At 45.9% G+C, this 71,563-nt stretch overlaps 4 protein-coding genes across 4 annotated transcripts; 2 read left to right on the forward strand and 2 right to left on the reverse strand.

The window, feature by feature from the left end:
• The first annotated feature begins 9,890 nt into the window (after positions 1–9,890).
• Positions 9,891–14,780, forward strand: LOC133897251 (mitochondrial outer membrane protein porin 1). Its single transcript, XM_062337902.1, has 6 exons — positions 9,891–10,084; positions 10,238–10,305; positions 12,737–12,847; positions 13,091–13,180; positions 13,266–13,474; positions 14,243–14,780. Exons 1-6 carry the CDS (start codon positions 10,039–10,041, stop codon positions 14,547–14,549), a joined length of 831 nt encoding a protein of 276 aa, XP_062193886.1. The 5' UTR covers positions 9,891–10,038; the 3' UTR covers positions 14,550–14,780.
• A 658-nt stretch (positions 14,781–15,438) lies between these two features.
• Positions 15,439–24,297, forward strand: LOC133897250 (isochorismate synthase 2, chloroplastic-like). Its single transcript, XM_062337901.1, has 15 exons — positions 15,439–15,597; positions 15,679–16,136; positions 16,260–16,377; positions 16,463–16,579; positions 16,644–16,790; positions 21,957–22,031; positions 22,110–22,178; positions 22,344–22,462; positions 22,581–22,638; positions 22,832–22,942; positions 23,077–23,161; positions 23,360–23,457; positions 23,569–23,661; positions 23,744–23,830; positions 24,017–24,297. The coding sequence occupies exons 1-14, from the start codon at positions 15,541–15,543 to the stop codon at positions 23,795–23,797; spliced, it is 1,659 nt and encodes a 552-aa protein (XP_062193885.1). The 5' UTR covers positions 15,439–15,540; the 3' UTR covers positions 23,798–23,830; positions 24,017–24,297.
• Positions 24,298–35,426: 11,129 nt separating this feature from the next.
• LOC133897479 (uncharacterized protein At4g33100-like) lies at positions 35,427–37,432 on the reverse strand. The gene is made up of 2 exons (XM_062338210.1): positions 37,120–37,432; positions 35,427–35,883 (listed from the first exon to the last, which is right to left on the reverse strand). The coding sequence occupies exons 1-2, from the start codon at positions 37,321–37,323 to the stop codon at positions 35,788–35,790; spliced, it is 300 nt and encodes a 99-aa protein (XP_062194194.1). The 5' UTR covers positions 37,324–37,432; the 3' UTR covers positions 35,427–35,787.
• A 1,679-nt stretch (positions 37,433–39,111) lies between these two features.
• On the reverse strand, positions 39,112–47,349 carry LOC133896924 (uncharacterized). The gene is made up of 3 exons (XM_062337557.1): positions 45,622–47,349; positions 45,426–45,528; positions 39,112–39,485 (listed from the first exon to the last, which is right to left on the reverse strand). Exons 1-3 carry the CDS (start codon positions 47,347–47,349, stop codon positions 39,166–39,168), a joined length of 2,151 nt encoding a protein of 716 aa, XP_062193541.1. The 3' UTR covers positions 39,112–39,165.
• Between the last annotated feature and the right edge of the window lie 24,214 nt (positions 47,350–71,563).

Below are 71,563 nucleotides of genomic sequence, written 5' to 3' on the forward strand. Positions count from 1 at the left end.
CAATCATCCGGGACTGACTTCCCTCGTTGACTCAGCCTCAGCTCCAATTCCTTAGACCAGAGATCCTGCCTCAAGCACGCCTAAAGAAGACCCGCAGCTCAAGGGAAACAAAACTTCAATATCAATCCCAACCAATGACCCGTGGGTAGCGATAAAGGCTCTTCTCCATGTTACAAGCACTCAGGTAGCTACCGCCGAGGTCAACCACCACAAGAAGCTCGAGGCCAAGAGGGAAAAAATCGAACATAGTCTGTCCTTGGTCACAAGTGCGTGATTTGATTATTGGATGACTAACAAAAATTACTCTCTGGTTTATCTTCTTCAGGCCTTGAGTCCTCCTGTAACAACAAGGAAAAACTTCTTTCTAACGCAATGAAGAAAATTGACAATGATGTCAAGTATCGGGAGAGACTCAAGAATCAAGTGAACACCGCGCGAGTTGAAAATAGGCCATGAAAACTGAACGGGATGCTGCCATTACTCAGCGGGATGCTGTTGTCCTAGCTCTTCAAGAGCTGAAGGAGCACACTCAACCTTATGTCCCAAGCAGCCTCTGCAAGTGCCGCCACACTGCTAGGTGTCCTCAAGAGTTACAATCCCGCGCTTGATACCTCATTGGTGACAGTCGGGTTCAATTGTACTAGCGAGGAGGCCGCAAAACTTGTTGAAAGCGTCCAGCCAGTGGTTCCAGCCTTTGTCAAGTTGTTGAGGCTTAGTCTGCCTAGTGATGATAGTGAGGGGAGTCTTCAGACTAATGATCCATTCTGCTCTGGCACTTGTAAAATATATTTTATGATCTGAGAATGCCTACAACAATACTACATTTTGCTAGTCATATTTTTTTCTGCTATTCCCTTGTCGATGAAATAGGATTAGCATCAGTAGATGAAATAACTGATAGATACATGTTGTCAGCGTTATGACCATATGATTATGCATCTATCAACACCTGAAATCTTAACTAGATAAGCCATTAGATGTGCGGCCCTCGAATACTCGAGAAGACCATAATAATTAGGAAAAGACTAATACAGAGCTAGAAAAAGAAAGAGCATGCCAAATTTTTTATGAACTTTTATCAATTTGCGCATTCGATCAGCATACAAACATGAACTCTATAGAGAGCACACGTGAGGCAGACTAGGACTTCAGAACCCTTTTGGTCATTAGGTGTGATATGTTTGACAATCTCTGTGCCGTTATACCTCCTTAGGTATAGTTGTTCGTCATCAACCCAACACATGCCTCCGTTGGTTCTATTTAACGTGATCGACGCAGAGCCAAATAAAATTTTGCAAAAAACATATAAAAGAAATATGGTATTACGATGTAGCCCCCAACTCTATAGTCGAGGAAGAAATTACTCGATCGGAGAGTAGAAAAGGACATACATGTACCATTGATTGGAGAGCAGTGTTATAACTCTCGACTATGCACTCGATAATGGAGTCAGTCGAAGAGTAAAACTCATTTTCAACTATATACTCGATGGCGGAGTCGGACGAACAGTAAAGCTTGTTCTCAACTATGTACTTGACGACTGAGTCAGTCGAAGAGCAAAGCTTGTTCTTGACTGAATACTTGCATCTTGACTGAATACTCGAGAATGCAAGCCCCCGAGCGTTATGGTTTTAACTGCAATGTGATTATCGAGTAAACTCGAACTGCCAGGTAGATGGGCATTAAAAGACCCCACTCCCATTTGTGCTTGTTTTCACCGCAACATTGATTTAACACGTCATAATGGTCGCCCATCCCTCTTTACAGAGACAAGACAAGCTATAACGCCATCATGACTTCCGCTAAATGTGCTTCACGCCCGAGGCGATGCCATCATTTTGGATCTTGACAGCTACGTTTACACAGTACGGCCCATTCCCCCGCTATAAATAGAGTGGATTCGAAACTGTTTGTCCATTGTCTTCTTTGTTTCCTTTACCCATTGCCTCCTAGGACTTGTAGAGCTTGAAGCCATGGCCTCCACTCCATCTCCACCTCTTGAGCCAATCCCAGAAGTCCTCTCCCCTAGGCATCTCGCCATGGTACTTCCTGAGGTCATCATCATCACTTCCTCCGATGACGAGGACTCAAGTGGCGGGCCTAAGAAGGAGAGGGAAGAAGCACCCACCGTAGATCGTCATCGTCCCCTCACTCAACACGTTCGCCATTACATCAAGACCTATGCTTCAGGCTAGACGGCGTAGCGCTCTACACCGAACAGGAATGAGGATGGTGGTGATCTTGATCGAATCATCGACCAAGCCACGATCAAGGTCTTCGATGGTGGAGCCCCCGAGTTATCGCCGGCGAAGGAGGCGCGGTCGTCTTCTCCGTCGACAACCGCCAGATCACCTTTGCACCAAGCAGAAGACCACTCGATATCACCGACGCCGGTCAGCAGCTCCAACAGGGCCTTCGCCTCAGCCACTTTTCCTGGCCCCTATGCTAGTCGGTGGCTGATTACTGAAGTGATCAACTACTGCCTGAGGGAGGAGTATAAAAGATTTCTCGACTCATTGGCGCATGAGGGTCCATACGCTTCCAAACTTTTGGAGGTGGTGGATCTTCATTATTTGCAAGAGCTAGGCAGATCCTTTCTGCTAATTTTGCACTAGCCACACGGATTAGAGGAAAAGGAAAAGATTATGTAATTGGGTAGCTAACCGAATCGAATGTAATCGAATTACCTGTAACCTACCTTTTCTATGAATAAAACTTTTGGAGTTGGTCGATGTTCCACGCGTGCTTGAGTATCCCGCTGTTTAGAGTAGATAGTCGTACTGAACTAGGTCAAGTGACTTCGACTACTATGTAAGGTCATTCCCACTTACACGATAACTTGTGGCGCTAGGCCTGTTTTTGCACCTTTCGTAGGACAAGATCCCGAGCAGCGAGTTTCCTGGGCTAAATTCTCTGGCTTTGATATCTACGCAATGCCTGCTGATATTTAGCTGCTCGATTAGATGCTCGATCTCGATACTCCTAGAGTAAATTTATGTCAACCGCTTGTAATTTCTCTTGCCTTTCTTCGGAGTAACCTTCCACTCGAGGTGATCCAAACTGCAACTCAGTCAGGAGCATCGCTTCCGCTCCATAAATCAAGAAGAATGGAGTTTCACCTATGCCTCTATTGGTCAAAGTACGAACGGCCTATAGTACTGAGGGAAGCTCTTTTACCCAATATTTTGAGTAGGCTTTTAGCCTGTCAAAGACCTGAGTCTTAAAGCCCTGTAAGACTATACTATTAGCATGCTCAACTTGACCGTTACTCTGCGGGTGAGCTACCGAGGTGAAACAAGTTTTGATACCGAATTCTTCGCAAAACACAATAAAGGTTCCACTTCTGAACTGGCTACTGTTATCCGTAATTATCCGATGCGGAATGCCAAATAGAGTAATTATGCTCCTCATGAACTTCCTGGCCGCTTCTGCGGTTATTTTTCCTACGGGTTCAGCCTCTATTCACTTGGTGAACGTGTCGATAGCCACGAATAGGAACTTGTAACCACCTTAGGTCCTTGGGAAGGGTCCTAGGATATCCAAGCCCCAGACAGAGAAAGGCCAAGAAAGAGGAATTGATTGCAGAGCTTGGGCTAGTCGAGTGGTCTGTTTTTCAAAAAATTGGCAGCTCTCGCACTTTTTGACCAGCTCGGAAGTATCTTGAAGGGCAGTCGGCCAATAGAATCCCTGACAGAAAACTTTTCCAACCAAGGTGCAAGAAGACGCATGATTACCACACATGCCTCCACAGATATTGATCAATATTTTACTGCTCTCTTCCTAAGTGATGCATTTCATCAAGATTCCGTTACTCCCCTTTCGGTAGAGCTTGCCGTTTGCCAAAATGTAGAGCTTGAATTTATGAGAAATTTACTCTGTAGACGCATCATCATCAGGGATGTCTCGACCCTCGAGATAAGCTTGGTACGGGGTCATCCAAGTTGGGTTGCGTTCGAGTAGTGCAACATCCATGTCTGCGGGTTTTGCCTCGCTAACCTGGTCAGACTGCTGGTCGGGTTGAGCAGTATCCATTCGCTAAACTGTCGGGACAGATGGTTTAAGGAGTTTCTCAACGAAGACTCCTATGGGTACCAGTGCTCAAGAATAAGCGAGTCTAGCAAGTTCATCCGCACCAGAGTTATCACTCCTTCTGATGTGCGTTACTTCTAGCCCTTTGAACTTTTGCTCGAGCTTTCGTACCTCGAGTAGGTAAGCCGTCATGTTGTCGTCTGAGTACTGGTACTCCTTTTGAACTTGGTTCATGACTAGCTGTGAGTCCCCTTTCACAAGAAGTCATTTAATTCCAAGCGATGGAGCTATGCGGAGTCCGTTTACCAGTCCTTCATATTCTGCAACATTGTTAGAAGCTTTAAAGTCTAATTGAACAATGTACTTGAGTTCGTCGCATATTGGAGCTTCGAGTACAATGCCAGCCCTCGAGCCCTGGAGCATGAGCGATCCATCAAAGAAGAGCGTCCAGTGATCTTCGACCATGTTTGGCCTTGTTTCTTTAACGCTTGTCCATTCGGCGGTGAAGTCCGCTAACACTCCGGATTTCACGCTTGTGCGTGGTGTGTAGCTTACGTTGAACTCATTTAGCTCTACCACCCATTGCGCGATTCGTCCATTAGCTTCCCGATTGCGTATTACATCCTTCAGCTGGTACGTCGTCATGACAGTGATCCTATGCGCTTGAAAGTAGTGTCATAATTTCTAGGAAGACATCAAGAGTGCATATATCAGCTTATGTACTTGTGGGTATCGTAGCTTAGCATCGTGTAGAACCTCGCTCACGTAGTAAACAAGTTTCTGAACCTTGGCCTTTTTCTCGGGACATTCCGGTTCGACCACCAGTATCGTGCTTACAACTTGTGGGGTAACTGCAATATACAAAAAGAGCTCCTCTTTTTCGTTAGGCAGTGTAAGGATTAATGGAGATGATAAGTACCTTTTTAGGTCCTGGAAGGCGCGCTTCGCTCCTTCTGTCCACTTGAACCAGTCTTGTTTCTTCAACAGCTTGAAGAAAGACATCCCTCACTCGCCCATCCTGAAAATGAATCAACTAAGAGCAACAATGCAACTTGTCAGTTTCTGGACCTCTTTCAGTGTTCGAGGTGACCACATCTGGTCGAGAGCCTCAATTTTTCGCATTTGGCCTCAATGCCTTGACTTGACATCAGGAAGCCAAGAAGCTTACCGGACGGCACACCAAACGTGCATTTTTTTGGGGTTAAGCATCATGCGACACTTCCTGAGGTTATCGAACGTTTCCTTGAGATCGTCAACCAATGTGTTTCTGGTTTTTATTTGACTACAGCATCATCGACGTATGCTTCTACATTGTGCCCGATTTGGGATTGTAGACAATTTTGAATACACCTTTGATACGTAGCACCAGCATTTTTTAAACCGAAAGGCATCTTTACATAGCAAAATACACCGAAGTGAGTAGTAAACGCCATTTTCTCCTCATCATCTAATCCCATGCTAATTTGGTGATACCCTGAATAGGCATCTAGAAAATATAGCAACTCGTAGCTTGCCGTAGAGTCGACGATCTGGTCGATGCGCGGGAGAGAAAAAAGATCCTTGGGACAAGCCTTGTTGAGGTCAGTGAAGTCGACACACATTCTCCATCTACCATTGGCTTTCTTGACGAGGACGGGATTTGCAAGCCATATATGATGACGCACTTCTCGAATGAAGCTCGCCTTTAGGAGCTTATCGACCTCCTCCTGGATGGCCCGTTTCCTATCTTTTGCAAATCTTCGTTGCTTCTACACCACAGGTTTGGTGTCGGGTTTAACAGCTAGTTGATGCTCGATCACCTCCCTGGGGACCCCAGACATATCGGACGGTTGCTACGTGAACACGTCTTGGTTTGCCTGGAGGAAGGTGATAAGCTCAAATTCCTATTTGGGGTCAAGATCAGCCCCAACCTTAACCGTCTTGGATGGTTCAGACGGGTCGAGGGGCACTGCCTTGATGCAACCATCGATCTTTTTGTTGCTGGCGCCGTCATTGGTCTTGCCTTTGATGTCGTCAGATTTAGAAGCGCCAGCAAGACTTAAGAGCCTGGAATCTTTGGCCTCGACGACACCTTGGTGCCTTTGACGCTTAGAATTTGCGTCCTTAGGAGTGATGGTCACTCGACTGAAGTGTTCGACCATATCCAGGCTTTGCTTGTCGCATTTGACCGCTGCGCGTGGATCTCCTTTAACTATAATGGCCCCATTGGGACTCGGGATCTTAAGTGTTTGGTAGGCATAGTGAATCACCACTATGAACTTGCCCAGCTTTGGGTGGCCTAGGATCACATTGTACACCGTCTCGAAGTCTGCAACATCAAAGGTCAGCTTTTCTATATGGAAGTTCTCGGGCGTGCCAAATGTGACCGGTAGCTCGATCTGGCCAAGAGCATGGTCGATGAGTTGGGAGTTATGCCGTGGAAAGGCTCGACTCCTGTCTTAAGCTTTGATATCTGAATTTCCATCTTGTCCAAGGTTTTAGAGAAGATAAGGTTGAGTGAACTACCACCATCGACTAGAGTTCTGAAAACTTTGATGTTGAGTATGGTCGGTTGAACCACGACTAGGTATCGACCAGGATATGGTACCTTGGCCGGATGGTCGTTTTGATCAAAGGTGATCGACTGTTCCGACCACTTGAGATACCGAGTGGCCCAGTTAGGGTCAGGTTGACTTCTCGCTCGACCGCCTTGTACTGCTTTTGGACTCATACGTGGTGGATCCTCTAAAGATGTGCGCCAAGCTGTGGTCAGCCTCATGGAACTAGGGCTCGTCACCCTCAATGTTTGGCTTAGCCTGCTTATTATCACGCTCAGCATTTGTCTTGATCTTTTCATCAAGTTTCTTTTTGAACACATAGCACTCATTGAAGTCGTGCTGGTTGCTCCGATGGATGGGACACCACTTTCCACCACCTCGACTGAGGCCTTTATCGTCCCTAGTGTTGTGCGATTTGCTCATGTCGACCGCAGCTATAGTCGTATCGGGACCCTTGCGCTTGTCACCGGGTTTGTTCTTCTTTCCTCCGCTCTTCAAGGACTTGGGTTTGTCCTTGCCAGATTGGAGGTTTTTAGAGCGCACCTGCGCTTCCGCTCATTTTGCGCACTTGTCGCCCAACTCGAAAAGCTCTTTGACCATACGGATCTTCCTAGTAGCCATCTTTCCACGCAAATCCGTGTCCTAAACACCTTGTAGCCAGGAGATGTTCGGGATCGTGTTACGCTTGTCGCTGAACCGGCGGATCAAATCTCGAAGGGATTCGTCGTCACCCTGGTGCAGCTGGTGGAGGTTGTTCTCCGTTCCTGGGCACTCGAATATGCCTTGGAAATTGGCTATGAACTGAGCCTTAAGTTCTGCCCACGAACAAATTGAGTTGGGCGGCAAGTTTAGCAACCAGGACCTTGCGGGTCCATCAAGGGCGGTTAATAGGAAATTGGCCATTACTCGGTTGTCACCACCGACTGCTCGAATGATAGTGGTATAGATCTGCAACCACTCATTGGGATTGATCTTCCCGTTGTACTTCTGGATCGGGCCCGCTTTGAACTTCTCGGGCCATCGAATTGACCAAAGTTCGCGTACGAAAGCTCGCAGCACCCGTTGAACTCTTCAGGAGGAGGTGGTGGAGGACTGTCGTGCCTGTCTCTCCAAGCAGGGGAGTCATGTCGACCATCTCATCCTGTAGATCTGTGATCGTAGTAGCGGCAATCATCTTCACGGCGTTCCTCACAGTGGTTTTCGATCGCCATACATAGATCATGCCAATTGTGAGGAATACGGTTTCTCAGGTCTTCCTGATTTCTGCGCCTATGTATAGGGCAACTACAGTTTGGCCCACAGTATCGTGTTCGGGCTCGACCACCTGAGCTTCCTGTCTGAGATTCCTCTACTCGAGAGCGTTCCCGCCTATGGCTCCTCGAGCCAAGACAGTTCCAACTGGGGGGCTTGGAGTTACGGGGATTGTTTGCTCGAGCAACTTGGATCTGAGCTGCATCGAGTAGGATATTGACTTGATTGACCATAGGAGTTAGTGGATTCGCGGGATCCAATTCTGGAAGGGATCTAAGAATCAGATGAGCTCCTTGCACGTTAGCGTCCAGAGTATTGAATATGTCACTACCGAGGCTCGGTTGCGGTCGAGTCGATGAAGCCTCATGATGATTGTTCAGAGTGAGCTTGTCCCTTAAGTCGTGGGTTGTCACGGGTGTAGGTACACCCACCGGAGGTCATCAGGAAAGGCCAGGAGGCATCTTCCTTCCTATGGTCCGCCGGTGGAGGGCCGTGTCGGGTGCACGTAAGGCTCCATATGCGGATGTTTCGGGTGGTAACTCGGCACCAGTACCGTCGGCAGCGACGGCTGTCGCCAAATCTTCAAGAATTTCCGCACTGTTGTCGACCACGACGTTTGAATCCATTGCCATTGGGTCAGCCAATGGGGGTTGTCGCCTCTAGCCATAAACATGAATCGATCTGTTCGGCTGCTCTACCTAGTGTTGGAGTCACCGTGGCCACCCTCGTCGCTGTTGGTGTCCATGCAGTGGAGAACATTAGGCTCCGTAGGATCCCACTCAAGATGTCCCACTTTGTGGTACGCATCAAATGGTCTAGACTCGAGGGTACCGGTGTGGATCAGTCCACCTTGATCGTCCCAACGAAAAATCATAGTTCCGAAGATGATCCCCTACAAAACAAAAAAAGGCCTCTACCCATCACGCCAACTATTGATGATTAGTTCCCGACAATATGTCCGTAAATTGACTAGGTACCTTCGAATGCAGGGATTAATCACGAGATAAGGCACACGATGTATACAGGTTCGGGCCTCTGATTGGAGTAATACCCTACGTCATGTGAGGGTGTTGTTGCTGTATATTGATGATATTGAGTACAAGTAATATGGCTAAGACTATTACAAGGAGTAGATCGGATCCAATCTAACCTAGGGCTAAAGATGCCGCGTAGCTCCTCTACTGGGGTCTTGATGCTTCCCTCTCTTGTTCTCTTTTCTGTCATCTTCCTTCCAATCTTTCCGCATTATATAGGGGTGAGGTATCGACTCCTATCCAACTGTAGTTGATAAAGAGTTGTCTTCTTTGACGTCCAAGTAGATATATCTGTTTTGAATACAGATCGTATCAAGTTGGGTAATCAATATAAACCTTTCTAGCATGTACTTCCTTGATTCTGAGTATATCAGGTACCACTGATTCGATTCCGCGATATCTGAAACTACCTATACATGTTATACATACCCTATCCGTATATAATATACTCCTTATGTATATATACCTCATAATTAAATATTCGACAATTATGTTTTTATTTCCACAACCAAACGAACCCATCAAATTCATGCATCGCAGTAGCTATATACATTGCTTATAGTGTAAGGATGCCGTAATTATAGTTTAAAATTATTTTAAATTATTACATACTAGGTATTTACACAATTTAATTTAATATTAATTAAATTATGTAAAATTTGATTTTAAAAAAAATTAAATATATTTCTGGACGGAGGAAATATAACCTAACAAACGTTGTATCCACGCAACTAATCCTAACCAGAAATCTAGAAACACAAACTGAAATTGCTAATGCTAAAGGACGACTAATGCATGGGTGGACATATATTATACCGAACAACTCTTTTTTTTTTGAAATTACGTTTTGGCCATTTGTACTTGGACATAAAAAGAACTGCAATTTATTTACATTTTAAAGGGTAGTGTCCCATTCAATTTCTTCGCTGGCTGCACCATGAATTAACAGGTGTGAAATCTAGAGACGAAAAGAAAAGGAAAGGTGAAAACAAAATCGAAATAAACTAGGGTTTATCAGGGCCCACACGCAGCCTCTCCCGCAGCCGCTGCGCTGTGTGTGTTTTTCTCGGCCTTTATTCTTCCCTTGCCTCTTCTCCACCTATCAGCCGCCTCCCAACCATCCCTCCACGCCCAGCTCCACACCACCGCAGCTCGTCGCGTCGCGTCATCACCGAGGAGGCGCGGAGATGGTTGGACCAGGCCTCTACACCGAAATCGGCAAGAAGGCCAGGGGTACAGCCATCCTTCTCCTTCCCTCTCGCCCTGTTTCCCCCGTTTTCTGCGGGGAATCTTTTTTGAAGCTATGGGTTGAGCTCGCTCGTTTCGTCCTGGTTCTTGTGTTCTCTTGGTTTCTTGATTTGTTGGTGTGTTTTTTCTTTGCTGCAGATCTGCTGTACAGGGACTACCAGACCGACCACAAGTTCACCCTCACCACCTACACCTCCAATGGTGTTGTAAGTACTCTGCTCCACCTCGTCTCCACCCCCTTCTTGGTTCTTGGTCCTTGTAGTTTGTGCCGTGCCTTGGTTAGATTGAGTAAGAATGGAACGTATCTGACCGAAGCCGGTGGGGGATGGGATTCATCTTTGTGGTTTAGGAGGAAATTGACAATTTGACACTCAAAAGGTTGGGCTTCGACAATTTGCCACTCTAAAATTTGGCTTCGACAATTCGCTATCTTTAGTCACCTTGATTAACTGCTACTGTGGACAATTTTGCCTTTAGTCCCACGTGTCAGCTACTTTGTTTTCTTCTTCACCTATCTCCTCTTCTCAGCCAACGGCAGTGGCAGGGAGACGCCCTCCCGCTCTGGCTCTCCCTGCCCACGCCGTCGCCTCGGTTACTCTAAATTTCCTTCGCCTCCGATCTCGATGTCCTCTGCCAGGCGACGGGGAAACCCCCTTCTGATCCCAATGCCATCCGCCGAGCTCGCCGGTGATGGCACGGACCTCATCCTCTCGCTGCTGGAGGACGTCCTCGCCCTGATCTCCACGCACCTCCGTCCCCGCGACCTCCTTGCGCTCTCCGCCACCTCGCACCTCGCACCGCCCTCTCCGCCATCGGCGCCAACAAGGCGTGGCTCGCGCAGTGCTGCCGCCTCCTCCCCTCGCCGCCCACCTCCTCGCCTGGTGCACCGCCACAAGGGGATCCTCCCTCGCCATCTGCCGCTTCCTCCACTCCGCCGCCCTGTTGCTCGGCCTCTAGGTCCACCAGAACCCCGAGCTCAGCAACCTTGTCGTCGCGCTCCCGGACTTCCTCTCTCTCGTCGCCGTCCGCTCCATCCCGCAGGAGCCCTCCCCGCGCCTCCGTTGGGCCCCCATATTCGAGCTCCTTGCCGACGCCAATGCTTGCCTTGCGGATGGTGGCCTCACCGATCCCTCTGCTAACGGTCAGGATCCAGTCGCCTCATCCTCCCAGCTTGTCCATCCGCCTCACGTTTGGGGACCGCCGCCGCCTCGTGTTAGGCTCTCGCCAGACCTTGTTGGAGCCCTGCTCTTCGCGCGCTCTGATGAGGACCTCCCGGTGCTCGCCGACCACTGGGAAGCGATGCTATGGCTGCAACAGGAGGCAGGCGGGGCATGGTGCACACACATGCACTGCCGTTGGCTGAGAAGAGGAGATAGGTGAAGAGAACAAGGTAGCTGATAGGTGGGACCATGGGCAAAATTGTCCACAGTGGCAGTGAATAAAGGTGGCTCATCTTTACGGTGGCAACTTGTCAAAGCCAAATTTTAGAGTGGCAAATTGTTGAAGGCCAACCTTTTATAGTGCCAAATTGTCAATTTCCTTGTGGTTGAGGTTTAGAGTCTTTTACGGGACCTAAGCGATTAACTGCTTGGCAGTGGGATGTGCGCATGAGCAACAGGCAGCACAGGAGATTGATTAGATTGGTTTCCTGCTTGTAGCTGATGATGTGTTGTGCACTGCGTTTATCTGCTTGTTCTTTTTGTGCTGTAGGATTCAGCAATGTATATGTTCTTTTTGTGCTGTAGGATTCAGCAATGTATATTTTGCTTGTCATGCTCTTTTACTGATTCTCTTCAATGGAAGGAGGGTTGATAGAGAAATTATCTTAGTTGGGGTACAAAGGGTTGGGATGATGGGGAGGAATCATGGGCCCAGCCTTGGTTGTGGCTCTGAAGTTTGGGAGGTGCAGTCAATTAGCGGCATACTTAATAACTAATTGGCATTAGGCTCAGTTTTCAAGGGATGCAACACATGTTAGTAGTATGTGGGTGGGTTGGAGGACATTGGTTTGAATAGTCATTTATTGAGTGATGTGTGCTGTGAATAATGGCTTAGTAGCCTAGTACCGCAGCAGTCAAGGGCTGTGATGGATGGTGCCTTCTAGATCTGTTCGTTGGGTTTGCTTCCATGGTTGTCATACGAATACAGTTGCAGATTCTGATGGATTTTAGGAAAATGCTTCTGTTCTGAATCAAAACAATAGAGGGCCAGAGGCTAATACAAATGCAATCGAACACCTGACTAGAGCCTTTTCCCTATCCAAAACAAAAGATGGTATTGAAGTCAAGTTATGATGTTACCATAGTCAGTCAAGTTATGATGTTACCATAGTCAGTCAAGTTATGATGTTACCAGTCATGTTCTTCAGCTCGTGATGTCTTTTGCAACTTGGCATTTTGGTAGATATTCTTGGAATTGTGTGGAGTTTGTAGAATCTGAAATAACAAGGTCTAAATGCTTCACCTTGCATGATTTAAAAATTATTCTTTTGATTTGTATATTTGATTGTTCTCTTAATGCTGCCTACTTGCTTATCTTGTACTGAACATCGTTATTTTGTTATAGTCATGTTCATGCATTTAGAGCTATGATATTATTTCTTTCAATTTTAATGTTCTTTGTTACATCTTCATGCAGGCAATTACAGCTACTAGCACAAAGAAAGCTGATCTGATTTTTGGTGAGATCCAATCACAGATAAAGAACAAGAACATCACCGTAGATGTGAAAGCAAACTCAGACTCCAATGTAATTCTCTCTCTATGTATACTTACCTCTGTAAATTGCATGTTGTGTTCAAAAGCAGAGCTGTAATATGCTCATTTTTTGTGATATCATTGGGATCAATTATCGCTGTATGACAGGCTAGCATCATGCATGCTAATTGATATTCCCCAATTAACAATGTGCACAACTGATCACCAATTAGGTAGTCTGCCGTATTCCCTACTTTCAGTGTGGCCCTATTGATTGCTTTGATCTTTTGGTCAGGTCACTACTACAGTTACCATTGATGAGATTGCAACGCCAGGACTGAAGACCATCTTGAGCTTTGCTGTTCCTGATCAGAGATCTGGAAAGGTAATCTTCTTATCCTCCAGGTAATGATTTCTTAACTGGAAGCTTGTTGCTTACATTCATTTTGTATTTTGATTTCTGGTTGCAGTTTGAGCTTCAGTACTTGCATGATTATGCTGGCGTTAATGCAAGCATTGGCTTGACAGCCAATCCTGTAGTCAACCTCTCCAGCGTGTTTGGAACCAAGGCTCTTGCAGTTGGTGCAGATGTCTCACTTGATACTGCCACTGGGAACTTCACCAAATACAATGCTGGGCTGAGCTTCACTAATGAAGACCTTATTGCATCCCTGAACCTGTGAGTTTTCAAACTGTAGTAATCCTATAAATTTAATCGCTATATTCAACTGTTACTTGACAACTGATAGTATTTTTGTAAACAACCCTAAGGGACAGATCCTGATGAGTGGGTGATTCAATGTAACCACTACTTTTCTCTTTGCCCAGTTCCTAACTACTAGACATTTTTTTCTTTCGCTAAATTAGCAGCATAGATTTGGTGTTAAGTGCTTATTGGATACCTGTGATATCTTCATGTGTAAGTGGAAATCCCTTTTTGACGTGTCTCACTTCAAGTCATTCCTTAGCTGATTTAGTGCAGAAAAAGTAGTCAAACCGTAAGATATCAGTCACCATGATTTCATCATGTTATTGGTCCATTCTCAGAGCCATTTATCAAATGCTGTTTTTTCTTCATTTGCAACTAACTTGAGTTTCTAACCCACTCTTAGATTATTGCAAGCACAAAAAAAAAACCTGGTTGAACCAACAGAGTTCACTTAGTGCTTTTAATTTAATTACAAAAAATAAGCAGATACTGATATAGCCAATATTGAGAAGCGCCTCTAAAAGAGGCTGATGCAGAGCATTTAGATTCTGTAATTGAATCAAACAAATGTCCTGTGTATAATTTTCAAATAGCTAATATCTTATGTTTGCTGGTCGATGACCAAGCTCTCTTAGCTTCCTGTCATGACAGATATAACTAGTCATATGTGTAACGCTTACAATCTCCAGTGCTGTGTCCGCCAAATTAGATATTAACTGATTCAACATTCTCTTGCAGGAATAACAAGGGAGACAGCCTTACTGCATCTTATTACCACACTGTCAGCCAATTGGCCAGCACAGCTGTTGGGGCAGAGCTGACTCACAGCTTCTCAACCAATGAAAACACCCTCACCTTCGGTGCCCAGCATGCTCTGGACCCACTCACCCTCTTGAAGGGCCGCATCAACAACTCTGGCAAGGCCAGCGCGCTGATCCAGCATGAGTGGAGGCCAAAGTCAGTGGTCACTATCTCTGCCGAGGTTGACACCAAGACCATCGAGAAGAGCTCAAAGGTCGGGATTGCGGTGGCCCTCAAGCCTTGATTGATTACCATGTCTTTTTCTAAGCTCCCAGCATGTACTCTCAGCTGAAATTGGGTTCAGCTGAAGAAAAACAGTCTGGCTTCATCATATTTTGGTTGTTGCCGTCACTTAAAATTGAAGAACTGCCATTACATGTTTCCTTGAGGAAATTTTCATTTATGGGTGTAGCACTCTGTTGAATGAGCAAACTTCACAATAATTCAAGCTCAGTGGAATTCTGAACTTGTTTCACGCATTTTGCCACCATTTCCACCCCAATTCATAGGCTACTCAGACGCTGTTTTCTTGTTTCCGTCAGATAAAATTTGTGATGTGCGATGTTAGTGCTGAAGTGCTATATTTTGTGCCGTGCATGTGAGAATGACTTTCTGTTAACTGAGGATGGCGAAGTTTTGTTTTGTGCAAGTTTTCGTGGTGACTGGGAAAGTACTGCTGGTTATTGATGAGTAGCAAGTGTGCCATATGTTGCTCTGCCCCTAGCGTTGAGATAACGTTGTTGCTGGCTTGCATCCTGGCAGGATAGTTCTGTCAAGCTGCATCCATTGCCAGTGAAGTGGAGACTGCTGAAGTGTGACTAGATTGCCCCACGTCGTGAATTGGTCACACTGCATGAAACTCGACGCCTGCGTTTGTATAAGTTTCACAAATGGTGTATTATTTGAGAAATCGTCTTTCATCTAGAACGCGATACCTGATAATTCAATGTTTTGTCATATGGTTACATTTGAGTACCATATTTGATGTCCATTTTCTACTGTTTCTCTTCACGCTGATCAGAGAGCTCAATCCTTTTTCTCTGTGTGTCCATGCTCTGAAGAAGTAATCACGGTTTTGCCACTTATCCCGATGAGAATCTTCTCTTATCTCTTCTCGCGACTCACGAAACGGACGTGAACGCGCGAGCTGCTGTGCTGTCCGGCCTCCGTCACCTCACACTCACTCGCGCGCGCGGGGACACACGACCGCAGCGACGTCGCGGCTGCACGCGCCAATGCCGCCGTCGTCGCTGTACTCCTCCGGCCGGCTCCTCCCCGCCCGCCCGACGACGGCAAGTCTCGCGTGACCCGTCTCGACCGCCCCCCTGTTCTTGCGCTGATAAATTTTTTTTTCTTGCATGGTGCACGTACAGGTGGGGAGATGGGCACGGCCGTCGTGCTCGCTGTCGATGAACGGCTGCGCGCCGGGAGCCGGCGACCGCGGCGCGGTGTGCGTGCGCGAGGCGAGGGCGCTGCCGGCCGCGTCGGCGCCGCAGGGGGCCGTGGGCCAGCTCAGGGCCGCCGTGGAGGCGCTCAGGGCCGGCGCGCCGCCGGACTCGCCCTCCGGCATCATCCGCATCGAGGTGCCGATCAGGCAGAGGGTGGACGCCATCGAGTGGCTGCACGCGCAGAGCGCGCTGCCCTGCTGCTTCTTCTCGGCCCGGGCGCCGTCGCCCGAGAGACCAGCCCTCGCCGGCAGCAACTACGGCAACGGCAACGGCAGCCTGAACAACCAATGGCAGCAGCCGGTGAGCGTCGCGGGCGTGGGCTCGGCGGTCTTCTTCCGCGGGACTGACCCCTTCTCCCTCGCCGATTGGCGCGCTATCAAGAGGTAGTGTTCACTTGAAATATGATGAGTTGATGATGTTGAATGGTTATGTTATCTCTAAATTGGTTGTTTATGGTTGATACTAATGTTGCCATGTTGTGCTTGTAATTTTGTATTTCCATGAAGATTTCTTTCACGGGACTGTCCGCTGATTCGCGCATATGGCGCCATCCGTTTCGACGCAAGAAGCGATGCTTCGGTCGAGTGGGAGGACTATGGCTCATTTTACTTCATCGTTCCTCAAGTAAGTTGATCTGCAATTGCCGAGATTAATGGACGGAATAGAATGTTGTTACTGATTTCTGTGAAGTGTGTAAACTGTGGTGTAGGTTGAGTTCAACGAACTTGAGGAGAGCTCGGTTCTGGCAACGACTATCGCCTGGGATGATTCACTTTCTTGGACATGGCAGAACGCTGTGAACGAGCTCCAATTGACGTTGCAGAACGTGAGCGTTTCTCTTCATCCATCTTTGTCATGTAGAAGATAGTAACAGTTTGTACTTTGTGCAGATATCACCTTGTTCTGTTAAAGCGAACAAATCCAGCCTACAAACAACTATCATGAATCTCAATCATGTCCCAACCAAAGCATCTTGGGATCTTGCAGTTACCAAAGCTCTTCAGATGATCAAAGGGAGGCAAAAAGAATTGGTAAAGGTAAATCACTTGTTAACTGTGCTCCCGTGCCATAGAGAAAAATAGCGAAGTATAATTGACATAATGCATTTGTAAAGGGTTATTGCTTGTTTCTAGTCAATAGGTTTCAAATCTGACAACCTTGTCAACTTCAGCACTGTTCATGTATGATTTATTTATCTCCACTGTAGAAAGGTGGAGAATGAGGCAAGCACCGCACTCCCAGATCAATTGGGGGGGGGGGGGGATTGTCCTTTCATATATGGCTGGTTGAAACCGGTATTTGGAAGGTTACATAGATCCTCATAGATGATGTATACAAGGTAAGTACAGCTGTACAATTTCTCTAATGCCCGCCCGCAGTCGCATCGGGAGGATTTTGGACGCAAAGACTGGACCTAAAATCCGTAAACAACTGGACAGGTAAGCCTTTAGTCATGATGTCTGCGAACTGGTGGGAGGACAGGACATGAAGAACCCGAACCTGCCCAAGAGCAACCTTCTCGCAGACAAAATGGATGTTGATCTCGATATGCTTCGGCGACGATGCTAAACTGGGTTGGACGACATGTAAATGGCGCTGACGTTGTCGCATTATACGACAGTCGCTGAAGCAATCAGAACGTGCAGCTCCTGAAGTAGCTGGCGAAGCCAGCAGCACTCGGTGACAGCATGTGCAACGGCACGATACTCGTTTTTTGCGCTGGAACGTGAGACCATAGTCTGGCGCTTAGAAGACCAAGAGACTAGGTTCTCACCGAGGAAGACGCAGTAGTCGGACGTGGAGCATCGTGAGTTGAGGCAGCCGGCCCAATGTGCGTCGGAGTACGCAGTCAGAGATTGGACGAAAGATGTGCCGAGATGGAGACCAGTCGAGAGGGTGCCCTTGACGTAACGCAGAATGCGTTTGATCAACACAAGGTGCGGCTCACGAGGATCATGCATGACGAGGCACGCTTGCTGAACAACGTATGCCAAGTCGGGGCGAGTCAGCGTGAGGTACTGGAGAGCACCCATAAGACTCCTGTACTCTGAAGGGTTGGCAACAGGGGCACCCTCTGTGGAAGATAGCTTGGCGTGAGTGTCCATGGGTGTCGCAGTGGAGTGGCACTCGGCCATGCTGGCGTGCTGCAGGAGGTCCAACACGTACTGGCGCTGGGACAAAAAGAGCCCCTCGGAGGAATGCGTGACGGAGATGACGAGGAAGAAGGGCAAGTTGCCGAGGTCCGTCATTGCGAACTCTAAGTGAAGGAGCTTAGTGATGTGCTGAAGAAGGTTGCCCGAAGAAGCAGCAAGGATGATGTCGTCGATGTACAGTAGTAGGTAAGCGATGCGGTCTCCATCTTTGAGGACAAAGAGAGACGTGTCGAACGACGAGGCGACGAAGCTGAGACAACGAATGTACGTAGTGAACTGCTGGTACCATACCCAGAGAGCCTGCTTCAGACTATAGAGTGATTTCTATAGTAAACAAATATGCTCAGGAGCAGAGGGGTCAACAAAACTTGAGGGCTATTGACAGTAATCTGTCTCCTCAAGGTGACCGTGGAGAAACATATTCTTTACATCAAGTTGATGAATCGGCCAAGAGCGCGAAGCGGTGATGCTGAGGACAACCCGGATTGTCAAGGGCTCGACAACTAGGCTGAACGTCTCGTTGTAGTCGATGTCGTGCTGCTGTGAGTAGCCCTGAACGACCCAACGTGCCTTGTGACGGGCCAGAGTGATCTCGGAGTGGAATTTATGTTTGAAAATCCACTTGCCCGTCACGACATTGGCACTAGGGGTCGAGGTAGGAGACGCCATGTGTCGTTGTTGACCAAAGCCTGAAACTCATCCGCCATTGCAGCCCGCCAGTTGGGGTCAGCCAACGCGTTGCCATAGTTTAACGGAATCGGAGAAATCGAAGCATAAGTGGCAGAGAGGTTGAGTTTGTCGATTGGCTTGACGATGCCTGACCGGGCTCGTGTCACCATGTGATGAGGTCCTAGAGCTAGAAGCGCAGGCGGACCAGGCACGGGTGAGAACACCTCTGACGCAGGTGCGACTGCCTGGGGTGCTGGTGCGAACACCTGAGGGGCGACCAACTCGAGCGCGACCGCTGGAGGTCCGAGTCCGTCCAGGTAGGCCGCAAGTGCGACCGAGGCCGGGCGTGGTCGTGGTGGTGTCACCAGCAGTGAGGCAAGGCATGTACACTACTGGCGCGACCAGGTGCGCGGGCACAGTCTGTGGCAAAGACGAGGGCGCGACTAGGGAGCCTGCACTAGGCCTGCCCCAACACTGTGTTGAGGGGGTCGAAGAGTGTTGTGGCTACTCGACGTCGCTGTGCAACAGAGCTACCGAGGGAGACCATGAGCACTCAACGTCAGAAGGAGACAGAGCTGTCGTAGCGGGGGATGTTGTGGCAGCAGTGCGTAGCACCGGCACGACATAGTCATCGGAGAGAAAATCAAGGGAGGAGCTACGGTCACTGGTAGCAGAGGAGGTCACGAAAGGGAAGGAGGATTCGTCAAAAACGACGTGGCGTGAAATAATCACGTGTTTTGTTGTGAGATGAAGGCACCTATACCCTTGGTGGGATGTTGGATATCTGAGGAAAACACAGGCAGTGGAACGTGGTGCAAGTTTGTGTGGGGATGTGGCAGTGAGGTTAGGATAGCAGAGACAACCGAATACACAGAGATGGCTGTAGTCGGGTTGTTTGTGATGTAGGGGTTCGAAGGGAATGGAGTTGTTAATTGAAGAAGATGGACGCCGGTTGAGCAAATAGGTAGCAGTGGCAAGTGCCTCGGCCCAATAGGAGGGAGGCATGGATGCATGGAGCAGGAGGGTGCGGATGGAGTAGTTAATTGTGCGGAGAACTCGTTCGGCCTTGCCATTTTGTGGGGAGGTATATGGGCATGAGAGGAGTAATAGGATGATGCAGGCTGTGAGAAAAGTGGTGGTGGCGCGGTTGACGAACTTAGTGTCATTGTCCGCCTGAAGACATTTTAGAGGCAAGCCGAATTGAGTATGTATGTACTGGGTGAAATGAACGATGTGCTGATGAACCTCATATTTGCGTTTAAGGGGAAAAGCCAAAAATAAGTAAAATCATCAAGGAGTACCAAGTAATATGAATAGCTTGAAATGCTAGTGACCGGGGATGTCCATACATCGCAATGAATTAGTTCAAAAGGTGCGGAGATGCACGAGGTGGAACTACTAAAGGGCAGGTGCACATGCTTGCCAAGCTGACATGAGTGGCAAGGCGTGCGAATTGTTTTATTACATGAAATAATGGACTTATTTTGGAGGGTGTTGAGGATGGTGGAACCAGGATGGCCGAGTCGCTGATGCCAAACGGTGGTCAAGACGGCAAGGTTGGCTTGAGCGGTAGTGGTGGAGCGGACCGAAGGGAGGGTGTAGAGATCGCCACCACTATTGCAGCGAAGGATCAAGCGTCTGGTTAGGAGGTCCTTGACAGAGAAACCCAAGCATCAAATTCAATTGAACAATGGTTGTCACGAGTAAATTGTCGTACCGAAAGAAGATTACGAACAAGAGAAGGGACAACAAGGACATTGTTGAGGGCGAAGTTAGAGGAGGCAGTTGGAAGAATGGAGTGACCACGAGAGGTGACAGGTATGGTGGTGTCATTGCCTACTGTAATGACAGAATGATAGGGAGGGAGGCGGGAGAGGAGTATACCGTTCATGGATGACATGTGGGAGGTAGTTCTGGAGTCCATGACCCAAGGGCCCAGACCTTGTACCGACAGCTAATTTAGGGCCGCAATTAGGCCGACCTGGTCCCAGCTCTGGGCCGACGGCAGGGAGGTCTGCGGGGGTGCAAAAGCCATATGGGCCTGCGGATATGGGCCGAGGAGGCTAGCTCCAGGGGCACACCATGCGCCAGATTGAGCCACCTACGGATTAGCAAATCCATGGACCGCTAGGTTGGGGCGTTGTCTGGGGGGCGGCCTGCTGTTGCGAGCGGTCGGAGCTAGGGCGATTGCGGCTGCCACCATGATGGTTGCTAGAGTGCTTAGGGTCGCCACCGCGGTTGGAGGAGAAGGAGCCGCTAGTCGCTAGGGATGGGGTGGAAGAGCGGCACCCACCTGAGCCGCGTGAAGAGGAGGGGCTGACCGTGAGGAGGGCCGTGTCAGCGGCGATCTTCTCCTCGTTGGCCAGGCGCAACTCCTTGAGGGCCAGCATGGAGCGGGCTTTGGCGAAGGTGGGGAGCACCGACATTTTGGCGATGTCGTCAGCGGTGTTAGAGTAGCAAGGATCGAGGTCGAGTTGTGATTCGGAGACGCTGTGGCCAATGTCGCGGAGGGAGTCAATGACCGTTATGACACGCTGGCAGTACTTCGAAATGGACAAATCGCCCTGGTCATCGAGTGGAACTAGTGACTCAAGAAGATGGCGCGCGATCTTGTTCGCTTGGAACAATTCTTCGATGGCGACCAACAGAGTGCACGCGTCCTGATTCGGCTCCATGGCGAGGTCGAGGACATCGTTCGAGACGGAGCCGAAGAGCCAGCTACGAACACAACAGTTGGCTTGCTCCCACTGAGCATCGGCGGGGCATGGAGGAGAGCCGTCAATGTGAGACATAAGCCCGAATTTGACACACTTCGATCGGAAGAATGAGGCCCACTTGTTGAAGTTGGTGTTCTTGAGTTCGAGCGTGACAGAAACATGGGATTCACGGCGACGGTGGCGTAAGTGTTGATGAAGACCAGTGGCGCAGCATGGACGGTGGTGTCGATGAGAGAGGCACTTGTGGCAAAGGAGGTGGTGGAGTTGGTCGACATGGCGTCAACGGCACGCGCGGAGGGGTACCGCGCGGGGAGGTTGGGCGCGGCAGAGGTTGCGCCGGCGCACTAGAGGGAGGCAGCGGAAATGATCGAAAGAAGCTCTGATACCATGTAGAAAGGTGGAGAATGAGGCAAGCACCACACTCCCAGATCAATGGGGGGGTGTCCTTTCATATATGACCAGCTGAAACCGGTATTTAGAAGGTTACATAGATCCTCAATCAGAGGATGTATACAAAGTAAGTACAGCTGTACAATTTCTCTAATATCCACGACAGAACTATATCTTCATTGAAATAAGTTATGATTTATTTTTCCACTTTGTTCTCTACTTTGTTTTGAGCTTGTCAGCAGAAAAAAATTGGAGTAACCAATGTTTTCTTCAGGTTGTATTGGCAAGGTGTAGCCGATATATCACTGATACTTGCATTGATCCTGTGGAACTGCTAGCTTGTTTGAAGGTATGTTTTCTCCCTTCCTTTTAGTTTTCAAATCATTTTTATTTCAGGAGAAGATCAATCTGTAACTTGACTATACAGGTTGAGGGCCAAAATGCTTATCAATTCTGCATACAGCCACCGGATGCTCCTGCATTTGTTGGAAATAGCGTATGTCGACTCTATTCTGGAAATAAAATTTTTTCATCACTGCACCCAAAAAAATCCTTCTGTTCTACTAAAAATATTTTACAGACATATTTCATAGTTAAGTTGCGGTGATGTCAAATAACTGTTTTCTAACTAATGTTTATTTCATGCAATCATTCTGAATAGCCAGAACAACTATTTCACCGGAAATACTTAAACATTTCCAGTGAGGCTTTAGCTGGTACACGAGCAAGGGGGAAAACAAGGGCAGATGACTTTCAAATTGGTCAGGATTTGCTTCTAAGGTTCCTTTCCCTTGTTAGAATTCATAATTGTACCATTAACCTGTCTCTGAAGAATTCAAGGTGATATCAACACCTTGTATGGCAATTGAGCAAATACTGATAAAATGTTTTCTTTCAGTAGCAAAGAGGATATTGAATTTACCATAGTGAGGGACAGCATAAAGAAGAAGCTGGAGGCAAGTTGAGTTCTACCCCTAGTTTTTTACAATTTACAATTATACAATTAGATACAGTCCTGAAGTACTGAAATAACTAATGTTGCTCTTGGTGCTCAGCATAATGCTTTTCAGACCGGAGAGGGGGGGGGGGGGGGCGGGGGACAATGGTCCCTGCAGTTTACTAAACAAGTATCTGTATTCTGATCTGCAGATGATCTGTGATGAGGTTGTTGTCCATCCCAGCAAGGCTCTACGGAAACTTCCAAGAGTACAGCACTTGTCAGCGCAATTAGCTGCAAGAATAAGGAACGAAGACGATGAGGTAATCTATGATAGGCCCTTCCTTTTCAGTTTCATATGTTGGTGCTATGCGGATTGTGTTTACCTGTAATTATGAGAAATATATGAACCACTTCTCATAGAGTGCGATCTTGATTCTTTGTGTTGGGATTGCAGTTTGACATTCTAAATACTCTTCATCCAAGTCCAGCTGTTTGTGGTTTGCCCACTGAAGAGGCACGCCAATTTATACGAGATTATGGTATGTTGCTGTGCATTCCAGTTACATTCTTAAATTCAATTTAACTTATCAAATTGATAAGAAGTGTCTATTGAATAGTATCTTTTTTGAAATAAGGAATAATGCAGTATGTGTTTACAGTGGTTTGCAAATGCTAACTTGTCATGTCCTTGTTCATTTACCGTGATTTGCACACGCTAAATTATCATCTCCTTGTAGAAATCTTCGACCGTGGAATGTACGCTGGACCTGTTGGTTGGTTTGGAGGAGCTGAAAGTGAGTTTGCTGTTGGGATTAGGTCTGCACTGCTTGGAAAAGTAAGAAAAATTATATAGTGTGTTACTATTGGTCTCTGCAATTGGGATCTGATTTGCTTTTATCAAATTGTCATAGTTGTTTCCTATAGTTACCAAGTTCTCTTTTTCCAGGGTCATAGCACCTTAGTCTATGCCGGTGCTGGGATTGTGGAAGGTACAAATCCATCTTTTGAATGGGATGAACTTGATCTTAAAGCATCTCAGGTACGCTTTTGTCCAACTCATGCGAACAATGTGCCAAGTTTTATTTGAAATGCTAATTCGTTCAATTTATGGTTATTTTCAGTTTGCAAAGCTGTTGCTGTACCAAGAGCAACATACTTGCTACCAAAGAGGCTGAAAATATGGAGACCGTGATTTGAATAGAAAAGTAGTAAGTCATCCCAAATTCATAAATCATTTAAACATTAAAAAGTTACAGCAGAAACATTCCAACAATTCTTTATGTTCGAAGTTAACAATCTTCAACCTATTTGTATTTATGACATTAATTCTGCTGGTGTGCTGATTATCACAAAGCATGAACTTGCCTCTCAAGCTCTCCTGCACTCTTTTACAGGGACATTTTGGTTTAATTTGAAGATCCCAAGATGGAAGATTTGTTTCATCTGAAAAATTGAAGGATTGATTTGTTCAAGTAAATTCCAAACAAACAAGATATTTATATAATCGCACGCCTCTCGGAAATGTAAACAACAAACTATTGTCTCAGGCAGAGAGTGTTGATCAAATATAGATGAAATTTCAAGCTCAAGGAAAGCACTTCAGATCAGTATATGTACAATAATTGTAAGCTGTAACAACTCAGTGCAATTGTTTATACAACTGTACGTTGAAGTATGTAAACATACAAAATCACAACCATATTCATGAACATACACAATTTTGTACACAACCACCTCCTGATCAAGATAAAACTAGGCAGGAAATCCAGAAGAAACAGATCCCATAGCACCTGGACATGCAATTCACGCTCGAGATATGTTTGCTGCCTCGCCTAGTCTCTCTTCTGGAGCACAGGCAAGCCATAGAAGAACAGAGCCAGCATCAGGAGGTATCCGACAGCGACAAGAGCGACTAATCTGGCGTCGTCTCTGGCCAGATATGCAGAGAAGGCCGAGTGAGAGGTGAGCACAGCGAAGGCCGTCAGTCGGAGCCATGGTGCGCGATCATCAGAGGAAGATGAGGAAGAGGCAGCTGCTCTTCTGGCAGAGTGGTTCTTGGCTTTCTTGGCCATGAACGATAGAAGGAGAGTACCCTTGTGGAGGAGAGTGGAGGGGAAAGGTAGCTTAATTGTCAGGAATTTTCCCTGAAGGGGTAGCTTTCACTCTTTCAGGGCCTGGTTGTCACCACATCAGTGGATCAGACCTATGTGACAACTGACAAGCAATAGGTTCTGTTAATATATGACGACATCTTTTTTTGACTTTAAAGACACAAGCGAAAGCACGCGATGATGATACCTTTTGTAGATTCTGCAAGACAGAATCGAATCACAGCTCTCAAACGTCATGATGGTACCTTCTGACTGTATTACCCAACCGGAGCTTGAGAATTTGGCCATCAGTTTTTTTATAGATTATTGTTCACAGCTCAAGAGGGAACCGATAGAAATGAGGTGATGCGGTTTCTTCTTCTTACCTCCAAAGTGACGGATGATGCTATGAATGAGATACCTTGTTCAACCTTCACTGACGACGAAATTGAAAAGGCGTTATTTATGAATTATGATGGGTCCAAACAAAGCGCCAGGTCCAGATGTCTGTTCGGTTTTTCTATCAGAAACATCGAGACATTCTGACGAATGATGCCTGTTCGGTGGTTGAGATGCATGCCTTCAGAAGTGAACAACACTGTCTTGGTACTGATTCGTAAAGTCAAGAACCCCCCTGGAAATGACTCAGTTTTGCCCTACTTCACTGTGTAACGAGTTGTACAAATGATCGTTCTAATAATTAATTAGAATACAATTTAGATGGTTTCTCACAGTACGATATCTTACCTCCAAAGTATCGGATGATGCTATGAATGAGATACCTTGTTCAATCATCATTAACGACGAAATTGAGAAGGCGTTATTTATGATGGGTCCAAACAAAGCGTCAGGTCCAGATGTCTGTTTGGTCTCTATCAAAAACATTGGGACATTCTGACCAATGATGCATGTTCGGCGGTAAGATGCATGAAGTTAACAACATTGTCTTGGTACCGATTTTTGAAGTCAAGAACCCCCAGGAAATGACTCAGTTTCGCCCCATTTCACTGTGTAACGAGTTGTATAAGATCTGTTCAAAGGTCTTATTAGCAAATAGTTTGAGACTGATCATGGAGGATATCGTATCCGAAGAGCAGATTGAGCGCCTTTGTTCTGGGGCGTCTTATCACTGACAACGTGCTAACGGCCATCTGAAACGGAAGAACGGCAAAGTTGGTGCTTGTGCAGTAAAGCAGGATACGGCTAAAGCATACCTTCGCAGCATTATGCTGAAGCTGGGATTTGCCGAACCATATAGAGATAATTGTGTCACTAAATGTTAATGAAATTCTTGATTTGCTACTGAAAAAGTTATAATCTCTTTCATACCATTAATTTAGTTTTTCATCCTCCAAGTGTCATTGCCGTCGTAGCGGAGGTGACGGCGATAGCACATGGGGAAAGGAAAAAAAATAAGTGATGGTATGAAAGGGATCATGATTTTTTTCAGTGGCAAATCAAGAATTTTTTTAACATTATGGCACAAGGAATTATCTCAAAGATATATGGGTAGACTTGATCATGCGTTGCATTCAGTCTGTAACCTTTTGGGTAAGGATCAATGGACACTGTTGACACAAAAATATGAATTCTCGTGTCAACACACGAGTACCTCATGTGCAATCTTGGACTAGAAGTTCCGGCCAGGGAAACCGGAAGTTCTGATGTGGATCGGAGGTTCCAATCGCTTGACCGAAAGTTTCGGTATTTTCATATCACTTCGTTTTCACGGAAGCACGCGGCTAGTTTTTGAGCAAACTAGCAAAGGGATGATCCCACCAACACAAGGATGGGTCGGAGGCCGTCGTGGTGTCACGTAAGATGGCTATGGGTATTGGAAACACTAGCAATAGTAGGAAGAAAGGGAAGGGACTACAGGAGAGGAACTAGGGTAAAATAGATGCATGTTTGTGTTTGATCCATTGTTGGATGGATTCAATCAGCCATGACCCTCTATATTTATAGGGAGGAATGATCTTGCCCCGTTTTGAGTCAAAATCTATCAAAACTCCCATTCAAATCTGACTCAATCTCTTTCCTAAAACTCAAATTTGCTCTAGACTGGAAGTTCTAATCGCAAAAATCAAAAGTTCCGATATGGCCGGAATATCCGGATTCATACCGGAATAGGCTCTCGGGTTCAGTCAAAAATAATTAATTGGATGTTTTGGTTTAACATCGGAAGTTCTGATATGGCCGGAATATCCGAATTCATTCCGGAATGGGGCTCTCGGGTTGGACAAAAACTTTTAACCAAAAGTTTCAACCTGAATCCATATGTTCTGACAAAACTCCAGTGAGAACAAATTCCTAAACGCCGGACTATCCGGTGTACACAAAAATCAGAAAGTTTCGACCTGCTAAATTTTCCAAAACCGAAATTCATCATAATATGCCAATTTCGGGTTCTACACATACCCCATGTTTTTTGGTAAAGCTTCCTTGCCAAAAAACATTTGAACAACTAAATAGCCATGAACAATATACTAATAATCTTTTACCTTCTTTGGGACCATGATCAACCAAGCATTGGTTATGTATGCTTCTTTGGTCAATGAACAAATTATATCGGCCTTTTATGTATACTTCCTTCATCCATTAATCATTCAAAATTCCGAAGGTAATGTAAAAACCGTACCAATATCCATACCTTCATTAAGCAGAGCACCATCTTTGATTAATGGAGAACCCTCATCCATTTTTATTTCATCGTCATCAATACTTGGTTCTTTAATCTTCTTAGGCCTCCACACCTTCTTGACAAGTAACATGGGCTTGACCTCACTAAGAATATGATCCTTCACCTCCTTAGCCTTTGTTTCTTTCAATTCTTGCATGCGCACCCTTTGCAATCGCCTCTTTTGTGAAGGTGAAAGGCTGTTCACATCTGAACCATGTGTAGTTGTTATCTTCATTGCCGCACCATGCCCCTCATGGTTAACACTTGAAACAACATTAGCCGGTTGTTGTTGTACCTTCTCTTTCTCAATACTCAGCCTTTTCTCTTTTGATTTCAGATCTGATTTCTCACTTTAATTAGCCTCTTCCTTCACACGATAAATCTTTTTTACCTCATTCCTACCTCTCCCACTATTTGATCGAATTTTTTGCTTTAACCAGTCCTCTCTAGCATGAGATAGTCCATCAAACACCGACGGCCTAGGTATTATCTACCCTGGATGGAACGACTTAAAAGGCAACAGAGGTGGCATCCATAGACCATACCAACCCCACGGCGGATAAGGAGGAAATACCATAGGAAAAAAACCCACGTCATGGACATTAGTGGCCTAAAAGGAGGATATGGTGTTGCTGCATGAAAACCTTCCAATCGCCAATCCCAACCATCAAACTCATGCTTTCCAAACCGGCCAGCAGTACTTGGGCTAGTTTTCTCCCTCTCATAGTTAGCCATAAGTTGTTTGAAGGTCACATTCGGCTTTATAATATGTGTAGCTCTAGTGGTTAATGCTTGAACACTATCCTTAGTATTAACTTGTTTACTGCTATACGCATAGGAATGGCCGAAACACTCTCATCTCGGTCTTGATCATCAATTGTTGGAGCACGAAATTCAAGTGGTAACAATATAGCCTCAACCACATCTGACCGCCCAACAAGGGTCGGCCTTTGTTCTTTTGCTAAGACTAGTTCTAATTATTTATTGGAACTAAAACGTTTATTCAAAATTTCATCCACTTTCTCCCAAAAAGCTACATGCATTATATCTATTTCGGCTCCTTTCCCGACACCAGATTGCCTCCCAATATTTTTAGTCTCTATCTCTTGCTTAGCTAGAAGCCGAGTAGGTTTTGAACCAGCTTGTTGATTTGGGGTACAAGTATGTGCTTGCGATGTATCACACGAATTGGCCATTGTGGGCTACGCATATGGTATATTTTATTAGGAAACACTAAAATATGTTTCCAGCAATGAACTGCAATGAATACCGAAACTTTGGGTTGGTGTGGGAGATGTACCATATGCTACGATATTGTATGGAGGTACATGTATACTCGCTGAATTTCCCTCTATTCGGTCATAATCATTAGTGGCGTATGGAGCTAAATTATATGCATTAGGGGTTGCATATGGTACTGAAAAAGTATAGGGTACAACCTCTGCCCTAGCAACATGTAGTGTAGCATATGGTGGTTCAAAATAATTGGTCGAATGATCAACATTACTATGTCCATACATTTCATCCATTGGCATAGCTTATTGTGTAACCATAAGTGGTGAAATTGTTACCGATGAATTAAGAGATACAATTTCCTGTCGTCAATATTATAATTATTAACACGTGATGCCTATAATAACCGGTCGAACCTGTCATATCAATTCAGCCATAATGATTGTTCATCAGCATACTTGCAAATTGTACCTCGGGCTTGGTATAGATGGATGGTGTGATGATAATGTTGGGGTTGATCTCGAGTCCATATCACGCAATGGTTGGAGAAGATTGATTCCCCAGTGGAATCACCAAAATGTGTTGGCACAAAAAATATGGATCATTGCGTCAACACATGAGCACCTCGTGTGCAATCCTGGACCGGAAGTTCTAGCCAGGGAAACCAAAAGTTCCGATGTGGATTAGATGTTCCGATCGCTTGACCGGAAGTTCTGATATTTTCAGATCACTTCATTTTCATAGAAGCACGTGGCTAGTTTTCGAGCAAACTAGCAAAGAGATAATCCCACCAACACAAGGTTCGGTCGGAGCCCGCCATGGCCTCGCGCAAGATGGCTACGGGTATTGGAAACGCTAGCAATAGGAGGAAAAAGAAGGGAAAGGGACTACAGGAGAGGAACTAGGGTAAAATAGATGCATATTTATGTTTGATCGATTGTTGGATGGATTCAATCGGCCATGGCCCTCTATATTTATTGGGATGGATGGTCTTGCCCTGTTTTGAATCGAAATCTATCAAAACTCTCGTTCAAATCCGACTCAATCTCTTTCCTAAAACTCAAATTTGCACCGGTTCGGATGTTCCGTTCGCGAAAATAGGAAGTTCCAATATGGCCGGAATATTCGGATTTATTTCGGAATAGGGCTCTCGGGTTGGACAAAAACTTTTAACCAGAAGTTCCGATCCGAATCCGGATGTTCCGATAAAACTCCGGTGAGAATAATTTTTAAACACCGGACTATCCGGTATGCACAACAATCTAGAAGTTCCGACCCAAACCTAAATGTTCCAACCTGCAAAAAAAATTCAGAATCAAAATTTATCATAAGATGTCAATTTTGATCATCGACAGACACTTTTCTGAATTTTCCCTTCTAAACAGAGAGGTACTTACGGAAAGAGGTATTCTGTGTAGCATGCTGAAATTTGTCAGGTTAGGTCCCCAATTCCTTGCAAGAGGTGTTGGTGTCGGCGTCCATGGGTCTCGCATCTGTTTGTTATTCGCTGATGATTGCCTCGTTTTCTTCTCTCGAGCAACAGAAACAAGTGGAGAAAGGTCGCAAGAGATCCTTGACAAGTACGGTACGGAGCTGCCTCGGGTCAGTTGGTCAACAGAAAGCAGAGTCGCCGGGCTGAATGCGAAATCCCGTCTTCTCCACAAAGCACTCCTCATCCAATCTCGAGAGAGATTGGTACCCATGACCTCACGCAGCCACTACTCATATGTGAGCGGAGAACATGCCTCGCCCAACGACACGGGTGGATGCGCCGCCGCCGGGATCTCAACCGCCCATCTCATGCGGCGGCCACAGCTCGCTCCAGTGCTGTGCTGCCGTTCGTCGGGGCGGCGCGTCGGACGCTGGTAGTGAGCTAGCTCCTCACCACAAGCAGTCCCCATACGTTCTGTTCTGTCCTTCCCAAATAGTTCGTTCGTTTTGCTTTGAGAGGTTGAGCAGGCATTTGGGGCATTGAAAATGGTCGACGCGGAAAACAATGGTGTCAATGCCTAGCTTTACAAGAATCCATCTGTTCACCTCCACCTCCGCTTCTAATTGACAAAATAAATTTCTCCATGTAATTACATGATTTGTATAAGAGTCAGAAAAAGTTTGCTGATAGTCTGATACTACACCTTTGCTTGGATTTTTTTTTTTTTTTTCTTCCTCGCACAAACTTTTGATCGTGGGATGTATGCTGGACTTGTTGGCTGGTTTGGAGGAGCAGAAAGTGAGTTTGATATTGGGATTAGGTCAGCACTACTTGGAAAAGTAAGCAAAGATATATAGTTGATCTATGCAATTGTGAACTGCGTTGTTTTTGTCAAACTTATCATAGTTGTAGTTTCCCATAGTTATAAAGCATGTTTGTTCCAGGGTCACAGCACTCTAGTCCATGCCGGTGCTGGGATTGTTGAAGGTACAAATCCATCTATTGAATGGGGTGAAGTTGATCTCAAAGTATCGCAGGTACCTTTTTGTCCAACTCATGACGAGCAGCGTGCTGAATGTGAGAAACCAAGAAGAAATGTGTTTTAGTTTATGTGTGATGAGTGATTGATAAGTGTGTTAATTTAGTTTGATGATTTTTAGAATTGCAAATGCATGTACATATACTGCAATTATGATCATGACTAACCTAAGTTGCAGAGAAAATCGAGTTGGTGTGTTTGTCTCTACGTCCAGAAAAAATGTACACGCTGGATGATCCGGCGCTCTGAAAGTTAAACACGCTGGATGGTCTGGTGTTCAGACGGAGTACACGTCGGAGCATTTCAAGATAGAGGCAAAACTTGAAGTACACATCGGGTAGTCCGGCGTTGGGGTGAAGTGAATGCCGGAGCATTTCTTGCAGAGAGGTTGCAAAGTGGCTCTGAACACGCTGGATGGTCCGGCGATGGGCATGAATGCACGCCAGACTATTTCCTGCAGAGAGGATTCCAGACGGAGGGCTCTGTTGAGTTGCACACGCCAGATGGTCTGGCGCTCAGAAGGAGTGTGTGCCGGATCATCCGACGTTCATAATTTTTCTGAGATGTGTTTTGAACTGAGGATCTAGATTTGGACTAACTGCAAGTTGAGCTATATGTTGTTGGAGATACATGTTTTCTCGTCTCATGTTGTGTAGGTGATGGATACAACTTGACGACCGACAGCAAAAAGATTGGGGCTAAGCGTGAGCTTGGTGCCGGACGATCGAGGGAGCCTGGCGGAGTCAAGGGTGATCCGAGCTATATACATGGAGATGAAGCAAAGCATAAGAAGATGAGTGAAGATGACGTGGTGACAAAGTCGAGCGAAAGGGATGTCGGTGCAAATGATAAGGTGACCCAAGGGATCAGGAGTGAGAGAGACTTGCTGGCGGTTAAGATTGCAAGATGGAATACACGTGTCGACATCAAGATGCTTGCTTGGGGCCAGAGCAAACGGCAGTGAGTCACGCTTTGAGAAGCGTGCAAAGCGGTTTTGCGGTTTGGTCTCAAAATCGTGGGTAGATAGAGTGCACGTGGCATCATCGCGAAGCTAGCGTCGAGACGAAACTAAGTTGTGAATAAGCCATGGTCGTTCGATGGACAAAGCGAAAAGTGGACTAAAATACTTTCGGTGGTATTTTGGGAACAAGAAAATTTGGCATTCAATGAAGCTTCCAAGGCCTATAAATAGAATGGTAGAGTTGTTGGGAGGAGAAAATTAGCCATTAGAGAGTTGTGTGGTTGAGTTTTTGGAGAGGGGGAGATGAGAGCTTAGCCTTTATAATAAGTGAGAGCTTTGTGTAGGAAAAATACTTTATAATCTGCTTAAAGTATGGTTGACCTCTTGAAGAAATGAAGTGCATGTTTACTCCTATGCTCATGTTCATCTCCTTATAGTTTCCTTCTGTTAGCTCTGTTGCTTTGTTGCAAGTTTTTTCTTTTTGGATGAGATTATCGTTTTGGTTTTTGGGCTAAAATTTTTTCACCTGGAAAGTTATTTTTCTTGTCGCTAGAGGTATAAAATTTACATACGTATGTATACACGTGAGTTTTGAATTACCTTGCTTTTAGATCATCGACTTGGAGAATTTCTTCTATTAGTGATCTTTTCTTTGCTTTGAATGTTTCTTTCCTCAAGTGATATCTTTTGTGGCGATGATCCGTGAGATGAGTTTCAATGGAACTTGGGGTTCATATACATCAACGAGAGCTATGTATTTTTCTGGATATTTTTTTAACAACTTGAATCTCTCCAGTTTTGCTTCAGCTATTGGTTTCTGAGATACGTTAGGTGATAAAAGGAGAAGACCATCCATTTTGAAAGAAATTGATAAGACGACTATTTACCCTCCTCTCTAGTCATCAGTCTTAATCCTACATAATGTTATTTGGCATTCAAACACGCTCAATTGTTGGTTATTTTCAGTTTGCAAAGTTGTTGCGGTACCTAGAACAACATATTCACTACCAAGAGGCTGAAAATATGGGGACGGCCATTTGAATAGGTAGTATAAGTCATCGTGAATTCAAGTATTATTTAGCTAGTACTTGTAGTATATTATCTGCTTTTATATTAAACTATTTTACAATGTTCTGAGCTTAGCTTAGTTTCGAGGAGTTGATAGTGTGGATACGTACACCATCAGTTGAGTCCTATTTGGCTCGAAGTTGGGCTCCTTTCTTCTTCTTCGTGCAAACAGGCCTAATTCCTCCTAGGTATTCTCGTTTTTTAAACTACATCGCAAATGAGTAACTGGATCAAGAAGTACATTTTTCTGTAGGAATTTGGTCAAAATTTTATAATTTGGAACTCAGAACAGCAGTACTCCTACTTCTCAGAATTATTAATTAAGGCAGCACCTGAATTTCACTTTACTATTAAATATTTTCTGCAGAAACCTTCTGATTATTCTAGCATTTGAAACTAAATCTTCAAGTTATTTGTATTTATGACATTAACTTTGCTGGTGTGTTGGTTATCACTTCTCAAGCTGTTCTTCTACACTCTTTTTACAGGGATATTTTGATTTGATTTGAAGATTGCGGGTTGAAATATTTTTTCTTCTGTCAACTTGAAAGGATTATTTGTTCAAGTGCTTGCTCAGCAAACTGGGTATTTCTGATAATCGCATGCCTTCCAGTGCTGATCAAAGTTTGGCAACAAAAAAACTCAAATAAAATCAAATCAAAGAGATACTTCAGATTAGTGTACGTACAATGATTGTGAGCTGTAACAACCGAGCAAGTGCAAGTGTGCAACGGTATGTTGACATTAACCTGAATCCTCCAGCCTGTACTGGGTGTTCAGTTTGCTTATACAACTGTATATTGGAGCATGTAAACATACAAAGCTACAACCATATTCATGAACATAGACAACTTTGTACACAACCTCCAAACCAAGATAAAAACTAGGCAGGAAAAACGAGCAAAAACAGCTCTCATAGTACCTGGACATGCTGTTCATGCATGACATATGTTTGCTGCCTCGGCTAGTCTCTCTTCCGGAGCACAGGCGGGCCATAGAACAGCAGTACCAACATCAGGAGGTATCCAACAGCGACAAGAGCGACTAACCTCGCGTCATCTCTGCTCAGATATGCAGACAAGGCCGAGTGAGCAGTGAGCACAGCGAAAGCCGTCAGTCGGAGCCATGGTGCCCGATCATCAGCTGCAACAGAGGAAGATGAGGCAGCGCCTCTTCTGGCAGAGTGGTTCTTGGTTTTCTTTGCCATGAACGAGGGGAGGAGACTACTGTTCTGGAATCTGGAGAGTGGAGGGGAAAGGTAGCTCAATTGCCAGGAAGTTTCGCCCAGCAAGTAGCTGCCTTTCAGGCTTGTTTGTCACCACATCAGAAGATCAGGCCTGTGTGACATCTTTTGACTATAGGCACACATAAAGTCTAGGGGATCTGATACCGACCACAAGAGTCTGTGTCACTGTCATGACTCATGAAACCCTACAAAATACTATTAGATAGTAAAGTGTTAGAAGCTATGTTACAGGGACACGCGTGTCAAAATTTTTTTGCCTTATCGACGCGTATCCCCTCGTCGATACGCACCAGACACGATCCGACACGCATCGGACACTTCTCCAGCAAGTCCAAGCGACGGAGATAACAAAGACGCTGCTTGAGGATGGAAGAGTGGGGAATGAGCTAACCCAAGTCGCAGCTGTCACTTCACGTCTTCATGCCTCCGTCGATGTGGTCGTAGCTGCTTGTCATCTCCACCGCCATCGTTACTGCATGCCCTCGTATCGAGCGGGAAGGAGACAAGATGACAAATCGGAAGAGAGAACGTGAGTGAGGAGGGCTACGGTTTGCGGACAGCAACTCCGGCGGCAGCTCACCCTCCATCCGCGCGTGCGAAACTGCGGCGGCGGCGACAGCTCTCCCGCCTCTCTGTGTGGTGTGTTTCATGTGCCTGTGGGCTGCTGTGACTTGAGAGGTAAAAGAAGCCCTAGTGGGCTATTCTGCTGGTGGGCTTTGGCAGCAGGAAAAGTGAATGGATCAGGCTAGCTGATTCTGTTGGGTTGGGCAACATCTTTTCTTTTCTTTTTTTCCTTTCTTTTTCTAATCTCTACAGCTTTTGTGCAGTTTACGAGTGAATGACACATCCTTTATACATGTAAATGGATGTTTACAGGTGTTTTAACCACAAATTCATATGTTAGTCCAAATATATACTTATATTATTTACTACTCAGAATATATACAATATATTTTTAATAAAAATTAATATATATTACACGAATCTCCGAATCCTATTTTCTAGATATTGCCGAATCGGACACCCGCATCCGAGTCGAACTCTAACACCCGCATTCGTGTCCCGGTAACACTGGTTAGAAGGTGACAGTCTATGAAACTCAAAAAACTTTCCTCAAACTCAAAGGCATCATGCATGAAACATAGTGTTCTGGAAGCTGGACAGTTACAAAGCTGATTCTATTTCTCAATTTCATAACAAGAACTGCTCAGGTATACGAAGGCACATGTAGCTCGGTAAGTAGGGAACATTCTGATCCTGGAAAACTTTGCAGATGTCAGCTCAACTGCTGAAGTGCTATATGATCCAGGGGCATAACAAGTGTCAAAATACAAGGGCTTTCTGCTTCATCTACCAAGGTTCTCCATATTCTGATTGGGTGAAATTGAAACATGACATGTGGTTAGCGCTAGACTGTCACTTTGTAGCACCTTGTCCAGAGGGAGAATCAGCATCAGGCGAAGTTTCTGCGTCTAGTAGGATTTGCCTCAGATGCTTGTCTTCCAGATGTTCCTGCAAACAATAAAAAAGTGGAACAATAAACATAATTTAGCAAAACAAGCAATATAGAGGCATAGAACCTAAACTCAGAGGCCAGTCAAATGGAAAATAAGGTAATGAGAGGAAGTGCCCATATAAATCTGAAGAAGCCTAGTGTTGTTGGGTGCAAAGAAGGTTTTGACCCTTGGCAGTAATTGGCCAGTTATTACGTTTTGAACATTTGAGTGCAAAGAAATCTTATCCCTTTGACAAGAAAAAGGAGGGGGGGGGGGGGGGTAAAACACATCTAGCACGGTGAGCTTTGGTTAGAATGGATGGGTTGTTTTGGTTTCGCTAGCGTCCACTAAGTCGCTAAGCTGCCTATAAACCATATCTCAAATTCGCAGTCAGCACTGAACCAGTTGTCAGCAGTAATATGCTAGAACCATTGTGGCACCCAACCAACTAGGCAGGAAACATTCCCGCCTCAAATTCACGGTCAGCATTGCACCTGTTATAAACTGGTAATCAGATAGAAACCAGCATGGTGGCAAGCCAACAAGCAGGGCTCTTAGAATACGGATGAACTGCTTTGCTGCACAAATGTAATGCAACTAGTCCTAGCATGCTCTATTCCGTTAAGCATTTAAACTGAATGAACCTCACTAAAATCTGGAGTCAGGACATAAGAATTAACAACAGGTGACAACAATCTCACTGTCCTACATAACTATATCATGAACGCCCTAAGGGATATCACAGCACAAGATACAACGATCTTGCATTTGCAACACGATACATTCAACCACTCGATACATTCAACCACTCAACACGATCCCGTTCCAGCACAGCCTGCAGATAAATGAGCAACGCAACAATAGGGCAACCAAAAGCACCCACTCTAATGGTTATCGCAAAATTGTCCAACCTTCCTACGGCCCAATTTCAGAAACTAGTTATGGACAAGATCTAGCTAACACCCTCCAAATCTTGCCACCAAATCCAAAGCCTACCTCGAAGGATCACAGTCTAGACTACAAAACTAGCGCCAATAGCGCATTCCTGTCTCCGCAAGCATAATCTATCCAGGCGGTCCCATTAAGCATCTCCGCATCCAAGAACCATGTCCTTGCAACGAAACGAGGGGCGAAATAGTGGGATCTTGACCTAGCACAGTCAACTCGTGATCCTGCGGAGCGAACAAGAAAAGGAGCGAGCCGTGGCTGATGCGTAGGCGAGTACGGGAGGGGCGCGGCGAGGGTGCATTACCTCGAGGCAGACGCGGTACTTGTGCCAGTGGGCGGCGCAGTCGTCCCTCTGCCACTGCCCCTTGGCGAACTTCTCCGCGTACCACCGGTTGAAGCACTCATGGTACGCCGCGCGCAGCTCCGAGCACGCCGCCGCCGCCGCGGAGGGGGCGGACGCCGGCGACGCCGTTGAAGACGACGACGACTTGCTCCGGCCGAACACCATGCTTCCTGCTCTGCTCCCTCACCGCCGCCGCTGCCACTTCCGCATCCCGCGACTCCCTCGCTCTTTCTTTCCGTTTTTACCCCTCAAGGGGGGAAGTTGGACTTTACGGGACCCGAGCGCCGAGATGTACTTCTGTGTTACTGGCGATGCAAGTTTTGTACTCCCTCCGGTTATAAGATCGAGTTAATTAAATTTTTATAATTTTGATTCTCAATAGCTTCTAAAATACTTAATATAAAAATATAAAAAATTATATGTGTAGATTTGTATAAAAAATATTTTTATAATATTATATTTTTACTAGATATTATAACTATATTCTAATAGAAATCAGTGATCAAAGGGACATTTTGAAGACCATGAAAAATCAAAAATATCTTTTTTTTAATCGGAGTGAGTATTTTTTTTGTCATTAGGTGTCTGATTGGTTGCCTGCACAAGACTAATTTGGCCTGACAGATACGTATAATCTTATAGAGTTACAGTCTGGATCGGTAGATGCAAATATACGTTCGCAGTCTGACTCGACAGATACAAACAGACCTACTTATCAGTATCACAAAATCATCTTTATATAAGTAACCAATCACAATCTTAACTTTTATATTCACTCATATGACCTCATATTCAATTAAGCAAATAGAAACTCAACTCAGACTATTTAGATAGATACAACCAACCAAATACTTTTCTTTTCAATAATTACGTAGAACTCCGCTCAGTCTGTTTTCTCTCAGCCTGCATATACGATCCATACGGACAACTAATCACACCCTAAATCAATCTAAAACTAAAAGATAAACTAAAAATTTACTCACACCTAAATAACCTAAGAAAAAATAATTTAAATAGTGACATCAAATTAATTGTTGAGTACCCGCTTACATCCCCTTTACGCAAAACGGCTGAAAGCGATTTGCAGCACATTGAACTTTCTCGGATCCGAGAAGCTGTCTGAGCTCTTTTTACCGGATTCGAGTACCTTTTGTCGGATTTTGTACAACATCGTTGAAGATGGATATGGTTCCGAGGTTCTTCTATTGTTTCAAACTAAATAATGGTCACGAATATCCATTGCCAGCATAAAGATGAATTATTTAGTTCAGTAACATCGTAAAGATGTACACATTATTCGTCTGAACCTGAAATAGGTAAAAAAAAAATACTATCTCTATTTCTCTTACTCCGTGAAACCTTCAAATCGGTGGCTTCAAATTTGTGATTTTCTATGCCTGATGACATGTATTCTTTGGCGATGGATATGTACGGCTGGTTACTCGATGTTATATGTATGGTTTATATATGTTCTTAGTTTCTTCTGCCATATGTACGAACCTTTTTTTTCCCTTTTTTTTCTTTTCTTTGAAATTCATTCAAATCCAAATTTGATCATATTTCAAATTCAAAGTTGATAGGAAAAACGTCTCAAAACTCCAACACAACACACTTACATACTCACCGAGTGTCATCTTATATTACACATCTACTACAATACCACACACATTCAAACAAAACTACAGTACAAATTTTGCCCTTTTTTTATTATAAGGATGACGCACTCAAACAACACACTTACACAATTACGACTTCTCCTATTACACCAGTGATGCTACAGCTACGTGATGACTAGTCAGCGCCCGACGTGGCTGGGTCCACTACTCCAATTAAGCGGTGATTAGCTACGTAATTCCTACGTGATGACTAATCAGCGCCCGACGTGGAATTATATCAGACCACATAAATCAGATACGGCACAAAAACACAACAAAGAACGGATAAACCACGATGCACAAACGAATCCGCCATGACGAGGCCTTTTCAGTATATATACCAGACCTGTCTTCAGCTCATCAACTCCAAGGCCGACTCGACGAGCGAGCCAACGTTGACGGCGCGGCGGCTGAGGCCGACGCTGCCAGAGAACACGTTGAAGGACTCGAGCTCGGAGGTGGTTCCGGCGACGTGCCTCAGCTCGCCTTCCATCCCTAGCTCCACGAAGAGCGCCACGAAGTGCGCGTCCAGCCGCATCATCGCGATGGAGAGCTCGATGGTGTACAGCCGGATGCGCGGGGCGCCCACAGACGGGCGGCCGTAATCCCGCAGGACCTGCACCAGCATCCGCACCAGCGCCACGTCCTCGACGCCGGCCGCGGCGAGGCTCGCTGTCATGACAAGCAATCGGACGGCTCCAGTGTATCGCCTTCTGCTTCACGCACGACCATCAACTCTCAGCCACTCGTTTACTTCAGTAGTTCGCGTGCCGGATAAGGCACAGTTAAACTCGTTTTACCGTTATTAAGTCTTGTAATTCTGGTTACTTTAAATGGAACTCGGTTGTAATTAATTAGGGGAGAACGGTAATTCCGCCAGGCAATACTTAGCTGGCGTGCAGGGGAGAAAAACTCATTCAGAGAAAAATATGAAAAAGCATCTCACGGTGGCTCGTTCTGAGTTCATCGTCCCCTAAATCTTCCTGCGTTCTTGCTCGAACTCTGAAGTTGCCACTCGATTTCCAGTGTGGTTGTTACAAATTGGTATCAGATTCAGTGTTCCTTGGCAATCAGCGACGAATTCGTACTCCGGTGAGGGTTGCTCGGCGTTGTTCGGGCGTAAAATTCCGGGAACCGGAACGGATTGGAGTTCGCGGTGGTGTCGGCGGAGATTGGATTCAGAGGAAGGTTTCGCGGCTAGTCCGTGAGTAAAATCCCCTACTCGATCTCCAATCTGGGCGGCGGTAGACCTCCGGTGTGGACTGCTTGGGGAGGCTTTGCCAAACCGATCCACCCGCGCGCGTCGTGATGACAAGAACTGCGGCCAAGACATCTGCTATTGCCGCATCAGCTGCCGCAGCAGCAACTTCTCTTACTGGTGTGACAAATCCTGAAGATCTGGACGGCTCTAGTTTGGGCTTTGCGGACACACTGCATGACGAGGTAATCGATCTGAAATCTCGTATGGGTGGTGTAGAAGGGGGCCTCGTTATGCTGCAGGAACAGATGAATTCCATCCAAGCTACATTGGCTCGCATTGCAGTAAGGCTAGATGGTGTTGTTGATCAAGTTCCTTCCGTCATGCAAAAGGGATCTGGAATGACAGATTCTATGATGGGCAAAGAGATGGGAGAAGAACAAGATAGGCAGGTTGATAAATCCTTTGGTGAAGAACTGGAAGGCAAAATTACCAGTGACAGTAATCTCTGCACAAACAGCCAACAAGCAGCACCATTGAGTGTTGTTTACACTGAACTTCCAGGCAGGGTTAGCAATTCAGTTTCTGGGATGGATTATGCACCTGCTAGAAACATACCAATGCAACATACATCTGGACCAAGAATGCATCACCCTACTTATGTTCCTCCACATGCCAGATCTTTTGAGCCCAACAGGTTGAGCACTTGCCCCAATCAAGAGAGGTGGGGATTCAGATCTCAAGACAATTCATTCAGCCTAGCAATTTCTAGACCCAAGCTTGAATTTCCTTCTTTCCATGGTGAAAACCCCAGTGGATGGATTAGGCAATGTGAGAAATATTTTGATTTAGCTTCTGTACCTCTGGAGATGTGGGTTTCTTTAGCCACCTTACACTGTTCTGGTCGAGCTGAGTTCTGGTGGTCCGGCTTGAGGATTTCCTCCAAACAGCTGCGATGGCCTCAATTTTGTTCTATGGTATGCAATAGGTTTTCTGACCATGGTGTCTATGATGTTGTGGAAACCTTCCATTCATTGGTTCAGGACACTTCTGTGGCAGTTTACATCGACAACTTTGAGGAATTAATGGCAGGCATGCATAGGCAACACCCCACATTACAAGAAGATTATTATATAAAGTGCTTTGTTAAAGGATTGAAGGAGCAGATCAAACACTATTTGAGGCCACATAAGCCCAGATCTTTGGAAGAAACTTATGGCATAGCAAAGGATTTGGAGAGAGCAACTTTGTACAGGAAGCAAATTTCCTCCTTCACAAGCCAAATGACTAAAGGCCAGTTTGCCTCTCCCACTCAACCAAAACTCAGCAATGCGGTTACTCTGGGACAAAAGTTTGAGGTTCCTTCAAAGCCTGATAAGCTGCCTACTATTAACACTAAGGCCAGAGAACCTGGAACTTGTTGGAAATGCAGTGCACCGTGGACACCTAAACACAAGACTAAGTGTAAATTTTATCTCAATACCGCTCATGCCATGACATTAGAACCTGAAGAATGCCCACTACCAGATGAAGAGCAAGACCACCATTCACTAGAAGATCAAACTGATACTCTGCAGCAACCATCCCAGCTCATGCATATTTCAAAGCAAGCAATTCAGGGTAATTCTTCCTCTGCCACATTTTGCCTTCCTCTCATTATTGGGGGCAGGAGAGCTGTTGCACTATTAGATAGTGGAAGCACCCACAGTTACATGGACATCACTTTTGCCAACAAGGCTGGATGCACCATCCAACAGACTCAGTTGCAAAAAGTGGTTGTAGCTGGTGGTGGACAATTGCTCTCGGGTGGTCATGTTCAGCACTGCCAATACTTGCTTCAAAAAAGGAAATTCGAAGATTCCTTCCAGCTGCTCCAACTCCAAAGTTATGAAGTCATTTTGGGATGTGATTGGATCTTCAAACACAGCCCAATTAACATTGACTTGAAAGCTAGAACTTTAACTATCACCAAGGATGGACAAGAGAAAATCAATTTCACTGATTGTACCACCAATGACCAGTGTTACCTAATCACTCCACAAAAACTCCTCAAGCTTATGTCCAAGGGTACCTTTGGATTTCTATTTCACATCAGAGAGGTACCACACGACACCTTATCTCCATCTTGTTATGAGGAGGTCATAGACCCACTTCTGCAGCAGTATGCAGAGGTATTCTCTGAACCTACTGGGTTACCTCCTCCAAGAAGCTGTGTTCATTCTATTCCTCTACTTCCTGGCAGTGTGCCCCCCAACATTAGACCATATAGAATGCCTCACCACCAAAAGAATGAAATAGAACGGTTAGTCAAACAAATGTTGGAGCAAGGGATCATACAACCTAGTGAAAGCCCTTTTTCTTCCCCCTCCATACTTGTCAAAAAGAAAGATGGGAGTTGGAGGTTTTGTATTGACTATAGGCAGCTGAACGATTTAACAATTAAAAACAAGTTTCCTATTCCTGTAATTGATGATCTATTTGATGAACTCCATGGAGCCAGATTTTTTTCCAAACTAGACTTGAGATCTGGATTTCACCAAATATTGATGAAGAGGGATGATGTTCCTAAAACAGCCTTTAGCACTCATTTTGGACATTTTGAGTTTTTAGTAATGCCTTTTGGGCTCACAAATGCCCCTGCTACCTTTCAAGCAATGATGAACACCATTTTTGCTGAATATTTAAGGAAATTTGTTCTTATCTTTTTTGATGATATCCTGGTTTATAGCAGTACTTTGGATGCACACTTGAAACACCTTGCTACAGTTTTGCACATCTTGCAAGTTAATAGACTTTCAGCAAAAAGAAGCAAGTGCACATTTGCAGTAAATCAGATTGAATACCTTGGTCATATTATTGATGGACAAGGTCTATCTACTGACAACTCAAAGATTGAAGCAATCAACAACTGGCCAATTCCCAAAGATATATCCCAGCTCAGAAGCTTCTTGGGCCTAGCTGGGTACTATCGACGATTTGTGAAGCATTTTGGGATCATCTGTCGGCCACTGCATGATTTGCTCAAGAAAAATTCATTCAATTGGGGTCCCACACAAACTGATGCATTCATACAGCTCAAGCATAGACTGGTTACAGCTCCGGTCCTGCAATTACCTGATTTCCAGCAACCCTTTATTATAGAAGCAGATGCTTGTGGGATCGGTATTGGGGCTGTTCTCATGCAGGAGGGACGACCCATTGCTTACTTCAGCAAAGCTTTGAGTTCCAAAAATCAGGGACAATCTACTTATGACAAGGAAGCCCTGGCCATCCTGGAAGCTGTGAAGAAATGGCAACACTATTTCTTGGGCTCAAAACTGATCATAAGGACTGACCAGCATAGCCTTAAATTCTTGGCTGAGCAAAGAGTAACAGAAGGCATCCAATATAAGCTCCTGCTGAAATTACTACCATTGGACTATGTCATTGAATACAAGAAAGGAAGAGAGAATAAGGTAGCTGATGCATTGTCACGAAGACCTCAGGAATGCAATGCCATAACTACAGTCCAACCGTTATGGATCAATGAAGTTTTGCAGAGTTATACAAATGACAATTTCTGCAAACAATTGACTGCACAGCTAGCTTTAAATCCCGATTCAGACCCTAATTTCACTCTACATTCAGAAGTTTTGAGGTACAAAGGGCGCATACATATTGGTCAGAACCCAACACTTCAAAATAATCTCATGAAAGCATTCCACTCTTCTGCATTGGGAGGGCATTCTGGGATTTCAGCAACCTACCAAAGGCTGAAACGATTGTTCCATTGGGCTGGAATGAAGAGATCCGTGCAAACATTTGTCACTTCCTGTCCAATATGTCAGAGAGCAAAAGGTGAGCAATGTCACTACCCTGGACTCCTTGAGCCATTACCAATTCCAGATATGGCATGGGCACACATTTCCATGGATTTCATTGAGGGTTTGCCCAAATCAAATGGCAAGGACATCATTTTGGTGGTAGTCGACAGATTAACTAAGTATGCTCACTTTGTCCCTCTCTCTCATCCAATTACTGCTGTTAGTGTGGCTCAAGTATTCTTAGATAACATCCTAAAGCTTCATGGCATGCCCACAGCTATTGTTTCCGATAGAGACAGGATTTTTACAAGTGAATTTTGGCAAGCCTTGTTCAAATCATGGAAAGTTTCACTAAAATTTAGTACAGCTTATCATCCTCAAAGTGACGGCCAGACAGAGCGCGTAAATCAATGTCTAGAATCATACTTAAGGTGCATGGCTTTCACTGAACCAAAGAGGTGGTTCTATTGGCTCTCTCTCGCTGAGTGGTGGTACAATACAAACTACCACTCATCCTTGAAATGCACCCCATTCCAAGCTCTTTATGGCTATGAACCTCCTGCAATCAGTGAGGTATCTATTCCAGGTCCTCAGTCTCCAGCCATAACATTCTTAGCTGAGAAGCAAGACATGATCACTAAGTTGAGGGAGAACTTATCTCAAGCACAGGCACGGATGAAACGGTATGCTGATCTCAAGAGAACCGAAAGGGCATTCCATGAAGGAGATATGGTCTATTTGAAAATGCAACCATACAGACAAACAGCATTTGGGCTGAGAAACTCATTCAAGCTGTCGACTAAGTACTATGGTCCCTTTTTAGTGCTTCAGAAAATTGGCTCAGTGGCATACAAGCTCCAATTACCATCACAAGCACAAATCCATCCGGTTTTCCATGTGAGCCAGCTTAAGAAGCATGTGGGATCTCATGCTGTACCTTCTAAAGATCTGCCAATGGTTGACTCTCATGGAAGGATTAAGGTAGCTCCTGTTGCTGTTCTGGAGACGCGGATGCTGCCTCGCGGTGACTCCGTGGTGACCCAATGGCTGGTCCAATGGGATGGTCTGCCTCCTGATGAAGCAACCTGGGAAGACAAATCATTCATCAAATCCTCTTTTCCGAGCTTCTATTGGACAACAATCAAAGAATGGTGGCCTGACCAGTCCACTCATGGTGTCATTCAAACAAACTCTGCTATTGCTCCAGGCACTTGAGGGCAAGTGCTATCTCAAGGGGGGAGAATTGTCATGACAAGCAATCGGACGGCTCCAGTGTATCGCCTTCTGCTTCACGCACGACCATCAACTCTCAGCCACTCGTTTACTTCAGTAGTTCGCGTGCCGGATAAGGCACAGTTAAACTCGTTTTACCGTTATTAAGTCTTGTAATCCTGGTTACTTTAAATGGAACTCGGTTGTAATTAATTAGGGGAGAACGGTAATTCCGCCAGGCAATACTTAGCTGGCGTGCAGGGGAGAAAAACTCATTCAGAGAAAAATATGAAAAAGCATCTCACGGTGGCTCGTTCTGAGTTCATCGTCCCCTAAATCTTCCTGCGTTCTTGCTCGAACTCTGAAGTTGCCACTCGATTTCCAGTGTGGTTGTTACACTCGCGCGAAGCTCCGTGGGCTGCATGAAACGGAGCATCTGCGCGGCGAGGCCGAGGGAGATGTTGAGGAGCTTGGTCTTCTCGACCATGATGGTCCTCAGCACCTGATGGAGCATGGAAAAACACGATACGTGGTGAGGGAGCGTCACATAAAAAACACATGAAACAAAGCGGAAAGAGATTAACTAACTACTTACCTTGGTAGCGCCGGCGGTGACTCCTCTGAGTGGAAGCTGCTGCCACTCCTCCCCGGCGTAGGTGCACAGGTTGCGCAGGATCCTTGCGGCGCCGATGACGATGGCGGGATCGTTCAGCGCCTCGACGAGCCGCTTCACTCCTCCGCCGCACGCCGTTATGATTAGGCCACAGTTCCTCCTGCTCTCAAGCGCCAGCATCGCCAGCGCCTCGCCAGCCTCCACCCGGACCGCGTCCGCCTGCCGGATGGCCCCCACCTCCTTTCCCTGCAAGAACATCGCCACCAGCAGTTTCACCACGCCCCCCGTCCCTCCGATCTCCTGCCTCGCCTCCTCGTCCATCGCGAGGTTCGTCATTAACCCGATCGCCAGCTGGTGCAGCTCCGACTGCTCCTTCCCGTCACGCTGATTCAGCACCTCCCTGACGTTGCTCACCGTGAACACGTTGTCGGAGAGCTCCCTCCGGAGCTGCTTCCCGGTGGTCCCCGTTGTGCTCGCCAGCCTCTTCACCAAGCGGAGCGATTGCTTCACCGCCTTGAGCCGCATGTCCGTCAGCGTCGTCACCGGTCCGTTATCGATGCTCGAGTAGGAGATGATCTTGTCGAGAAGGCCCTTAGACTTGCCAATCTTGACGCAGTTATCGTTGTCGTGCGCTAGTTTGTTGAGGATGGACAGCCCGAGGAGGTTGAGTTCGTCGAGGTCGGCGTACAGCAAGGAAGCGAAGTACTCGATCGCGACGGGGATGCCGGTGACACGAAGCGCGTTGAGCTTCTCCCCGGCGAGCATGGACACGACCACTGCGGCCGACCGGCGGACGCCCTTCTCGGACTCCCAGTTGAGCATCTCGATGAGCCGCTCGATGGTGGGCGCGGACGTGCCAATCTTGCGGAGCGTGGAGTCGGCGAAGCGGTCCGACTCGGTGAGCGCGGCGAGGATGCTGGCGCCGAGGCGCTGCTCCTCGTGGGAGCCCGCGGTCAGCAGGTCATCGGCGTAGGACACGAGGTCCATGTGCAGGCCGTCGAAGATGCTGCCGTTCAAGTACCGAGCGTAGGAGTCGTAGAAGAACCGGCGGACGGCCACCGCGCCGCCGGCGGTGTCGAGGTGGCACTCCTTGGCGACGCGCTCCAGCAGGCGGTGGTGGCTAACCCTCCACTGCCACAGCGCCTTCTCGAAGAGTAACAGCAGCGCCTCGGCGAGCGCGAGCCCGTAGAATATGTCGAGCGCGGAGCGCCGGTTTGTCCGCGCGTCGGCGCTTCCGCCGTAGCGCTGGTGGACGAGACGGACGAGCGAGAGCGCGACGCAGGACGACGCGGACAGCAGCTGCAGATAGTAGAAGCCGCAGCCGACGGGCCACGACGCGACCGGGGGCCACGTCTCCTCGTGCTGCCACTCCAGCTCGTGGCCGCGGCCCAGGATGCGGGTGCCCTCGACGAGCAGTAGGGTGGTGACGCACCAGAAGTCGGTGCAGCCGAGGGTGACGGCGAAGCCGCCAAGCAGGACGACCGTCGCCCAGAGGAAACCCAGCGCGCCGAGCCGGCTCGCCGCCTTCTCGAGTACCGCCAGGTGCATGGCGAGCGCGGTGAGCCGGCGCTCCGGCAGCGCCACGTCGTCGTCGATGCTCGCGCCGACGTGCGAGGTCATGATCGCCTTCTGCGGCTCGAACAGCGTCGGCAGCTGGTCGGGGATCTGGACCCGCACATTCCGGACGGCGAGGCTAGCACGACGATCCATCTGAGTATCCTCCTTTCTTCTGTTCTTGACAAGCTAGCTACCAACACGAGTTGTGCTCGTTCCCCAGGCAGTGTGGATTTGCTCAGCACACAGTAGCATGAGTATTTATAGGCGTGCAACTACTGCAAGAGCACTGAAGCATGGAGATGCCGATGGACATGTTTGTTGCTTGCGTTCATGCATGGCAGATTGATAATAGAGTCCGTTTTGGGTTCAACCCTTGATGGGGATGGGGATTATTCTTCCTTCTTTTTTCTTGTTACAAGAGGGAATTGCCGTCTGAGGCAACCAATATCTGGAACTTAGATGCAAGCGATCATTGTTACCGTTGAGCCTGAGCAGCGCCAAATGCATGACATGCCGAACTAACGGGCCAGAGATCTCGGCGTTGGATCCTACATTGCTTGTCCTAATGTCCTTGCTTTCACTTGACTAAATGCCTGCAGATTGCATTGAGACAAATTACTCATAACATTCTTTTCCGGCTCTGACAGCATTACTTCATAAGTCGCATGCCGTTTCTTTGCTGCAATTATAGGATTTTGCTTCCCAAATCCTTGTGTTTCAAGATTGTGTGGGAAACTATCTGAAAGACTTCAGTTGCCAAGCCTGATCGAGGTGATCTTCCAGCAGCTCATACAGTTGAGTCGTTGCTACGGCGACTGCAATTTCAGTACTAGATGAGACGGGTTTAAACTCTAAAGGATGGCCTATCACATTCACAGCTTACAACACTGCTCGGCGCCCTATCATGCGTACAATGATCGAGCTTAATTAGTTACCGCAGTCTGAACAAAGAGGGATGGTTATTCTACATTTCAATTGGAAACCGCTCAGATAATATTCTAATTAATCATTAAATCGATCATTTATGTAATCGCAACTATAATGATTAACTAAAATATCATCCTGATAGTCCCGACATGTGTTTTATGCCTAAGATCGGAACACACGTCTTTACAACAAGCACATTATCACAAGATATAATAAAGAGCGAGTAATTAAATTAAGTTACAAGTCTTTGAGTAGATTAACTTTACAACAAAAGTATAAACTAAATATTATTAGAGTAACTACACAGCGGAATAAAATACATGACAACAAAAGATGATTAATGTCATTTGCCCTAAGACGCTACTCCAAAATAACATCAATCGAGTAGATGGCACTACTCATGCCCGTCGTCAACATCGGCAGGCGTAAAGTAGCCAAATACTAAACCTTCCACACCTGAAAAGCAAACAAAGTACGTGAGTACGAAGGTACTCGCAAGATTTAATCTATAGTAGGTACTTATAAATAGCCCGACTCTAAGGAGAATGCAATTTGGATAATTAGTAAGGACTCGACCACAAGGTTAAGTGAATTTCATATGCAAGAGCAATTTTGACTAAGTGTAAGCATCTACACCTAACCATAAACAACTTTTTATCCTGAGATCATTATCATACCATAATTATAACTTGAACCGTATCAAAACTTCAACAACATCACCATACATTTCCACATCACAACCACAATCGAAACTCTAGGATTGATGCAAATGGACAAAAATGTGCTCATAACCAAGAGCGCGGTAATTTGAATTATTTTACACCCTGCAGGGGCTACTCTATTACCCACACGACTTGAGGATCATACGACTTGCGTGACCACATAGGTCCACACAAGGGGTACTTATGTCAACATTTCCCAAATAAGTCCCAACCATTTGAACATGCACCTCGGCATGCTGGAGTCATCTAGAACTACTCGCAGAGCAAACTAGATACCCCTTCCGAGCCTATTATGCCGACAACGCCCGAGACTAGTACGCTAAAAAATCACACTTACATAAGGTATTCGGCTCATTCGTCCAATATACAAATACGTGGTAACTACAGATAAGTGCTAAAGCCAACTACAACAACGGATGGTGCTTAATCGATTCAAGCGGGCATATAGCATCCGAAACTCCCTTCTCGAGTCATCCCTATTCCCCGTCCGAATCTCAGCTCATCCTCACTAACTTACACCATCCTCCATCATCATTATCTTTGTGACATAAGGTAAGCCCTAAGCTCGCGAACGATGGTTGAACCACCGCTGACTTCTACCAAGGACCTATGTCATACTAAGCATGACACATTCTTTTCAAGTTAAACCATTATGTGACATGAACAACATAGGTTACAAAGGATCAAGCGATAAACAATGTTAAGGGAGGGTAATACAACAAATAGGATCTAACCCAAAACCCTACATAAGACTCATTGACATGCAAACATACATAAAGTATAACTTATCAATTGACACAATATATGATCCAAAGTAATGGGATAAAAATATTTAGATGCTTGCCTTGTTGATTAGCTTCACAGGCAACGAAAATAACCTCCGGATCGCCCTCGGTCGTACCCGCGTCACCCTCCAGTCCTTCGTTCACTAAAGAAGAACACGTGCAATGATGAGTATGAATATATGCAATGAATTGTGCTGCATGATGTATAACAGTAATGGATGCATCATAACCTCAAGCTAAGAGTACAGGACATACAAACGAACAAAGGAGATTTGTGAACTAAATATGTTCGAAGTTGATAGCAGTCTGGGTCAGTCCAGAGTATCCGTGTTCCGACCCTCCGGGTCAACCTCCGGTTTAGGTTCTCGGTTAACTCCTAACTCAAAATAGTTCAGACTATCCGGGCTAGGCCGGACTCTCCGGGTTTGGTCAGACTGTCCGAGTTTTACTCCGAGAGAGGTGCTCGGTTAATTTTAAACCGAATTATGCAGATTGTTCGGGTGGACCCGGATACTCCGGATCTAGCAGACTTGAAACTCACAATGATTTTTACTTGATCGATCCATCGCGCATGTAAAATCCTATCCCACCTAAACATGTATAAGGACTAGTACAAGGGTTCTAAACTCAAAACACACCCTAAACCCTAACAATTTTTGAACACAAATCAATGGGGTTCTCACTGGGCTACCCGAACTATCCGGGTTCTACCCGAAGTGTTCAGGTTCCTGTAGAACACGATTTCGCGGTGATTCATCGATCGATTCGACTTGCATGTTGAAATACACACTACCTAACATGCAATGGCACCAATGCCTTAGTTCTAGACCTACCACACTCACTCTTGCACTTGCAACACAATTCATTAACTTCACCTCATTCAACATCCTTTTAGCTCTAACACCTCAAGAACTCCACATTGCTCCACCATTCATCATTTGCAGCTATGAACCGCGAATCCTTCCCAACCAAACCCACATTCTTACTAAAGGTGACACGTCCTAAATTCCGTAATCGTATGATTAAGCTTAATCATGTGTCATTAGCGTCATAATTAAATTGGAGGGGAATTATTTTGGCACATTAGAGCAATTCATTTAAAATCATTTGGATAAGAGAAAGAAAATTAGGAGAGAAAATAATAGAAATCGCATTGGAAATACCTCCTTTCTCTAACATGTGGGCCCCACAATCCCAACCACTCAAGTGGGCAGCCCCACCTGCCCCCTCTCTCTCTCTCTCCTCCCTCACTCCCCACGCCCCCACCGTGCAGCCAGCAGCTGCAGCAGTTCCTCCCCTCCCTCTTACTCCTCTCTCAAGCTCTCTCACTCTCCCTTGGATTTCTCTCTCTAGGAGCAGGGCAAGGGTATGCATGTGGTACCATTGCATTCTCTAGCTCATGAGCTGCTCATCTATCCAATTCATTTTCATTTTCATGGAAGAATTTAGTTCTTGAAGTTCTTGGCGTTCTTGAGCTTTTTGGAGCAAAAATGGAGTTTTGGATGAATATGAGCCCTAGAGTCGTGTTGTTAGTTGATGAGTAAGTTTTAGGACCCTTGGACTATCCCTAACATGTTCCCTTTAGGCTTGAAAAATATCGCAACTCGAATCGACCCAAAAATCCACTCGAGAGCAGTTTTCTGGGCTGACCCGGACATTCCGACCTCACCCAGATACTCCGGGTTCAGCAAAAATCATCCGTCGAATTGTGTTAAAAATTGGTTAGGGTTTAGACTGCAAAATGGGTTTAGAATCCTTTGAATATGGCATATACACGTTTGTGTAGCACAGATTTGTAAAGTGAGTCAAATCACTGAGGGGAAAAGTTGTGGAAGAACCTAAGTCTGTATCACCCGAATAATCTGGGTAAGCCCGGAGATTCCAGGTAGCTGCGTTAACAAATAACCGAGAGCCTCTCCCGGAGCCTCACCCGGAGTGTCTAGTACATCCCGGATAATCTGGGACCAACCTGGGGGTTCTGAGTTAAGTTAGAATAGTGGCTAACCGAGCACCTTCACCGGAGGATGGCTTGGAGGCTCCGGAACCTGGATATTCCAGATTCACCTTGATACTGCGGGTCAGACAAGCAAAAGTCAATAACCGAGCGCCTCTTCCGGAGGTTCACCCGGATGGTCCGAACCCGGATACTTCGAACCAACCCGGATACTCCAGATGGCTGTTAGTTTCCATATTTCATTTACATCATTTAGTATTGTATTGATTCGCATGTCTTATACTTCTAGAATGTTGTTGAGTATTGTGGCATACCTTGTTGCATTCATTCATACTCATCATTGCATGCGTTCTTGTTTAGTGAACAAAAAGCCAGAACGGGAGATGACCATGGTCGAAGACGACTCTAATCTTTCGGATTTCTGCGAGTGTTGCATGGGTAACTATAGGTAGCCACCTGAGCAGCAAGGCATGCAACTAAGTATATTGCACCCTTGTTCAATTGAATGAAGTTTAAAATTGATAAATTATGCTGATGTATGTTTGCATGTGTCGAGTCAAGATCGGGTACAAATGGGTAGATCCTATGTTGAATGCATTACTTCTACCTTGAATTGTTGTTCATCCTTTTCTTGTCACCTTGAGTATGTTGTTGGTGTTTAGATTACAAGTTAAATCGAAATGCTTAGCAATGCATAGGTCTTTCGATAGAAGTCGAGCGGTGAATTGTTTCATCGTTCACGAGCATAGGTGTCATTTACTTTCCTAATGATCATAATGTTGGTTATGGGTTGATGATGTTAGACGAGTGGTGAGTATGAGACGAGATGTGGGCTGTACTAGGGGTGTTATCTGTTCCAGAGGGAAGTCCTGGGGGCAGGCCGGGAGAGGATCCCGGATACCGTAGACCGCTTGCGTCGTTTAAGCACTGATCGTTGGTGTAGTCGACTTTAGCACTTACCTTACTCGCCACATGCCAATCTAATGGTAAGGCGAGCTTAATACCTCTGTAGCTGTGATCATTTGTGCGTGAACATCGACGGTGTGAGTGGCGGGCTTGTAAGAGATACTAGTTTGCTCCGGGTGCAGTTCTAGTACCTCCACACCGAGCGATGCATGATCCAAATGGTTGGGACTTATTGGGAAAGGTTGACATGAATACCCCCTTGTATGGATCTGTGTGGTCATATAAGCCGTATGATCCTCAAGTCGTGTGGGTCCAGGAGTATCCCCCTGCAGGGTGTAAAAACATTTCAAAATGCCGCACACTCGGTCATGAGCATGCTTCTGTCCATATGCATCAGTCGTAGAGTTTTTGCTTGTGGTTGATGGTTGGATATGTGGGAGATGGTTGAGTTGGTCCTTGTTACATGTATGTTCTTATGGTTCCAGTTATGTATGTCCAGTTGGTTATGGCAGGGTAGATTTATGTTGTTGTTGGTTAAGTTAGTTGCTCACACATATATATCTAGATTGCTTACCGCTTATGTTTAACTTAACCATGTGGCTTTTCCTCGCTAATGGCTCAATGCATAATCTTTAGAGTCGAGCTATGTATATGTGCTCTATATGGTTTAAGTCTTGTGAGTACCTTCGTACTCATGCCTGTGTTTTTAGGTGCTACTGGTGAGGAAGAGCCGGTGTTTGGCAACTTCGTGTCTGCCGATCAAGGTGGCGGGCAAGAGTAGTGCATCCTACTCTCGGAGGTCGTGCTTTTGGGGTGGAGCCTAAGGGTATGTGGCTCCACTCTTTTTTGTTGTATAGGTTTATGTTTCCGCTGTGTAGTTGTTGTTACCTTTTGATGTAAATTGTTGAAAATAGTTGCTTACTAAAGACTTGTAATATAAATGTTAATTACCTGCTCTTTCTTAAGCTATGTTGTAATGCTAAATGTTGGAAAGCATGTGTTCCGATCTTGAGCACAAAATACGTGCCGGGACTACCGGGATGATATTCTGTTTAATCATTGAGGTTGTGATTATAAATAATGATCCTCCTAGTGATTAATTAGAATATTATTTGGGGGATGATGACCTTTGGTTGGAGAATAAATCCATGTGGGAAGCTTGAAGAGGAGATGAACAACACGCTGAAATTTTCAGAGAACAAGGTGGTGACGAAATTGATTGCAAAACCTTCAAACTTTCATGCATGTGAGGAACTTTTGGATGAATTTGAAGCCTAGAATGAGGGGAATGCGATGGTATAACATTCATACCTCGATTTCTTTTTCTTGAGGGGGATTTTTAAGGAGAAGAGTGAGAACTTGAGAGAGAGAGGGAGGAGAGTTGCTGCTCCTTGCTGCTGTCCAACTGAGAGAGAGAGCAAGAGAATGAGTGAGGTGGCGTGGGGGAGAAGGGAGGGGTGGGGCTGCAGCTGAGAGAGAGAGAGAGGGAGGGGGTGTGGGCCAGCTCAAGTAGGTCACAAGAACAAGAGAGACAAGTAGTGTTGAGCTAAAAATCATTTCTTTCTCTCCCCAATCTATTAGCCTAAAAGAGAAACTCTAGTGTTTCACAAATTCTAGGAAATTTATGACACGATTTCAAAACGAGATAAAACCTTTCTAAAAGGATTCATTTACAACGCATAAGCGGATGTTTTAACTAACGACAATTCTATTATCGGGTATTTTTAAAATACATATAAATAAACAAAACATCAATTGATTTAATCAAGCAATCCAAATGCTTACCAAATAAACATGATACTTATGATGCACAATTAAGCTTAATGACCTGATTAAAGAATTGGGATGTGACAATAAAGCATGTGACATGGTGTTATATTGGCCTACAGTGACGGGCGTAACATTTTAACAATGACATACATAGCTAGCTAAATTTTTTGTTTAATAACCTTTGAAGAAAAAAATAGTACCATTTATCAGTAGGAAAACACACACTGTAAAATAAATAAAATATCATTCGAGTAAATTTTGTACATTTTCTGATCACAATATCACATTGGTCTTTCATTTCATGCATCAGTACTCAGTAGAAAAGAAATGGATAATATGTTGCATGATCACATTAATTAAGTAGAAGTGATGAAATTTGTCTTTTATTTAAAAAATATGATTAAAACACTATGAACAACAAATTAGGAATAACATTTTTACAAAACAATTTAAGTGTACATATGTACACCCTTGCTGTATTGTAGGCCCGCCCCTGCTTGTAGCAACATCAATAAGCAGTGAAACAATAGTTAGCTCTTCCTTAGGGTGAAGGACTGCATTTACATCTAAATAGATATTTTGCAAGGGAAAGGCCTCACTACCTCAAAATGAGTTATGACATATACCCTATTATAGATGGGTTTGTGTTCCATCTCTGTAAAAATGCTTGTGATATCGAGATTGTTATAGACGGGTAAAATTCTGTTTGTAACATAGCTATACACAGACGGTTTTTGTTAATGTACATCTGTGCCTTGTGACACATCATAGACGATTTTTTATTAATGTTCATTTGTGTCTTACACATCACAGACAGTTTTTCTTAATATTCGTTTGTGATACTACTTTCAGAAAATAGGATTTTTGACGTAGGAAAAATAAAAAAATTATTTTCGCACCCAGGCCATGTCGTCAACAGTCACGTGAGTTTTCACACTAAATACGCGCACGTGTGATTTGTGGGCGTCGAACCTGCGACCTTCGGCCTCGCGTGTAACTTCTTTACCTTCTCAACTATATATCATTGCTAATAGTAATAGGATATTTTATCCTTTTTTATCCTTGTTGTCCAAAACTTTAGATAATTATTTGGACATATAAATAATTTCAAATGAAAAGGTTATAAACTGTAAAGTTGTAGATCTTATCGAGAGCTACAATTTTCATATAAATTTTTTTCTCATTTGACGTGATTTGGAAATTAATAAAATATTTACCCTACACACAGACGATTTTTTTAATGTCTGTTTCTATCTTATAACACATCATAAACGATTTTCCTTAATATCCGCCTGTGTCTTATGACACATCACAAATATTTTTTCTTAATATCCATCTATGACGCATCACATATAGTTTTTCTTAATGTTTGTATGTGTCTCATTACAAACAAATTCTATCAAAAACCGTATGTGACTTCTGGCACACCGAGACGGCCGATCAAGTTACAGACATATTTATTTTAGCAACCGTCTTTGGGTACTTCGTCAGTGACGGGTCCTAGAAAACCATTTGTGACACTCCGTCTGCTTTCACTATTTATGTGGTAGTGCCTTGGTATTTGGCATCATAAGTTCTATCTTTAGGCCTTGATACTTGGCACCAAAAGGCTTATGTCTTCAGTGGACATGGCAAAATGCATTATTGTTGCCCTTCTTTTGCCTGCTATGCTCTAGCTTGCATATTTTTTATTGGGCTTGTGATTACTGCAACAAACTTTTAAATTTGGGATTGTTGGTAATATGCCCTAGAGACGATCATATATGTAAACTAGATCTGCAAGTGAGATTTAATATAATTAATTGTTCACTAGAGTTTAGAGTCATGATGGGCTGTAATGTGATTAAAGACCTATTAGCGTACTCTATATAAGAGGAGGCAGGAGCCATGGGCGCAATAGTTCATTCGACCACCAAAACCCTAGCCATCACCTCTTCCTGAACTCCCTACGAAACCCTAGCCGGGCACGGTGCTAGCACACCGACGTACGATGTTTTATCCCTATAAGTGTGGATATTGTGGAGGCAATGCTGCCGTTATTGCGGTGCTGATCAGCGACAAGGGCACTACGATGAGATCGACTACTTCACCTTTGTGGTTGACATGATCGACTACTTACTCTTCGTGGACACGCACAACTCTTCTTCTGCTGCACTACGCGTATAGCGGTAATGATACATGATCTCCTATTCGTATGGTTTCCTGGTTGAACATGGTAGAGAAATTTGAGTTGTCTTAGAGTAGCCTACCCATTCCCCGACAGTGGTATCAAAGCCTACATGCGTAGTTTTTATTTGGATCGATCACATATAGTTGATATATTGTAGTAATAGATTAGATCTGTTGGTGTTCTTATGATCGGTTCATGTGATGAATCAGGTGATGCGCAGTTTGATGTAATAGGGGTCGGATGAGGTGTGAATCGATGGAACCATATGACCAAAAGATTAGCTCGCTCTCCCACCTGGCTGCGCATGCAACTTGCCCCTACCGGCTGGAATCATCATCGGGGCTAACAGCGCGTGCTGCTACATGGCTGGAAGAACAACAGATCAAAATTGTGTGTTGTCGTCGCTTCAAGAAAACCTCATGCGATGATCAACATGATTGATGTAGTGGAAATTGAGGCATTGTGAATGACTCAGGATTGGCTTGCTATACTTGCTATAATAACATGTTCACATCATGATATTAGAATTCGATTCTACGCATAACTTGTTTTTGTAGAGAATGATTTAACTGGTATGACCTTATTATGTATATGATGCATATATGTAATTTTGTGGCCTGCGTATCATGGTTAATTGCACTCTAAGGTTGTCATATTATTGTATAACGGTCTGCATGTCGACATGTGATGCTTGATATTATTATGTAATTCATTGCTAGCTATTAGGTGTAGTAGCTTAGTGTATGATCATGGAACATTCGAGCATGATGCTATAAGGACAGGAAGCTTGCCGATGGAGATCACCATGGGAATGGTCATACTATGTCATAGTTAATCTGATTATCTGTGATGTTTTTTATGTTCCTGTCATATTATTCTTTTATGTTTTATATGTGGTAGATATAATTATTATGCTAGAATAGTTTCCCTTCAAAAAATTAAGAGTAATTAATTCCCTTTTAATAGCTGCACTTATTAAAATTTGATCATTATGTGGTAGGTCTACCAAAGTAAGGTACCTTCAACTATCTTACTAAATGAGATGGATGTCGGACATCTGTACATAGTGTTGGTTTACTTAACAAAGCTATCAAAATGGTTTTGGGCTTTGGGGCATGGTGTTGGGCGCCGGGGCATTCGATACCACTCAACAAACAAGAGTCATATAAGGATATGATTAGCAAGTTGTTGCTTAGCAGCGTCACTAGGTTTCTAGCGGTGATGCCAAAGCTCACTAGAACTTAGATGAATATGGATCTTGGAATACTATATGTCGTTAGAGGGGAAACGGTTGTAAAACATATAGTGGAGCGTCTTTTATTAAATTGTTTAATAGAAGATTTACATAAACTTAGTGCTGAATTTGTATGTTTATTTTCTGTTGTAGATCATGGTACCGCTAGTAACGCTTTCAGTTTTAACTTGCGATCGATTTTTGAAAAAGAAAAGCTTTCTGGAATAAACTTTATTGATTGGTATCGTAATCTAAGAATTGTTCTCAAGCAAGATAAAAAGGAATATGTTCTAGAGGTTCCCTATCCTCTTGAACCAGAAGAGGGTGCCACAGCCACTAAAAAGTGGGCTTATGAGAAGCACACCAATGATGCACTTAATGTTAGCTATCTCATGCTCGCCACAATGAACTCTGAGCTTCATAAGCAATACAAGAATGCCGATGCTTACAATATGACCATGGGACTCCGTTGCATGTTTGAGAACCAAGTTAGGGCATAGAGGTACAACACGTCAAAGTCCTTGTTTGCGTGAAGGTTGGCAGAAGGTAGCCCAATCAGTCCTCATTTGATCAAGATGACTGGTTACATTGAAAGCCTAGAAACACTTGATTTTCCCCTTAGCCTAGAGCTGGCTACTGATGTGTTTCTCCAGTGCTCCCTGCGAGCTTCGAGCCATTCATTCTGAACTTTTATATGAATAGTATGCAGAAAAGCATGACTGAATTGCATGTGATGCTAAAGACTACTGAGGAAAGCATTAAGAAAAGCTCTAGTCATGTGATGCTAGATCAAAAGGATAGTAAGAAGAGAAAGTGCAAGGCCAAGGCTAAGACTTTAGATGAGATCTCAAGCTCTAAGCCTAAACCTGTTGGAAAGTCCAAGGCTGGCCCTGCTGCTGTTGATGCTTGCCACCACTGCCACAAGCCTGGTCATTGGCAGAGGAACTGCAAGCTGTACTTGGAAGAACTCAAGAAGAAGAAGGAAAGTGAGACTTCGACTTTAGGTATAAATGTTATTGAAATTATCTTGTTATCCGTCCTAATGAATCATGGGTATTTGATACCAGTGCGATGATTCATACTTGCAAATCATTGTAGGGACTACGAAGGACTAGAAATATTGCAAGAGACGAGGTGGATGGCAAATCGTGTTGGCAATGGAGCAAAGGTTGTTGCGTTGGCTGTTGGCACTTACCCCTTGTCATTACCCTTAGGATTAGTTTTGGAATTAAATAATTGTTATTATGTTCCGGTCTTGGGCAGAAACATTATTTCTTCTTCATGTTTGGAAGAAGATAGTGGTTTTAAAGTCATAATAAAGAACAAGTGTTGTTCAATTTATTTAAATGACATGTTCTATGGTCGTTGTCTATTGGTCAATGGAGTTTATATTCTAGATCATGAGGATTTCTTTGTCTATAACATTAATGCAAAGAAGCATCGGCAATCTGATTTGAATCTCACTTATATTTGGCAATGTCACTTGAGCCATATAAATGAGAGGCGCATGGAGAAGCTCCATAAAGATGGTCTCCTAGCTTCATTTGATTTCAAATCATTTGATACATACGAATCTTGTTTACTTGGCAAAATGACTAAGACGCCTTTTACTGATCAAAGTGAGAGGGGGAATGAATTGTTGGCCCTTGTACATACAAATGTATGTGGACCAAAGAGTTCTACAGCCAGAGGTGGTTTTCAGTACTTCATTACTTTCGCCGACGTTTTTAGTAGATATGGTTACATCTACTTTATGAGGCACAAGTCTGAATCCTTTGAAAAGTTGAAGAGTTCCAGAATGAGGTACAAAATCAAATGGGCAAGACAATTAAATTTCTACGATCAGGTTGTAGGGGTGAATATTTGAGCCATGAGTTCAGTGATCATCTAAAGCAATGTTTAATCGTTCCACATTGGACTCCGCCAGGAACACCTCATTGGAATGGGGTATCTGGATGGAGGAACAGAACCTTGTTAGGCATGGTCCGGTCACGATGAGCCAATCTAATCTTCCATTGTCCTTCTAGGGATACACTCTAGAAACTATTGTATTTACATTAAACCGGGTTCCATCTAAAACTGTAGAGAAGACACCATATGAGATATAGACTGGCAAGTGTTCCATGTTGTCTTTTTTCATACATGGGGTTGTGGGGCACATTTAAAACGTTTGATGTCTGATAAGCTCACTCCCAAATCAGACAAGTACTTCTATGTGGGGTATCCTAGAGAAATCAAAGGATATTATTTTTATAACCGGGAAGAAGGCAAAATGTTTGTTGCCCGAAATGGTGTCTTTTTGGAGAAAGAGTTTCTCTCAAAGAGAGTTAGTGGGAGCACGGTGCAACTCGAAGAAATTCAGGAAACACCAGTGTCGGTGTATCAAGTAAAAAGGTACCCCGGCTAACAAGCCCCACGAAGGGTGCAAATAGCTAGGGGAACATCTCCTAAAATGTTAATCGGTCAATGAGTTACCACGACCAGCGCAAGGTCTCCAGCGACCAATCTTGCTACGCCTTTACACAAACCCATGACCAGCCCCCCTGGTCACGGGATTGGATTGGATGCAACCCATCCGAAGCGCCTTTTTTACACTCGCCCGAACGCTTCTCCTCACCAGGCACCGGCCCCGACGGATAAGGTCGTGGGCGGTGCAAGGGGCGTTGTCCCATCCCGTAGCATTAAAGGCTACGGATTGAGACTCTACAGGCCTGTGCAACGCCTCACGACAGATGGGATGTTGTTAGCCATCTGGCAGGGTAAGTGGACGGGGACGGCGCAGAGGCAAGTGGACGGGAACGATGCAGAGGCAAGTGGACGGGGACGACACGGAGAGGCAGGCGGATGGGGACGGTGCAGAAGGGCATCGTTCCGTCCCGTCGCATTAAATGCAGCAAGATAAGGCTCTACGGGCTAAGCAAAGACGGCGCACAATAGCACGATATACAATGCCGTCAGAGCAAGTTGGCATGCTTGGTACTCCATAATGATGGATTGAGTTAGATATTAGAATGAGCAGAGGTCATCTGTGTAAGGCCCGCATGTAAGTTCTCCCTCTCCCTACTATATAAAGGGATAAGGATCCCATCTGTAACCAAGATAGATCAATTATGATAAACTGCTAGAACATCATCTGTAACCAAGTGAGATCTACGATAACATAAACACAGGACATAGGGTTGTTATCCTCCAGGAGACCCAAACCTGTATAAACCTTGGTGTCCCTGAATCCATCGTCCACACACTGACACACCCAGTCCCTGAGACACTGTTCACACACCCACTATCCAACATACCCTGGAATCACTGTCAGGGATTTACCCTCGACATTTGGCGCGCCAGGTAGGGGGCGCGTTTTCGTCGTTTCAACAAGTTTGAAAAAAAACATGATCATGCTACCCATGGCCGAATCCACGGTAACCGCTGAGTCCCATTCCGAGGACCCCAGACGCCGCGATGTATTCATCATGGGGTACCATCCGGATGAACCAAGTGTACTCCAGGCATGGGACACCGAACCGGAATCAGGGAGCTTTGAGACCCAACACGAGGTCTGCATGGCGGCCCATTCTGCAAGAGGCGTTGGAGGGCCCCATGCCACAAACACCGGCGGTGAACCCCCGGTTTTTCGCATAGAGAGAAACCAGCTTGGTGCCGGACAAGCAGGAGCTTCAAGACAATCACAGCATTCCCAGCACCGTCTCGAGGAGCCCCTGCACAGGGTGTTTTCTACGGTGCCATCTTGACCTAGGCCATCACATCGCCCCAACACTAGGGGCTCCCCACCTCGTGACCTATCATTGCTCCACGCCCAGCGTCTCGACTATGAGGCCATGACACCAGCACAGAACCTCCAGACCCTACGGGTTCTCCTCAGCCACCCGCCAGTGCCCATACCGAAAGGCTCGCCGGCGGCACCATGGCTACATGATCTCGCCCTCCTGGTCGAGACCGCCTGGTGCCAGACCACGTTGACATGCACCGCGCCTGCCACGAGGTTCGGTGAGGGTCACGGTCACCATGGGTCACAGCCAGGCCCGCAATGGAATAGGTCCCGTGCTCCCCCAACCACGGGGAGTACCCGTGGGCCACAACCAAGTCGGCGTCGCCAACCCTCCTACCTACGCGACTCCCTGCGCCAACATGACCTTTGTGGCGTAATCCAGAGCCAGGTGGCCACTAGAGAGGAGGAGAACAGGGCTCGACAGGTGCTAGAAAAGGGCAAACAGCCCTGCCGTATGCCTTCCCCTGCAGGGAGGCATCAGACGACTCCACCCTGTCGCCAGGGACCACAGACCGCTGTCTCTCCCCCAGGACACATGCCACCGCCCAGCAACGAGCAGCACCCTGTTACGGGATGGGGTGTAATGCCATGTCCACCAAGCTACGGGAGGTGCACTGGCCGGACAAATTCCGGCCGGTGCTAACCGAAAAGTATGACGGCTCGACCAACCTGGAAGAGTTCCTACAAATCTACACCACTATGGTGCAGGCCACCAGAGGACATGGGAAGGTTAGGGCCAACTACATCCCTACTGCCCTGACCGGTTCCGCCCGGTCTTGGTTGATGAACCTCCCCCGCGGGTCAGTTCACTCCTAGGAGGACCTGTGCGATCAGTTCATCGCCAACTTCCAGGGAACCTACGCCCGACCGGGGGTCGAGGACGACCTGTATCAGGTTTGACAGTGACAAGGCGAGTCACTACGAGACTACATCTGGTGCTTCACTGAGCGCTGGAACACCATTCCAAGGATCATGGGAATCCGTGGTCATAGCTTTCAAAAGGGGGGTCAAGGACCAGAAAATGGTCGAGAAGCTAGCCACTCGGGTGATTCGAAACACCACCGAGCTCTTCGAACTCGCGAACAAATGCGCACAGGCCGCCGAGGCCTGGGAGCGGCAGATCGACTCCAGGTCGCGCCCGGCGTCCGACCGGCCCGCCTCTTCCAAAGGAGCTGACCGGAAAGACAAGAAGAGCAAGCGAAAGGCTGGACCTCCTGAGTTCTGGGCAGTCGAACAAGCCAGCCTTACACGCCGACACTTCGAAACGAAGGACGGGAAAAAGGGTCGGGGCTACTGCTTGATCCACCGTACAGACGCCCACGATCTAACCGAATGCAAGGTCATACGAGGCATCATCGACCAAGAGCTCGGAGAGCGCAAGCACAAACGCGGTGACCACGATGAAGACTAGGCTCCCCCTAACCAGTCGGCACTGGGGTCGTGACATATTCCTTTAATAGGGAATACAAGTCGGTGGTCTGGGAAGTGTGGGCAATTGCATCAGGCCTGAGCCCACGCCTCAGGTGGTCGGAGGTCCCGCTCACCTTCAGCCAGGCTGACCATCCAGCATGCGTCAGACTCCCTGGTCATTACCCTGTCGTAGTCGAACACCATGTACAGAACATCCGGCTAGGCTGCGTGCTCGTCGACGGTGGGAGCTCGATCAACCTTCTCTTCACCGATGCACTGGACGCCCTGCAAATTCTGAGAAGCTCATTAAAGCCATCCCCACCTTTCTTCGGGATCACCCCGGGCTCCTCGGCCAAGCCGCTAGGACGAATTGAGCTACTGGTCACCTTCGGCTCACCGGACAACTTCAGGACCGAAAGGATCTTCTTTGATGTGGCCAACTTTGGGACTGCGTATAACGCAATCCTCAGGTGACCGGTAATGACCTAGTTCATGGCCGTCGCTCACTACGCGTACTAGGAAATCAAGATCCCTAGGCCAACAAGGGCCATCACCATTGCTGGCAATGCCAAGACGGCCCTGCACTACAACAAGAGGAGCCTCGACATGGTCGAGCTAAATCCCGGGTCGTAGCTCAAGACCGCTGAACCCAGCGGACGGCCAGTAGAAGTCCAGGTGATCACCACTCAAAGCAGTAAACCTGGACGACACCAACCCGACTAAGACAGTCCAGATTGGGTCCTCACTGGACCCCAAATAGGAACTCGCGTTCATCACCTTCCTCCAGGCGAATACGGATGTCTTCTCATGGGGTCCGTCTGATATGCCCGGAGCCCCCAGGGATGTGATCGAGCACAAGATGTCTGTACGGCCGGACACACGACCCGTCAAGTAGAAGGCATGTCAGTTTGCGGCCGACCAGAAGGAAGAACTTCAACAGGAGATCGATAAGCTCCTAGAGGCAGACTTCATCTAGGAGGTACAGTACTCAGAATAGCGGGCTAACCTAGTCATGGTCTGAAAGCACAATGGTAAGTGGAGGATGTGCGTCAACTTCACTGACCTGAACAAGGCATGCCCAAAAGAACCTTTTCCCCTTCCCCGAATCGACCACCTGGTTGACTCAACTGCCAGTAGCGACTTGTTATGTTTCTTAGATGCCCAGTTAGGGTACCATCAGAGTAGCATGTGTAGGGGGATGAAGAAAAAACGGCTTTTGTTACACCCTTTGGGGTCTTTTATTATATAAAAATGCCTTTTGGCCTGAAAAGCGTCGGCGTCACTTACCAATGGTGCATTCAACTCATTCTCCAACCATAGCTCAGGAGAAACGTTGAGGCATACGTGGACGATGTAGTCGTCAAGAGTCGGATCAAGACAGACCTGGTCGCCGATCTCCAAGAAACATTTGATAATCTTCGGAAGTACTGCATGAAGCTGAACCCGGAGAAGTGTACGTTTGGATTCCGTCCGGAAAGCTACTGGGGTTCCTCGTATCTCATCGGGGGATTGAGGAAAACCCTAACAAGATCAGAGCCATTGACCAGATGTGGCCACCGACCAGGTTAAAGGAAGTTCAGAAACTAATGGGATTCATTGCTACTCTGAGCAGGTTCATCTCAAGGCTGGGTGAAAAGGGACTGCCACTCTTCAAACTCCTAAAGAAAAATGACCATTTCCTGTGGACACCGGAGGCGGAAATGGCAATCCAAGAACTCAAAAGGTACCTCTCCACCCCTCCCGTACTAACCACACCTCGGCCCAACAAGGAGTTCTTACTCTATGTTGCCACAACACCACAGGTCACAAGCACGGTCCTGCTCGCCAAGCGAGAGGGCCTCCAGTGATCAGTATACTACGTCAGTGAGGTCTTACACGATGCCAAGGCTCGGTACCTATAGGCTCAGAAACTGTTGTACGCCATCATGATAACCTCTCGCAAGCTCGGACACTACTTCCAGGCTCACAAGATTAAGGTGATCTCCTCATTCCCAATTAGGGATATTCCCCATAATAAAGATGCAACAGGGAGAACAGCAAAGTGGGCAGTAGAGCTCGAGGAATTCGATCTCCAGTTCGTCCCCCAAACTTCTATCAAGTCCCAGGCGCTGGCCGATTTTGTAGCCGAATGGTCGTCCTTCGAGTCTGAGCAGGTGCAGCGACTGGAGGCAGACGCGCACTAGACTATGCATTTCGATGGGTCATTCACACTAACGGGAGCCAGAGCTGGGGTGGTTCTCACCTCACCCACTGGTGACATCCTCAGGTACATCGTTCAATTATATTTTCCTGCCACTAATAACACTACTGAATATGAGGGCCTCTTGTCCGGAATGCGAGCAGCCTCCACACTTGGGATTAAACGACTGTTAGCGATATGGGACCCGCTACTAGTCGTAAACCAGGTGCAAAAAGAGTTTCAGTGCTCTGACCCGATAATGGCGGCATACCTTGCCGAAATGAGAAAACCAGAGCGACGCTTCATCGGCTTTGAGGTCAAGCACGTCCCTCGCAAGGACAACTTCCTAGCCGATGAGCTGGCCCGTCTAGCTTCTTCTCGAGAATCTATCCCGGTTAGAGTCTTTGAAGAAAGACTCTTACGACCATCCACCACGGTCTCGGGCCAAGCTGAAGGGGATGCTCCACTCTAAAACGAAGCACCTGAGGCAACACCTTTGGAGGCAACGCCTCCTTCGGTGCCATCGACCTCGAGCGACCATCATGTGGTCACCCTGCTCAATTCGAGTATGACCTGGATGGATCAGATCTTAGACTACCTTCAGAACCAAGAAGTCCCTGACAATGATGCGTTAGCAGAAAAAGTCTCATGGCAAGTTCACAGATACTAACTGGTAGAGGGACGCCTCTACTCTTGAGGGAGCAACGACCTCTTACTGAAATGCATCACTCAGGAAGAGGGGGGCACAGTGCTCTCTGATATCCACGGAGGCATATGTGGTAGCCACGCTTTATACCGCACCCTGGTCAGAAAAGCGTTTCGGTAAGGATTTTATTGGCCCACTGCCTTCCAGGATGCCTGCGAGCTCGTGAAACGGTGCGAGTCGTGTCAGTACCACAGCCGAAATACCAACCTACCAGCCCAGGCACTGCAAACCATACCACTCTCTTGGCCTTTCGCTGTCTGGGGGCTCTATATCGTGGGACCATTCCCTAAAGCCCCAGGTAGTTTTGAGTTCCTGTTTGTGGCAATTGACAAGTTCACTAAGTGGATCGAGGCCGAACCCGTCAGGAAAATCACCGCCACAGCAGCGATTAAGTTAATACGAGGGTTGGTAGTGCGGTTTGGCAGTCCAAACCGCATAATCACGGACAACGAAACTCAATTCGCTAGTAGTGCTTTCCAAGACTACTGCGAGGAAATCGGGACCAAGGTTTGCTATGCATATGTGGCTCACCTCCAAAGCAACGGACAAGTCGAGAGGGAAAATGGGATGATACTGTAAGGGATCAAAACCTGGGTCTTTGATCGGCTTAAAAGCTATTCAAGACATTGGGTGGACGAACTCCCCACAGTACTCTAGTCGCTGTGGACAACCCCCAGCTAGGCCACGATCGAAACCCCTTTCTTCTTGGTCTTTGGCGCGGAAGCCATGCTCCCCTCTGAAATCGCCCTCCAGTCACCTCAAGTCAACCACTAATCAGACGATGACCAAGTGGCGTGATGAGAGGACGATATAAACCTGATCGAAGAGTTCCACGATCGTGCTCTGATTCGAGTCGCCCGGTATCAGCAGAGCCTCAGATGTTACCACGACCGAAGGGTACGACAATGAACACTGGTCGTAGGCGACCTCGTCCTTAGGCAAATTCAGAATAAGGCCGGTCGGAATAAACTCTCTCTCAAATGGGAGGGACCCTACAAAGTGGTCGATGTCACCTAAGCTGGTGCGGTCAAGTTAGCCATGGAGAACGACCATGAATTACACAACTCCTGAAACATTGCCCTGTTGCGCACGTTCTATGTGTAGGGTTGCTCGAAAATGGACCTGTTTTTCTCTATTTTGTAAGACCTTCCAAATGAGTGTGGAATACAACCTGTAAGTTCTCAAATTCAAAAAACTAGACTCCCTGTTTTGCAGGATCTCCCGACCAGCAACGGACTCCTCGCAAATTGGTCCTCCGACCACAATGTGCGACCACGCTTGACGACCATTACCAAACCTGGTGACCAAGGCGATAAACAACAATGCAGCCACAGACTCCCAAACAGGACGAAGCCCCGTCCTGTATGCTCACGCGATAACAGGGGTACGGGCGGCCGAAAATACGACGACCAGGCCACAAGTCCTCACTCGAGCCGAGTGCTGGTTGCCACCGACAAACTTTTTGAGCTATGGTCATTCTACCCGCCAAAAACCCCACTAGCGAGCAGGATGGGACAAGTTGAGCCAATTCTCCGCATCGACACCGGGAAAAGTTTTCCCCAAAAACTCTAAGCAATGGTCCGGGCCGATCCATCCGAGAAACCGCGAAACTCCGTTTTCATCCTCCAACCATCGACAAGGGTCAGGGAGGGGGCGAAACGAAGAAAAACACCATATGACCCTAGCAATTTCCATTCATGAGGAGGATAGCTTACAAGCCGACTAGTTACACCCACTCGGGCTAGCTGCCCCAATACTTACCTGCCCTATCCTGACTAGCGCGAGGTTGGCATATAAAGCCCGCCAGACCCTCTCCTCTACCAACCCCTGAATGAGTCAAGGAATCTCTTATACTCCTCCTTGGGAAGGCAGCTCACCACTCCGGGGATAGGACGACGACCAGTGTAAGGGCTAGGATGCACAGCTGACGCAAAGGCCCTGCTGGAGCTGTTGACTGGCCCCAGCGCGCCCCCAAAGACCTCCCTTCCGCTTCTTCAACTCTTCCTCTTCATCGATCTCCTTCTCCAGAAGGCCCCAATCGATCCCCTCCTCATCATCAGAAATATCGATGACATCAGCTGAGGGATCCACCCAGGCAGGAGAGCAGGACGGCCCTACAGAGGATGGCTTTCTATAGAACAGCATAAGCTTGATGGTCGCGGGTGCCATTCGGGCAAGTATCGGCTTCGATCTTGCGATCTCGACCGCAACAAAAGCCTCATCTGGAAGCATCGCAGCAGGCGGATCCTAGGTGGGAGGTAAAACCCCCTCCCCCGGTTCATCCAAAATCAATAACCACCTCGATGAGAAGGGAGGGTAGAGCACCATGATCTCGGGGTCTGTCTACACTATGGAGCCGAGCGCGAGACGGGATAAAGAAACTAGACTCTAGGCGCAAAAAGGCTTGAAGGAAAGAAGGAATGCAAGAGGAGGACTCGAAGGACCCTCAAACACCCATCCTTTGAAGAGACTACAGTGGCATCCCAACCAACACAGCATTCAAATCACTCGAAACCCGAGGGGGCACGAAGAAAGAGCCAAGAGTCCTTCAGGCCCAACGGCAATAAATGTGCCTCCCCCTTTCTTCTCTCCCAGGGCACTTAAAACCTCCCCCCGTGATGCGGAACTCAAAAGTTGAACTTTGAGGACGGACAGCGTCAATAACCACTCCTGGGGCAAACTACGTTTGGCCTGGGACCCAAGTGGTAGGATCAAGTCAAACCGTAATCACGAGGGAGCTTGGGGGCTACTGCCAGTGTATCAAGTAAAGGGGTACCCTGGCTAACAGGCCACACGAAGGGTGCAAACAGCCAGGGGAACATCCCTAAAATATTAATCGGTCAATGAGTTACCACGACCAGCGCAAGGCCTCTTGTGACCAATCTTGCTACGCCTTAACACAAACCCACAACCAGCCCCCTGGTTGTGGGATTGGATTGGATGCAACCCATCCGGAGCGCCTTTTTTATACTCGCCCAAATGCTTCTTCTCACCAGGCACTGGCCCTGACGGATAAGGTCATGGGCGGTGCAGGGGGGCGTTGTCCCATCCCGTAGCATTAAAGGCTACGGAATGAGACTACAGGCCGGCACAGCGCCGCACGACAGATGGGATGTTGTCAGCCATCCGGCAAGGCAAGTGGACGGGGACCGCGCAGAGGCAAGTGTACGGGAACGACGTAAAGGCAAGTAGATTGGGACGACACAGAGAGGCAGGCGGATGGGGACGGTGCAGAAGGGCATCGTTCCATCCCGTCGCATTAAATGCAGCAAGATAAGGCTCTACGGGCTAAGCAAAGACGGCGCACAATAGCACGATATACAATGCCGTCAGAGCAAGTTGGCATGCTTGGTACTCCGTAATGATGGATTGAGTTAGATATTAGAATGAGCAGAGGTCATCTGTGTAAGGCCCCCATGTAAGTTCTCCCTCTCCCTACTATATAAAGGGATAAGGATCCCATCTGTAACCAAGATAGATCAATTATGATAAACTGCTAGAACATCATCTGTAACTAAGTGAGATCTACGATAACACAAATACAGGGTAGGGTTGTTATCCTCCGGGAGACCCGAACCTGTATAAACCCTGGAGTCCCCGAATCCATCATCTACACACTGACACACCCAGTCCTTGAAACACTGTTCACGCACTCACTGTCCAACATACTCCAGAATCATTATCAGGGATTTACCCTCGATAACCAAAAAGAGTTTTAGCTCCTACTGAATCTCAACAGGATGTGCAAGATATTGTAGAACCTGTTGTTGAGCCACCAACCTCACGTAGGTCTGAAAGGGCACATCGTGCAACTGAATGGTTCACACTCCTAACCATGGGGCAGCACGATATATTTTTGTTGGACAATGATGAGCCCAAAACTATATGGAAGCAATGGTGGGAGCGAACTCTAAGAAATAGCTTGGAGCCATGAGATCCAAATTAGAATTCATGCGAGAGAATAGAGTTTGGGATTTGGTTGATCCGCTCGATGGTGTAAAAACCATTGAGTGTAAATGGGTTTTTTACAAAAAGATAGACATGGATGGAAACGTTCATATCTATAAAGCACGGTTGGTGGCTAAAGGTTTCAAGCAAATTCAACTTGTTGATTATGATGAAACATTTTCGCCTGTCATAATGCTAAAGTTTATTTGGATCCTCCTAGCTATTGTTGCATATTTCGACTATGAGATATAGCAAATGGATGTCAAAATGGCTTTCCTTAATGGAAACCTAAGTGAGGATGTGTACATGACACAACTTGAAGATTTTGTCAATCCAAAAAATACTGAGAAGATATGCAAGCTTCAAAAGTCCATCTATAGGCTGAAGCAAGCATCTCAGAGTTGGAACCTTCGTTTTGATGAAGTAGTCAAAGGGTTTAGCTTTATCAAGAATGAAGAAGAGCCTTGTGTTTACTAAAAGGCTAGTAGGAGCGTACTTGTGTTTCTGGTCTTATATGTAGATGACATATTGTTGATTGGGAATGATATTCCAATGCTTGATGCTGTCAAATCTTCATTGCGAAAGAGTTTCTCAATGAAAGATCTAGGAGAGGTGGCATACATATTGGGTATAAAGATCTATAAAGATAGGTCGAGAAGGCTGATCAGATTAAGCCAAAGTACATATATTGGCAATGTATTGAAAAGGTTCAACATGCAGAATTCTAAGAAGGGTTTTTTCCAATGTCACATGGCATCACTCTTAGCAAGAGTCAGTGTCCTATGACACTTGACGAGCTTGAGAGGATGAGTGTGATCCCGTATACTTTCGCTATCGGGTCTATCATGTATGCCATGCTTTGTACACACCTAGATGTTTTTTATGCTCTAATTGTTACAAGTAGATACCAATCAAACCCAGGTGAAGCTCACTGGGTAGCAGCTAAGAATATCCTGAAGTACTTCAGAAGAACTAACTATATGTTCTTGGTCTATGGAGGTGAAGAGGAGCTCATTGTAAATGGTTACACTGATACTAGCTTTCAAACCGATAAGGACGATTTCAGATCGCACTCTAGATTAGTGTTTTGCCTTAATGGAGACGCGGTGACTTAGAAGAGTTCCAAACAAGAAACGGTTACCGATTCAATGACGGAGACTGAGTACATAGCAGCTTCTGAAGCTGCAAAGGAGGTTGTTTAGATCAGAAAGTTTGTTTCTGAGTTAGGTGTGGTGCCTAGCTCATGTAGTCCAATGGACCTCCATTGTGATAATAGTGGAGCCATTGCACAAGCTAAGGAGCCTAGGTCGCACTAGAAGTTCAAGCACATACTACGGTGCTATCACCTTATTCGAGAGATCATAGATAGATGTGATGTAGAGATATGCAAGGTGCACATAGATTCAAATATTGCTGATCCGTTAACAAAGTCTCTCTCACAGCCCAAGCATGAGGCGCATATGAGCTCTATGGGGTATTAAAGATTTTATCATGCCTATGTTTATGGATTTTTGAATAATTGTTTATTTGGTTCCTTGAATAATTATCATTTATATTGATCAACAAGTATATGACTTGTTTGTGAAACTTTTTGTTTTATTATGATGTTATTCTAAATAATCCATAATCTCATATCATTATGTGCGACAATAATGATTCATAAATTAGCACATTGACTCATAGATGATCATGTTTCACGAATCATAGATATGGAGACATAGAATCAATAATGTGGACACATGTTAGAGAATATGGTGTTGAATTGACCCACCTTGAGACACTGCTGGGATGTTATTTATTGTGCCATCAGTTGTAGTCTCAAATGGTGTACCTACAGAATCCTTTGACCTGAGATTGTCATTGATTCCCAGA

Source organism: Phragmites australis, chromosome 17 (genome assembly GCF_958298935.1).
Source record: "Phragmites australis chromosome 17, lpPhrAust1.1, whole genome shotgun sequence".
Taxonomy (NCBI): domain Eukaryota; kingdom Viridiplantae; phylum Streptophyta; class Magnoliopsida; order Poales; family Poaceae; genus Phragmites; species Phragmites australis.

Coding starts and splice junctions, on each gene's coding strand:
- LOC133897251 (XM_062337902.1), top strand. CDS start 10,039: ATGGTTGGACCAGGCCTCTACACCGAAATCGGCAAGAAGGCCAGGG. Junction 10,085..10,237: donor AATCGGCAAGAAGGCCAGGG/GTACAGCCATCC, acceptor TCTTTGCTGCAG/ATCTGCTGTACAGGGACTAC. Junction 12,848..13,090: donor AAGCAAACTCAGACTCCAAT/GTAATTCTCTCT, acceptor TCTTTTGGTCAG/GTCACTACTACAGTTACCAT.
- LOC133897250 (XM_062337901.1), top strand. CDS start 15,541: ATGCCGCCGTCGTCGCTGTACTCCTCCGGCCGGCTCCTCCCCGCCCGC. Junction 16,137..16,259: donor GATTGGCGCGCTATCAAGAG/GTAGTGTTCACT, acceptor ATTTCCATGAAG/ATTTCTTTCACGGGACTGTC. Junction 22,179..22,343: donor CTGCATTTGTTGGAAATAGC/GTATGTCGACTC, acceptor CATTCTGAATAG/CCAGAACAACTATTTCACCG.
- LOC133897479 (XM_062338210.1), bottom strand. CDS start 37,323: ATGGTGTTCGGCCGGAGCAAGTCGTCGTCGTCTTCAACGGCGTCGCCG. Junction 35,884..37,119: donor AGTACCGCGTCTGCCTCGAG/GTAATGCACCCT, acceptor TATTGTTTGCAG/GAACATCTGGAAGACAAGCA.
- LOC133896924 (XM_062337557.1), bottom strand. CDS start 47,349: ATGGATCGTCGTGCTAGCCTCGCCGTCCGGAATGTGCGGGTCCAGATC. Junction 45,529..45,621: donor TCACCGCCGGCGCTACCAAG/GTAAGTAGTTAG, acceptor ATGCTCCATCAG/GTGCTGAGGACCATCATGGT. Junction 39,486..45,425: donor GCCCACGGAGCTTCGCGCGA/GTGTAACAACCA, acceptor TTGTCATGACAG/CGAGCCTCGCCGCGGCCGGC.